A 60,948-nucleotide genomic window follows, 5' to 3' on the forward strand; every position below is an offset into this window, starting at 1 on the left:
GCTATAGCATGTGAATTAAACGACCTCTGGACAAGTATACTTGATTGGTACAATTGCAGGAACATGTTATCAATACTGTCCTCGACAACGTTCTCTCCATATTTTCTCTCATGCATTTTATCAAACACATTGTGTGTGTCATTAGGAACCGGGTCAGGTAAGTAGTTAACTGAGTTGGAATTCAAGTTAGACATATTACCAACCGACAATTGCAGTGTAGTAACATGAGAATCTAGATACTGAGGAGATAGATGACAAGTCACAGCTACCTTAGATTCAGACTCGTGCAGATCCTCCGCATATCTTGCTATGGAGGCATCCTTGTGCTCGACGACTGCTGTTGTTACTGAGGCTCGATCCTCTGTAGATTTTAGCACTTGGATTGTTTGAATTGGAGGCTGAATCACTTTGTAGTCTCTATCACAGTCTCAGCGGATTTTGCACAGGGAGATGGTGTTCTTTCCTCTATTTCCCTTCCTGACAACTCCTCACCACCATCATGGCTTACCTTCTCACCTTTTCTTGGAGGCACAACAACCGTTGTGTTCCCAAGCCTAGTCCCTCTGGATGCTGCAATATGCTCAGATCTGAATTGTATAAACTGCAATTTAAACACTTTTCTAAATTTTTCCCATGAGTCAAGCTGGTGCCGCCACAGTTGGAACCATGTCAGCGCAAAGCCCTCTAGATATAGCAGTATGAAATCAAATCGAGTTTCTAGTGGCCATGGGTCATGGGTGATGTAGGAAATACAACTCTGTGTTTAGCAGCCAAAAGTTCGGATCATGTCCAGAGAACTTGATGAGTTTCAACGGAGGAGAGGGAATTGAAGGTTGATGATAGTGTGGTTCTGGGAAATGGTTGTGTGGACCGGGTGGGTAGGAAAAGCTTTGGAGTGGCTGTGGATAATAGCTGTACTGTGGAGTAGTAGCCATTAGTGAGGTAAGGTGGAGGCGTGAGTGCATGATGAAAGCACCAATTTGGTAGAGAGAAACTCTAAGCAAAATCAAAGGAAGAAAACCAAAAGAAAACTAAGAAAAGAAGATAAAGTAAAAGTTTGTCAATTTTCTTATTATCTATCTATCTATCTATCTATCTATCTATCTATCTATCTATCTATAATCTATCTATCTATAATCTATAATCTATAATCTATCTATAATCTATCTATCTATAATCTATAATCTATCTATAATCTATCTATCTATCTATAATCTATATAAAAGCAGAGTTTCTGCAACCTTGGGGGAAAAAAAGTCCTTCAACAATTTATTCCAAAAATTATGAAAGTTGGGCATGAATATTTTTGTAAAAAAACATTTTATTTCACTCAGATTTGATCTCAGCCGTTGATTCACAATTGTACCAGTTTCACTCCTTCTTTTATTCATTCAAGGCTTTTCAGTTTCGACAAAATAGAAACCCCTTCCCCTTTCATCTTCTCTCAGGCGTTTCTCTAGGTTTCAAAATCGTTTAAAACCTTCTACAGAGAAGCCGTGTTTGCTGCTTTTCCGTGTCTGCCTCTGATTTCCAGCACCTCCTCGACTCCCTCCCTCGCCCTTCCACCGCCATTTGGAACACCGTTATCATCGGCTTCATCTGCAACCACATGCCCCTCGACGCCCTCCTCCTCTACGCCCACATGAGAACCGCCACTTCCCCCACCCACTTCGGTTCCTACAGAGAACCCCCAACATATGCCTCGCGGATTTGAGTTCACCATGACGTTTTCTTCCCTGTGTCGATCGCAGACTTAGGAATCAGCCCCCACTTCCTCCCTTCGAAGAGACATTGGCTATGGTATCTTCTTTTGTGGTCGATGGGTTTCTTTGGAGATCCCCCAAGCCATGTTTGCTGCTTATCAGGCACATGATCCTGCGCCGTTTAGGTATGTATTTGATCTCTGGTGGTGTTTTGCTATTAATTCAGAAATAAATTATCTGATTTCGTTTGTGATATGCTAGGATTCATAACTGATATCGATGTTCCAGCGTTTCCAGTATTTGATAAACGTTTTCTTTGACATTCGTTCGACCTCAAGGCTACCTCCACCACCATGGAAGAGATTCAACGGAATCCAGCGTCGACATTCAACATGACGGTGTTCTATCGTCGACTTGCAACCAATTGCAGAGATGACCAGCAAGCGATTGAGCAGGTTCTCCTTCAATTTCGTGCCCCTTCCTTGAAAAAGTGTCAATGATAGAAAAATTAGAAATTGGTTTTTGGGTCTCTTTATTTGTCACCTTTTATTTATCTTTTCATGATAATTTTGCTTCTTTTGTTTGCAGAACTTTACGAGATGGTCTACAGATCCTGATACAACTAATGTGAACATACCCCCATACATGATGTAATTTAAACATGCACATACATGCTACCGTGTTCCCACTAGATGCACATTCAAGGCTTGAAAAATGCAGATGATTTACTTTATATGGTGAGTTTAATTTCAGCTTTATGTAATTTGATGGCTCTTTGACATATTTTGTGGACTTACTATAGTTTCTATTTAATACAATGAGCTAACCGATGGTCACAACATCCTTACTTTTTTCTGTTCTATTCTTTTTCTTTTTGTAGTGTCTATGCAGCTATACTCACCACTTCAACCACCTGCTTTCATAGCAGAATTATTTCTTTGGCTGATGACAGTTTTTACCAAATTTTGTGCGTTATATTGGTCAGTGTGAAGGCTCCAAACTGTTTTAATTCCTTTTATTTCTTCCTTCCTCTTTTGTGCATAAATGGGGTTTCTTGCAGCGTCAAATTTTCTTTCATCTTATGTCTAATTTTTTTTTTGTTACATTCATCTTATGTATGTTCCCATTGATCTTTTCAAAAAAAAAATGTGTTCCCATTGATAGTGATCAGGATATAGAATATTAAATTGAGACCACCATTTATAGCTTTCTCCTTTATCTTCTTATAAAAAATGACTGATGGTGGTTGTATGCAGTTCTGGAACCACAGAGGGAAGACCAAAAATTGTGCCCTTAACAAGCCATGTGGCTCCGCCGCTGCTGTGCGTCTCGGCTGGGTTCATCATGGTGTAAGGTTTCTTTCTCTGCAATTGTTCTTCTGAGATTATCTTCTTCCTACTGAATTTGCATTGAACTCAGTCACTCACCAATTACATTGGCTGAGGCCTATAAATACATTGTTCTTGATTGTGGTATTGAAATTTCTTTCCCCCCCTCCCTCCCTCTCTCTCTCTCTCTCTGTTGTCCCTGAAAGGCCCAAATTTTTTTGTCTCTGATATTTGATTCCCTTAGTTCTTAGGTAGCTAAATTGTAGAACGATTGTCTGCTATTGTTATCTGGCTGATAGTAGAATTAGGACTATCAATTATTGTTAATATTGAATTTTCTCCATACATTTCGCTTTTTTTGTGAACGAAAGTTTGTTGATCGAAAGATAATAGCATGTTTTATGTGCTTCTCCATTTAGAATCCATGAGTACTTGATGCATGTAAATGTTATCTCTGATTTTTTGTTTTGTTCTCATATATGTTTTAATGGGTTGCTTTAGCCTGATTTCTATCATGGGTTACATTATGCTACAGGTGGAAGAACCCAATCATGCTTACGCGTCTCATCGATTAAGTGCCAACCAAAGTTCATCATCACTAGCCCCTCCTTTTCTTGAGTGTTTTTAATATAGGTTTGTTTCTAAATTCATTCTTGAAATAATTCACTTTTTATGGTGCCTGTCATTTGGCACAAAAGTGTGCAGTTAGAGGACACATTAACCAAATGTCTATCCTCACAACCTTTCATGATTCAAGTGGATTTCTTAGATCACATGCCTCAGCCAAAACATTTTCCAGTTGCTCAATTTTAGTTTTGGGCTAAATTGAGAGGGTATGTTGGTCATGGCTTCTCACATTTTTGTCTACCACCCATGTTTTTCTTATAACAACTTGATTTCTGTTTTTATGAGTTTATTAAAAAATTTGTGTATAGGAAAAATATGCTTTATGTATGACAATAAAGCATGGATTTAGATTACATTCAACTTATGGATATGAAATAGCAAAATTACCATCCGTATATGGTTCAATTGTTGGTAGTGACTGATATGAGAACACGTGTTGGGATATTAGGTTCAGATCAAGTTCTAGCGGTTGGTGTGAGCCTAGAGATAGAGAGCGTATTTGCTATAATGGAGCAGCATTGGAAGAACCTGAACCAGGTAATCATAATGGATATATTGCTTACAATTTATTATGGATATGAAATAACCAAATTAATATTCTGACTTCTGGGTCAAATTCTTATTTTTTTTTATTTATCAAAAAAATGATTTTGAAGGGACCATAGTGATGATAGACCTGAGATCTACCTAAAAAGTGAATGTGAAGAAAAGCAAATAAGACGGATTTTAGTGTTAGAAGCCTGCTATCATGCTTAATCTTTATGCCTATTTTGTGAACTGGATCATTTTGACTTTTTCGTTTAGCCATTTGCAACTGTAATTTGGTTTCTCTTTTGCTGCTATTGTAACATTGTTATTCATATCTCAAGGCTAAGCTTGTATATTGTGATATCACTGATACTTCTCTTGAAGCATAAATGTGAGAAAATATGTGGGGCCTTTAGGCTAGCAGTGTTCTCATATGATCAATTACTTGGAGGTCAGCATCAGTATCTCTAATTACTGAATTAGTACTAAATACTATCTGTATTATCAATCAGTTTTTACATCAAAGTAAGATGTGCATGGTCTAGAGAATTAATGGAGTGCCAAAAATTAATAATGGTTATAATCCTGCCCCTTGGATGTTGGAGGTTACTTTACAAGCACAAGAAGCAGCTCTTGGAGTTAATTTCGATGAAATATACAAGAATATCATCTCCATGTCATTGGAAAACTTGATTCAGATGTTTGGAAGCAAACACTGCTCTTTAACACAGAATTTTTTTATGTATGAGGGTTTGTCATGATACAAGAGTTGGGTGCTCAAAAGGGAACAGGTAGATCTTGGAATGGGAGGAAGTGGATATGAGGGGAATGCTATGTCATGTGTAAAAATGATTAAGAATGGAAATAAAGAATAATGGATGGAGAGAAAATCTTTATATGATTCCAGATAAACATTTTGTTCCTTCTTTGGTTTATTTTTTGCATTCTAATTTCTTTAAAGCATTCTTTTAATCTTTTTATGCAAAGCTTTCTGCATTTTGTTGAGTATGTGTGACTCTAATGTTGTTCTCTTCCTTTCGTTCTTTGCTTTAGTTTTTGGTGCTACACTTTATTTAATGTTGTAGTTCATTTGTTTCTTTCATAGTCCTTTCTCTTTTGTTGATTTCTCTTTAGCCTCTTTTTGTCTTTCAATTTTTCTTTATAATTATTCTATCCTATTTTCAAGTAATTAGTGGGTACTATGTTTAATTGCTTTGAGGACGGTGACAGTTTTGAAAGGTAAACCCTGTAATGCAATTATAGACCTCATCCCTATTCATAGTTGTTTGATTCTTAGTTGCCTATTTGTGCATTGTATGTGTGTTGTGGTGTGACTTTCACTATGCACTATGCAGTACTTTCAAAAGTCTAAACCGGGCAAAATCAGTGAAAAAAAGTTATAACTTTTTTTTTAGCTTTATAAATTATCTCTCTTTGTTAGTAACTGTTAATTAGACTATTTTTACCAAGTAGCTAGGCTACCTCAGTATGTGATCTAATTCTTGGGTTATGTAGGGGTAATAAAAAATGAGACAAAATATAGGTGATGTAAATTAGGTGATTTATTATTTGGGACATTAAGAGTCCAACCAAGTGCCTCTCAATTTGAGGTTAAGGATGCTTTTAGACACCTTACTCTGCAGGTTTTATGCATATTCGTTGACTGAGGGTTCTTTTAATATTTACTATTGTTCCCATGCCCACCTGGATTGCTTTTCCATTTTCCATTTACTTGACTGAGGTTAAGTATGATTTTATGAAATTCTCTCCTTTCTTTTCTCTAATGCAGCTGCTTACTTTGTCTCTTTGAAATTTGAGTGCTTGATGTTATTTGATCATTGGATTAATCTGATGAGAGGGGATGCTATTTTTTAGAAGACAAAAACATTGATTTTGGTGTTTTATTGTGTTTCAGTACCAAGGGAGCAAATGTGAGGTGCAGTTTCAGCAAATCTACAAATCTTATGATATGATATCCCCCTTCCCCATTTCTGGCATGCTCCTCCTTTTTGCATCCCTATGACTATACACTCAACATGGCTCTTGACTAAATGCAAGGAAGTTACCTTCATACTGAAAAGAAGGCAGTTTTAGTTACACCTTGGCCAGCCACATAAACTAAAAAGCAGAAAAATTATGTAGGCTTTGGATGTCATGCTGACTTAGCATCTGGAGTATCTTCATATGATGGGCATCTGAAGCAAATCAAGTAACCAAATAACTAATTTGCATGTAAATCATCATTGTATCCTATCCTACCCCTTTTCACTATTTGTTTTTTATATTCTAGAACTTTTTAAACTGCCAAATAACTGGCTACTAAAAGACATGATAATTGTTATTTAAAGTTTGTGTACATTATTTAGTGCAGAATATCCGACAATGGGACCCATTCTTATGATTTTATTTTATTTTTATCTTTTATTCGTGATTAAATCAAGGAGTAACAACTCTTCCATTAAAATGCGAGTCTCTAATTGTAAGTTAAATGTCATCTTCATCAGTGTTATTCCTTTAAAGTCTGTTAAACTCCTATAGAGTGGAATATGACCTATCTCCCTTTTTTCACAGTGAAGAAAGCTTTTGGTGATCGAAGAGATTTGAAAGCAATTTTCAATTTCTTGAGGTTATATCTTTAACTACGGGCTCTATACATTAAAAGGTCACTAATGTGTGCACTCAGTAAAATAAAATTCAAATTTATGATTTAAAATAAATTTAGTTATATTAATCTATAAAATAACTTTAATAACACAAAATTAAAAAAGAATTATACTAAAAACAAAAATGAATATCCCCGTGCATCGCACGGATAAAAGGACTAGTACTATATATAAAGGGAGAGTTTTTGCAGCCTTGGGGTAAAACAGTAATTTGAAAAAATAAATGTACATGAACTTAATTTTTTCATGGGTAATTTAGTAAATCTGAATATAATTAGTTAAAGATTACATCATGGCCATCTGTTACTTTCAATCATCGCCGTCTGTTTCGTTTGTTCTGTATCTCGCTTGAATTCTTTTGAGTCTTTTCGTTTTCACCTTCTCCCTTTTCATCTTCCTTCACCTGTTTCCGTTTTCACTCCTCTTTTAACCTTCCCTTTTGCCTTCGTGACACTCACTTTTTATCTTCTGTCCATGACCATTGAGGTGTCATGGAGGTTGTCCGGGGTCTGTAGTGAGGGTGAGGGTTTTGGCAGCGGCGCGGAAGACGGAATGGCGACAGGACTGGCGAAACGTCTTTCTATTATCCTTTGAAACCCCATTCACGTGAGAGAAGATCCTCAATCAGGTAAGAACTGTTTCTTCTCCTCACTAATTTAGATCTTTGCACTAACATTTCAGCTTTTTCTACAAACTCTCTCTGTTCTGCTCTATGTCAATTCCTTTTCATTTTTCCTTTCAGAACCTCTTTTCCGCTGCCGCTTAGCAAAGCCCACCATCTGTTTCGCTCTTTGTCAATTCATTTTTATTTTGCCGTTCAGAACCCTTTTATGCTTTCCATTTTTTAACTTTTTGCATCTTCGTTATCTTTCTAACTCCTTTTTCGTTTCTCTTATATTGTGCAGTGCATTGTTGTTACTGTTAGGAGCTTCATTAACATGCCTTTTCTGACCCCTTGCATGTCTATTCATTACTTTCAGGTGTTTTTCCAGCAAATTCCATCCTTTGGGTGAGTACAATGAAGTCTTTTTTCCTTATTATCGTATTTTGTTCATCACTAATCTTATTGTCTATTTTAGGGATCCAAACTTTCTCAGTTAAGGTATTCCATGCTTTTGATTTTTGTTTGATTCGTGTACTCTCTTGATTTGCTTTTTCATGTGTTATTTGAAATCAATACTGCAATCTGATTTAGGGTGCCATCTCCTCTTCTCCAACTCCGATAATAGAAAGACATTTTCGGAGGATCTTCTCCCCTTTCCAAGTTTCTTTATGGGTGAATAATACTCTATATTTCTAGCTAAACAATTAGGGTGGTTACAATTGAATTTATGTCCTTTGAATTCTATAATCAGTTAAAGGATGTGTCAAATTTTTTACATATGATAAGCTTTGGCCTCTTTACACCATTCATTGCTATTCTGTTGTGATTTTTCACCAAAAGTCCCTTCTGATTGGTCTAAAATAAACATTTTATGTTTCCCTTTCTCTTCATTTTAGATCAAATATGTAAGTGGCTCATATGATTCTGGCAATGTCTTCTTCTTATTGAATACAGAGAATTCAAAGCATGAATCTTCGAGAATAGTATAGAGTGTTCATCGCGGAGGCTTTTCTATCTTTCACTTTCAGTTTTTGGTAACTCTTCCTCCAAAATTGGTTACTCTTCCCTTTTAGTTTTGGTAAATTTGCCATTTTAGTATTGCTAACTTTGCCTGCAATTCATATTTTTAAAATTGGATTTGTGATATTATTGGATTTGTCACTTATTACATATTACAGGTTTATTTATAAATCTTGATAAATAGAATATTTCTTTTGCTTTGTGTTGTACCCTTTTAAGTTTTTGCTCTCATTTGTACCTATTTTTGTTTGAATGATGGATTGCTTTGTTCAAATCTGGTGCCAAAAAAGACAAATTAGAAATTCTATTGAATTCTATTATTATGTTGTTCATTAAAAACTTTTTGTTTGTGCTGAAATCACATTAATTTGAGCCCTTTGTCAGTGGTGGATTACTTTTGTGTGCAACTACCGTAAGTTGATACCTCTTTGATATTCTCCAAACCATATTAGCAGTTTCAGTTTAAAATTTGTTTTTTGTGAACAATATCTAACATTTATTATGTGTGGTGAACAAAAGATTTAAGGCTTTATTTTATAAAAGCTTTTGAGAAATGATTTAATTGAGACCATGTCATGTGAAATGTGATATTTCTCTTTTGCCAAATGCACCTGCTGCCAAGCTAACATTGAGCAGTTTGATTCTCCGGAGAAATCATAAGGTAATATTAGAAATCTTGCCCACTGCTCTCATTCTCCTGGTGGACTGGTGGTAACATAACATGCTATAACTTTTATGGTGGTAAACTTACTCTCAATGTGTATTTATGCAGTTCAATCTAAAAGGCCTGCATACCCATCATTAAATACAATGACAATAGTTTGGGATAAGTTGGAAGCTTTGGTGAAAAAGGAGAATTTGCAGCTAAACCCTATCTTCTACTTTTTTGGGGGTAAATATTTAAGCTTAACTAACCACCTTATTTCATTAAAGTTATCTCAGCAAGATTGCTTTATTTTTCAATGTTTTTGTTTATGTGATTATCTTTTCATGGATTTGGATTACCTTGATGGTGTGGAGCTAATCAGCTGGTGGTGCACAATTTCTTGCCAGCAGCAAGTCCAAATCAATGGCAAGCCAGTACATGGGTGGACTATTTGCAGTGATTTGAAAACTAAACGATATTGTTAAAATTTGAACTTGGGGGGACTGAAATTAAATTTTGGTTAAAATAGATGTCCTAAATTATAAACCAATTTCATTATATGTTTCCAGAAAAAAAATTAGAAGATTACGTACATCATGAACTAATTGTGTGTTAACTCTTATGTAATATATTATTTTTTATATATAATATTTACGTAATGAGCCAAGCAAGTCATATGTGAGATTGTGAGTCAATCATTTTGTGCTTGCTTATCCCTTTTCCTTTGTCAACTTTGCAGCTAGAGTCAAATTGAACATTACTTTTGCTTTCAATAGAGTGGAAAGGAATAGGATCCAAGAAGGTGGAAGGAAGTCCTCCACAAGGTATGAAGTTGAAGAAATGAGAGTATTGATTCAGTACATGAGAGTTCAAATTCACTCACCGTTTATAAGTAATTTAAGGGGTGGCCTTTATGTTTCCAAGTCCCTCTATAAATGCCTATATAGGGATTTTTGCCTTTCAAACTGGGAACTGGGAACATCACATATCACTACCAAATTGAAGTAACTTTGAATTTAAAGGGCCCTTTGAATGTTTTTGCTGGAGTAAATATGTGAATATTTTTTTTTTCCATTTACTTTTGCATTTGTCAATATGGGTCAGCCCATATGAGTTGGGTTGAAAACGGGTTGAGTTGTGTCAACCTGGGTACAAATTTAACAAAAAAAACACACAAAAGCCAAAAATGAATATCCCCGTGCATCGCACGGATAAAAAGTACTCCCTCCGTTCCTTAATATAAGTCACATTTTTTGAAAAAAATTTGTTCCTAAATATAAGTCACTTTCTAATATCTAGGAAGCATTAAATAATTTTTTTCAAATTCACCCTCATATTTAATATGAAAGAGATTATGAACTTTTTGAATATTAACTTGGAGAGAAAAAATCATAGGAAAGTAAATAAGGGTAGTCTAGGAAAGCTAATCATTTCCTTTACAAATTTATTGTTACTAACTACTTTTCTTAATCTAAGAGAATTAGTTATTTGTGACTTATAAATAGAAACAGAGGGAGTACTAGTCATTTCATAATGGAAACCATACAACTTATACTAACTATTAGGACTGTTCATGGTTCTCTCAGAACCGAAGCTAACAAAAAACCGAACCGAAAACTGAACCGTTAAGAACCAAACCGTTAAGAACCGAACCGAACTCGAACCTAAATTTAAAAACCGGTTCGGTAACCGAACCAAAATCTCAAAACCGGTTCGGTTCCGATATATCCATTTATCCTGTTTCCACACAACCAATAACCAGTTAACCACATTCCAAAGTCCTGAACCGAGAAGTGAGAACCAGTGATGAGTGAACCCTAATTTCAGCGCCGCGCCTCCTGCTCCTCCCGCCAGCCGCCTCGCCACCTCCTCATTCCGGCAGCGCCTCCTCCTCCTCCTTCCGGTCGCGCCGCCGTCACCTTGACCACGGCCAGCACGGCAGAACCGCTGTCACCTTGACCACCGAGCTCAGATTCTTCCCACCAACAACGACGTTCCAACGCAGGTGATCTGAGGTCGTAGGTAAGCTTTCTATTTGTTTGATTATCTATTCATTGTAGTTTCTGATCTGGGTTTGGTTCATTTTTGCTGATTATTTGATGATTGCTTTTCTATAATCGTTTGTGATGCTCTAATTATTGGCTCAAAAACCAGTTTAACTTTTGAGCTGAATTGAACTGCACCCTTAATTGTAATTAACATGTTAATAAGCTCCCTAAATGTAGTTTTCCTTCGGTTGTTATTTGACATTGGGGGGTTGCTATATGTTATGTTATAAGTATATATCAATAGCTCTTTGAATGTAGCTTTCCTTCGATTGTTATTTGAATCCCTTGTGAATTTTCAAAAGCATCCTAGTATTGTTTAATCATGTACCATTGTACCTAATATTGTTTTTATCTGGTAGATCTGCTTTTGATATTTAGTATTTACAGTCATGTTGAGTTCATTGTCTCATTTGCGTAAATTTGCCAGGTTGAAGTCCCAGATGCTTTGTTAGAGCTGTACTTGCTGCTGAGATTGACACAATTTGATAATTAGAGGTATATGCTGATTTGCAGGCTGCAACACTGATATAACTTGTTCTTTTGCTGCTATTTGTGTCTTAGAATCACTATCTTTTGCTGTAATCAGCCAATGTAGTTATGTGCTTGTTGCTTTGATAAGTTGCATCATGACAATGTAGTTTTTTGAATAGATGTCGTCACCAAGTAACCAGATGGATTCCGAGTTCCAAGAAACTATGCAAGATTCAATATTTTCTACACCAGTTACTAACACTGGAGTTGATGTTACATTCCCACCACATCCTAGCACATCAACTGGCAAAAGGAAACAACCCTCAGAAGTGTGGCTCCACTTTTCACAACAGCCTAATGATAAGAGAAGGGCTGCGTGTAACTAATGTGGTACTCTCATTAGTAGGAATGGAACAAGTACTATGCGGACCCATTTGATGAGATGCTCGCAATATCCAGGCAGTGAAAAAAATAAGAGAAGAAAAGATGGTCCATTTCCGCAGGCTGCAGAAGGACAAGTAGGAAGTGGCATTGTTTCTTCGCCTACGGTCTTTAAGTTTGACCAAGACATATGCCGAACATAACTTGTGAGGATGTTTATTGCTGCTGAACTTCCATTCCGGTTTGTCGAAAATGAAGCCTTTCGCCAGTTTCTGAGTGTTCTGCAACCGCGATTTGCTGTCATTTCGCGGTCTATTCTGAGGAGGGACATTGAAAAAATGTTTATTGACGAACAAGTGAAGTTGAAAAGGTTCATGTCCAAACATTGTGGTAGGGTGTGTCTTACAACAGACACATGGACTTCTGTGTAGAATTATTGTTATATGAGTTTGGCTGCGCATTTTATTGATGATGATTGGAACTTGCAGAAAAAGATTATAAACTTTCGGAAAGTTACGGGACATTCTGGAGTGGTTATATCTAACAATGTCGAGTTGTTTCTGAATGAGTGGGAGCTAAGTCAAGTCTTGACTATAACTGGGGACAATGCTACATCTAACGATTCTGCGATTGACAAGCTTAAAAATAGTTTCTTGCCATTGAACAGGGTGATTTTGAATGGTGAGTATCTTCACATGCGTTGTTGTGCGCATATACTCAACTTGATTGTCAAAGAGGGTATGAAAGAGATTGATATTTCTATTTTGAGGATTCGAAATGCTGTGAGATATATGAAGTGCTCTACTAAAAGATTTCTAAAATTCATGAGCTATGCTGAAAGTGTGCATATATCATACAAAGGTATGCTGAGTTTAGATACAGATACTAGGTGGAATTCAACATACACAATGTTGGAGGCAGCTGTACAATATGAGAAGGTTTTTGTGTTGTATGAAGCACGAGATTCCAAGAATTAAAAAAGATGAGAAAATCTTTGTATGTGAAAGCCTCACAAACACTCGACTCCAGAACAAGTCCTCTTAGGCCTCAATCGCATTGAAACAGCTTGGCTAACGAGTTTTTGCCTAAGAATGCAGAGTAGCATACAGGAAAAGAGAGTATGGAAGAGTGAAACTGGTGTGAAAGGGGTGACCCTTTGAAGGAGTTACACTCCTTGATTCATAATCAGTCATAACAGCAGCCACTCTTTCTTTGTCTCTTTCTCTCAAAACTTACTTTTCTTCTGAGGTCTATCAATTTGGTCTGACCTGCTAGATTCTAAAGAGGGAGCAATGGAATCTCGCATGGAAGCATTGGAGGAAGCTGTGGAGATGTTGAAGAAAGTAACTTGGGATCAAGGTTCCCAATTGGCTAAGATAAAGACACGGCAAGAGGAGCTTGATGAAACAAAAACATCGAGATCCTCATGGGAAAGCAGGCACAGAAACAAGGGCCATATGAGGAGGAAGGAACCAGCAAACAACCAAATTTTGAAGGATCGAAGATGAGTGAAGAACTTGTGGAACAGGCAAATCCTGAAGGTAAACGTTTGACGTGAAGGATGACGAAATCCATTCATGGAGAAAGAAGCTGGAGTCCCAAGGGAGATATAACTTGCTTTTATCAGCATGGACAGGGTGCTTTGCATTAGTTTCGTTTCCTGAGGTAGATGAGTCCAGAACTATCGTGGGAGGACTTCACAGCAGCAATAACTCAGATTTGGGGGAAGAAGCATGGGAAATTTACATGAGCATGCCTCTACCTTAATGCAAGGAGGCACCATTGAAGATTATATGCAAGAGTCTTGGCTCAAGCAATTGCACTCCCAGATAACCAGTTACTTGATTTTTCCTTAGGTGGGTTAAAACCAGAAATAAGATTACCAGCTTCTTTCTAAACGGTCACACAAAATGCTCCAAAACAAGTGTAGTAATCTCACAGACTAAAATATGGTAAAAAAACCTTGTATGCTTTACTCGCAACTGAATATGAGCACTTAAATTTTGCAAAAACTCGTACGACAGCCAACTTTATAGGCAAAGATACTGCAGGTGTATTCACCATGTTAAACAACATCTCCAATGTAATACATGCAAAATCATCTGAATATCTCACAGAAGCATCCAGCAGCAAATAATGATGCTATTACCTGTAAAAAACTAACATAAAAAAGTATATACAAGGAAGTTTGACTAAAATAATAAGAGCTCAAAAGAAAAGACAACTAGGGGAATGCCACAATGTAATCAAACTACATTATAATGTGAAAAAGGCAATACATTGTCCAATAATTGTCAATTCACCCATGTATAATCTCACACATATTGATGTGTTTGGGTAAATAGCTTAGTTAAGTGTTTAAGGTAAGCTATATTCATAAGTTAACCAAACACGTGCAAAAGTGCTTATGCTACGAGATAACCTCAAATAAGCTCTTTCAAATGCAGCCTAAATTTAGTATGCAGTTTTCGGTCGCCATACAATTGCAGAATTTACACAAGGAAAAAATGACTAGGTGCTAAAGTATCAGAATGATATATTCACATATAATACTCCATAATTGACAGATTTTATTGATGAAATTAGAATTGGACCACCAGAACCACAGCAACAGTAAATTACACTTATGTTACCTCACAATCATGAGTTGAAACGAGGCTGGAAAGTATCAAGTATCGTATTTGAACATTATCATTGTCAAAATCAGCCCAGCAACCAAACAGAACCAAAGCCAGTGCCTTGGACTCTGAATCTCCATTTTGGAAGACAGATTTCACTCTCTTCAACATCTCCAAGTGGTTAGCTACTCTAGCCTTTGATAGCAAGCCCTTACACTGCTTGTGTTTCCCATTATCACGGTGCTTTCGTTCAAACAAGAAAACCCTGACAATAGAAAACCTGATTTCTTTGTCACCTCCTCTAAAGGCATCAGCAAGGCGTAAGAGGATGGCATTGGCAAACAGCCTATCTTCTCCTGGAACAAGGCCAAATATGGCATTGGAATCAATACCAGACTCGAACTCTCTACTCCATAGCTGAAGGTGGGGCCCCAATTTCAATATGGCTTTGACAGGTACACCTGATGAAAGATGAGACTCGGTGAAAACACAAACATAAAAAAAAAAACATAAGAAATTAATAAGAAATAAGAAAGAAATGGCTATGTGACCTGGTTTACTAGAACGGAGGCCCTTCTCAAGTTGGATGCTCCATTCCATGGCACAAGCAGCACAAGTTGGTTCCATGGTAGATTCCCTTATGCCTAGAACTGCTGGCAAGAGATAATTGAGCTCAATGATTTAAGCAGACCCAACTTTACAATTAATTAAAAGCGCTCCACAAGCTCCCTAACAGATTCATTGCTCCGTCTCAATACATAGAAAACTGAATATGTAGCATACCACCCAAGGTTGACAGAATCACGAAGTAGGACGGAGACAGGGTTCAGAATCATAAAAATTCAAAGATGAGTTTTTTCATGGAAGAATGAAGATACAGATGGGTTTTTGGTACTTTGGATGTAAAGCTTTCTTTTGGTAGATTGGGGATGCAAATCTTTCATTGGGTAAATTGGGATGTAAAACTTTATTTTGGTTTTTGAGTACTTTATATATGATAATAACAATATTATGGATTATGCAAGTCTATTATGGTGCTTGTTATTATTTAAAGTTTTTCTTTCTTATTTATGTTATGGTATTTTGTACGCATATATATGAATTAATATATATTCGTAGAGTCGTAGCATCCGTGTTACGTTACGTTTATACAATTTTTATGATTCTGAACCCTGTCTCCGTCCTACTTCGTGATTCTGTCAACCTTGGGTGGTATGCTACATATTCAGTTTTCTATGTATTGAGACGGAGCAATGAATCTGTTAGGGAGCTTGTGGAGCGCTTTTAATTAATTGTAAAGTTGGGTCTGCTTAAATCATTGAGCTCAATTATCTCTTGCCAGCAGTTCCAGGCATAAGGGAATCTACCATGGAACCAACTTGTGCTGCTTGTGCCATGGAATGGAGCATCCAACTTGAGAAGGGCCTCCGTTCTAGTAAACCAGGTCACATAGCCATTTCTTTCTTATTTCTTTCTTATTTCTTATTAATTTCTTATGTTTTTTTTTATGTTTGTGTTTTCACCGAGTCTCATCTTTCATCAGGTGTACCTGTCAAAGCCATATTGAAATTGGGGCCCCACCTTCAGCTATGGAGTAGAGAGTTCGAGTCTGGTATTGATTCCAATGCCATATTTGGCCTTGTTCCAGGAGAAGATAGGCTGTTTGCCAATGCCATCCTCTTACGCCTTGCTGATGCCTTTAGAGGAGGTGACAAAGAAATCAGGTTTTCTATTGTCAGAGTTTTCTTGTTTGAACGAAAGCACCGTGATAATGGGAAACACAAGCAGTGTAAGGGCTTGCTATCAAAGGCCATAGTAGCTAACCACTTGGAGATGTTGAAGAGAGTGAAATCTGTCTTCCAAAATGGAGATTCAGAGTCCAAGGCACTGGCTTTGGTTCTGTTTGGTTGCTGGGCTGATTTTGCCAATGACAATGTTCAAATACGATACTTGATACTTTCCAGCCTCGTTTCAACTCATGATTGTGAGGTAACATAAGTGTAATTTACTGTTGCTGTGGTTCTGGTGGTCCAATTCTAATTTCATCAATAACATCTGTCATTTATGGAGTATTATATGTGAATATATCATTCTGATACTTTAGCACCTAGTCATTTTTTCCTTGTGTAAATTCTGCAATTGTATGGCGACCGAAAACTACATACTAAATTTAGGCTGCATTTGAAAGAGCTTATTTGATGTTATCTCGTAGCATAAGCACTTTTGCACGTGTTTGGTTAACTTATGAATATAGCTTACCTTAAACACTTAACTAAGCTATTTACCCAAACACATCATTATGTGTGAGATTATACTTGGGTGAATTGACAATTATTGGACAATGTATTACTTTTTTCACATTATAATGTAGTTTGATTACATTGTGGCATTCCCCTAGTTGTCTTTTCTTTTGAGCTCTTATTATTTTAGTCAAACTTCCTTGTATATACTTTTTTATGTTATATTGGATTAGTTTTTTACAGGTAATAACATCATTATTTGCTGCTGGATGCTTCTGTGAGATATCAGATGATTTTGCATGTATTACATTGGAGATGCTGTTTAACATGGTGAATACACTTGCAGTATCTTTGCCTATAAAGTTGGCTGTCGTACGAGTTTTTGCAAAATTTAAGTGCTCATATTCAGTTGCGAGTAAAGCATACAAGGTTTTTTTACCATATTTTAGTCTGTGAGATTACTACACTTATTTTTCTTTGACATAAATTTTCTATTGATATATATATATATATATATATATATATATATATATATATATATATATATATTATTATGCACTTCGTTTCGTGACTTTCTGGCTATTCTTGTTTTGGAGCATTTTGTGTAACCATTTAGAAAGAAGCTGGTAATCTTATTTCTGGTTTTAACCCACCCAAGGAAAAATCAAGTAACTGGTTATCTGGGAGTGCAATTGCTTGAGCCAAGACTTTGAACTCTTGCATATAATCTTCAATGGTGCCTCCTTGTCATAAGGTAGAGGCATGCTCATGTAAATTTCCCATGCTTCTTCCCCCAAATCTGAGTTATTGCTGCTGTGAAGTCCTCCCACGATAGTTCTGGACTCATCTACCTCAGGAAACGAAACTAATGCAAAGCCACCCTGTCCATGCTGATAAAAACAAGTTATATCTCCCTTGGGACTCCAGCTTCTTTCTCCATGAATGGATTTCGTCATCCTTCACGTCAAACGTTTACCTTCAGGATTTGGCTGTTCCACAAGTTCTTCACTTATCTTCGATCCTTCAAAATTTGGCTGTTTGCTGGTTCCTTCCTCCTCATATGGCCCTTGTTTCTGTGTCTGCTTTCCCAGGAGGATCTCGATGTTTTTGTTTCATCAAGCTCCTCTTGCCGTGTCTTTATCTTAGCCAATTGGGAACCTTGATCCCAAGTTACTTTCTTCAACATCTCCACCGCTTCCTCCAATGCTTCCATGCGAGATTCCATTGCTCCCTCTTTAGAATCTAGCAGGTCAGACCAAATTGATAGACCTCAGAAGAAAAGTAAGTTTTGAGAGAAAGAGACAAAGAAAGAGTGGCTGCTGTTATGACTGATTATGAATCAAGGAGTGTAACTCCTTCAAAGGGTCACCCCTTTCACACCAAAGCATGCTAAGGTATAAAGAATTATGCTACCTGAATGCTCAATTCCCCTAGTTGTGTGTCTTCCCTCCTAACTACCCACTGTCTTTTTTGTTTCTTTTAGTGTATACCTTCCATATTTTTTCCATCCCATTAGCTAGTTCCCTACTCCTCAACATGTGTTCTTACGACTAGTTTTCAAATTTAACATTGGTGTAAAATAGCATAACGAGATTGTTATAGTGTTCAACTTATGTAAACTTTTAACTGTCTTTGTTGTCTGTTTCTTTCTTGAAATCATCTGTATAATCTTATCTTATGTGATCATTGATTGGATGCAGATAGGTCTACAGTTGATATTAAATTCTTCAAATGAAGATCTTTTGGTAGCTATGCTATTCTCACTTTCAAAACTGGCTTCTGTTTCTACAGTTCTAGCCTCCAATGAGGTACGAGCCATTTTTATTCTCCTATTTGAAAGATTGTGTGAACATTTGCCCAAGGTGTCTATGTTTCCTTCAACTGGAAGATCTTGTTTCTCACTAACATTATTAATTTAATTGGCTGACAAGTTAATGGTAAAATCATATTGTTGAATGAATAAAATGGGGGAACTCCATTCAAACAAAAATTAAGGGAGACTAGAATTGCTCATTCAACCAGAACTAAAAGTGCATTTAAGCCTAATATTTATTTGAATGCTTTTCAAAAAAAAAATTTGTATCATTTGGATTTTGGATTCAGGTGGACTTTCTACTGTCATTTGTCAAGCGAGAAGTAGCTTCACATGTGCAAGAAACAGCATCCAAATGCATACATTATCTATTAAAAAATAATCCAGCTCTAAAGCTTTATTGTAATGAGTCCTTTGAGCTCCCAGATGGACAGACCCTAGAACACTCACCCTCTGAAGATCAAGCTTGGAAAGATGATTGGAGAGATGATGAAATAGTAGAACTGAAGAATTTGTTTCCGGATTTGGAAGCACCTCTATAAATAGTAAAAATATTAGTTCAATTGTTTTAACAAGAAATTTAAATATTTAAATATTTTTATTTTTGTATATTTTATCCATTCGAGAAATTTAATTCAAAGGTAAATATCGAATTTACATGTACTAGTTTATGACCCGTGCCAGGCACGGGGGAATTTAATTTTGAATGTAAGTTTAAAATTTATTATTCAAATATTGATTAATTTTTATTGGGTAATTAGAGTGTCGTGGTTTGGTTTTGTTGTATTTCTGCACATTTGTTGTTTATTTTTTATCGAAGCATAGTTTTTTTGAGAAAATAAATAGACAATTGTTGGCGTAGGTGTTGCTGCAAAGCACGATGTTTTAGGGGCAAATTTATGAGAGTGATATGTGAAAATAGAACAAATTATAAATTAAACTAACAACTTTCGAATAATGGTAAATGCTCGACTGTGGTGTAATTGTAATGTAGCCGGAAAAAAACGTGAGGTTAAACTTTAGAACTGCCAAAACACCTTATTGGTAAAGGGTTAAACCTAAAAACCGTCCCTGAACTTTGAGCCAGATTTGATTTTCGTCCCTTGCCGGAAAATCTTCCTATGCATGCCTTCAAACTTACGTTTTCTTTTGAAACTATCCTTACCGCCAATTTAGCTCCGGCCGCCGTGACCAAGTGTCACTTTTGGCCTACGTGAACATGCCACATCATTTAATGAAATGACGTGTATTTTTTTAAAAAAATAAAAAATAAAAAATATAATTTTAAGTCCCCAAATCTCAGAATGATAATTTCTAACCTCATAATCTTCTTCACCTTCTTCAATCTTCATCATCATTTTCCAGAATCATCCCCGAAGGTTAGCTCAAGTGGTAAGAGCTAGGGGACATAAGGGTTGGGGAGGGGAAGGTCTAGGGTTCGAATCCTTGAAGAAAAATTTGAAGGGATTTTCTAACTTACTAACAACTAACCACTAACATTTGCCTATAAAAAAAACAAATCTTCACCTTAAATCTTCATCCTCATTTTTCCAGCAGCTTCATTCTTCACCATCTTCTTCTTCCCCCACCCACCACCACGCCTCCAACCTCAACACCACAGCCACCCCCAAACCTAGAAACCCACCACCACCCATACCCCTTCATCTAGCCCAGCCACAAGATTACCAATCGCCTTGAGTGCCCTTCTGTTCCTTACTTCTCTTGCTACTATCTTTTGTTTATTCTCAACTAAAATCAACGAACAAAGCAAAATCAGAAGAAAAAAAAATCACACCCAAAACGACGCAGAAGAAAATTTGATCAAAGCAATCAGTACTAAAACAAAGAATCATTTGAAAATTGGGTACCCATTTGATGAATAATGGTAGAAAGTTTCATTCTTGAAGTAAATAGTCAACTGGGCAACAAAAAAACCACCCCATATTTCATAATTCCCATTTCCACCGATTTCATTATGTTTCCGACTCTCACTCGCTCACTCAATCTCCTTCCGATTCTCTCACGCCACCCTCCGTTAGAGTTTCTCTCTCTCTCTCTCTCTATATATATATATATATATATATATACCTTTCTCTCTCTTCTCCTCTCTCACTCTCTCTCCCAATCGCTGCCGCCTCCTCCTCGCACCACCCAATCAGAAAACCCGCTTGCTTCTCCTGTCTTGGCTCGAGATCCGGGCCAAGAATAGAAGATTCCCTGTAATTTGTAAAAAAAAAAAAAAAAAACTGAACGTAGATTGAATTTTTATGTAAACTCCTTAACATGACATAAAATGGTAAAGTAGAGAAATTTTATCATAGCATAGTTTTCTATTAATTTTAACATGAAAGTATTTTTCATATTGTGGGAGCTTGAAATACTATAATTTAAACATAAATGAATATTATATATAAATTAATATTTTCTAATCTCTGCGCAACATTTTTACCGCATAATTTGAACAGAAAGTAAAAGTAGATCACAACGTTTATATTAATTTATGAATTTATTTTTAGTTTAAAAAAATTTTAATTAAGAAAACGTATTACCCCTAACCATTCAATTTGCTTGAATGTGCTACACAGGGTAGAATCTCACATGATGAAAGTAAATAACTTGACATAGTATTCTAAGTTGATGATAATTTTTGGTTATTTGAAGTTGAATATGCATGCAAAGGAGATATCCACATAAATGCAGTAGCTTTCAAAGGGGAGCAGGTGGATTTGGAAGAAGTAGTGGAATTGGTGAAATTGAGATTTTGGTTATGGCTCAAATCTCAGATGCAAAGCTCTAAATCATCTTTTTATGAGTGGTATAGGGAACCTCATCTTTTTATGAGTAGTATAGGGAACCTCAGATCTTTATGATGGGGAGTTAAGGGACCTTTTCCATTATATCTTTCTTGGTATTGTTAGGTCTTTAATGATTGGTATGGGTGTCCAGTATGAACCGGACCGAACCGGACCCGGTCAAACCGAGTCATTTTTTGCCATTTCGGTCCGGTCGGGCCAGTTCACGAGTCTAGCGGGTGACATGAACCGGTTTTTGTTGGTTTGGTTCGGTCGGTTCCGGTTTGGGCTTGAGCCCGACCGAACCGACCGGAGTAACTTTAATAAAAAAAAACGGCCCAATCAACCCAGACCCACCCTCAACCCTAGGTTTATAAACCTCATTTCATCAAACCCCAGTATTCACCCAGCAGCCGTCACACATTCTTCTCTTCTTCCCCACCAGAGCCACCACCACCGCCTCTTCCCCACCGCTGCCTCTTCCCCACCACGAGCCACCACCACCGCGAGCCACCACCACCACCTCTTCCCCACCGTGAGCCACCACCACCCTTTCCCCACCGCGAGCCACTATACACACAGCCTCCATCCACCATTCTTTTCCTCTTTGATCATTGTCTTCCAGCACGCCAAACCATCACCTCCTTCTCTGAGAAAATCTACTCCATCAGAGGCTTCTGTGCATGTTCAGAAAATCGCGTCCTCTATGCCTCCATCTATCAGGAAATTTGTGAAAGTTTTTTTTTGATTTTTCTGTTGAGATTTCACAGATCTGAATATATTTTGTAATGTATCTACTTGGATCTAAAATATTGTTAGTTCTGAATTCTGATGAATCTCTGTGCCTCCTTCTCTCTTCTCATCGTATTTTTTTTTCCTGGATCTACTATTCGATAAAACCGCCCGCGGTAACCGACTGATTTTAAACCCGAACCGTAGTAACTCGCTGCTCGGCGGCGGTCGGTGGCGGCTTGAGGGTTTGGTGTATTTTCACCCGACCTAAACCGGCGATTTGGCCCGAACCCGCCCGTAACCGACCGTTGGACACCCCTAATGATTGGGTTGACGTAGCTTTGTCTCGAACCCAATTTCATAGTATCTTACCTTCCATCTATGTGGGAAGCCTCATGTAATTTCATATAATGTTATGTTCCTTCTGGCTGCCTGTGGTTCGATTAATGTATTGAGCCTAGGAGTCATGAACTTTGTATACTGTTCTTGCACATTTGCGTTTTTAGTGCATTTTTGGCTTCTAAAACAAAATGCATGCAAAGGAGATATGATTCAGCAAAACTTAGCTAGATTGACTAACAATAGAGATGAAAACATGTAACAAAGACCCTGCAGGGATAATTTCATTGAAAGAGATTCATGAATGGACCACACTAATTACATTGGTTCTTACAAAAATGACTGAATTTAAATGATCCTAGCTTTTCATAGTAAAAAAAAAACCAAAATACAACAATGGGTGATCTAACTCCTGCAATTTAATAACTACTCTGAATCTAATATTTCAAATACTTCAAGTTTTTCCAACATTAGCCATGAAAGTCCCAAGTCTTGAAGTCATCTAACATAAGTGCTTCTATGTCAATGCATTCATCATGGTAGAGAACCTGAAAGAAACATAAGCGAGTTTATCATAGTTTCTTGAAACCATCATCTTGAGACATAAACTATCGGCATGTCTACCTTACCATGTTTACATTGCATTCAATCTTTATCTTATCATAACAACCCTACAATTTTATTTTTATTAACTCAACCACCTTTTATTCTATTAATTTCCAAATATTTCATCACAATATTTATAACACTAAGGACAACCAAGTTCACTTTCAGTTTTTGGAATAAACGAATAGATTGGCATCACACTATATAAATACATATTCAACATAGCAAGGGAACATGTCTATCTTATCATAAGAATTGCTAAGAATAGCTCAGATGTGCCACATAATAATTACTAAGGTATCATAGCTGAGATCCTGAATACATTACCCAATTCCCTCCATTTCTTTTATGCAATCACCTGCACACTTGAGCCGGTGCATCCAAAAGTTCTTGAGACAGAATACAAATGACCAATCTCAACCTGAACTCATAAAACATACAAACAGATAGAGAGAGATTAATTAGTCTGAGTTCGCACTTCATCCTCTAAAACAACTTCAGATCCTTCCTTATCCTATTGCTCAGTCACTCTCTGTTCAAGAATGAACATACAATCCTAATAACAATGTAACTACAATGCCTTTAAAAATTTATTTAAAAACTAATGACATTATACTCAAGTTTATTCTCTATTAGTGCCATTTTCAGCCTCCAGGCCCAGACTTCATCAAATAACACACCTTGGAGAAAGTTGTCTCAGTAGTATCCTGATCCACCTCGTTTCTTATAACATCCATAAAGCCAATAAGCTAAAAGGCTTCTTCTCTAATCAATTATAACTCTATTTAATGCCTTGAATTCTTATGTATTAATATGTAACATAGTAGAGATTCATCTTCTCACATGAAACTTCTTTCCAATTGGTTCAGGCTCATCTATTTGAAATTTTCTCCATTTCCTTAATGGAGTTGAGCTCATTCTGCAAGAAATTACTCCATTTAGTTTAGCACTTCGCTATGTCACCATTAATATCATTATCCAAAAAGTAACAATCCATCAATCAAAATCTAGACCAGTATATCAAAGTTCAAAAGGTTTCTCCTAAATGCAAACTAAATCAGCAACAATCATGTCCTTGACAATAGAGCAAAGGACCATCCTTGAGGAAAAAAATGCAAGAGAAAGTCAGTCAGATAGAGAACTATACCAAAAATAAAGTAATAAAATCAAAGCTACATCAGTTTTCCTCTAACACATGCAGCACTGATATGAGCGATATCGTGCGAGTCTCGAAGGTAACCACCCCGATCAGCGATGGGAGTAAACCTGTCATTGCAAACTTGCCGATATTTTCTTCAACCTATAAATTAAGGAAAAAATCTATCTGGTATTTAACCCAAAAATCTTAAAGATACATAGAAGCCAAAGACATAGAACTTAGAAGGACTAAAAAGTCTTAAAAATATAATCAAAGATAAAAAGGCTTGAATAAGCTAATAGGCTTCTTCTCTAATCAAAGATAACTCTATTTAATGCCTTGAATTCTTCTGTTGTAATATATAATGTATGTAACATAGTAGAGATTCATCTTCTCACATGAAATTTCTTTCCAATTGGTTCAGACACTCATCTATTTGAGAGCTTTTCTCCATTCCATTAATGGAATTGAACTCATTCTACAACAATTCAACAAAACCACACTATTATATAAAACCTTGATCCTATCACACTTTAACCATACAGATCTTAAATTTCAGTTTTACCACTATCAATAGGAAGAATAGGTTTCAAGTACTCTACCAACTTACCATGTCCAGTTAAGCTCTATATATGTAGACATAGCTAACCCCAACAGAAACAGTACATCTCAAAGTGAAGCTTCTCCTGCTCCAGGCCATGACTTTCAAGATCATTTTCCTTCTGTTCCAGCAGCTGATCCATAGTCCTAAAGAGCTTTCTCCTTCTAAACACGCAGCTACTGCAACATTTTTTGCATTTCAAGCAATAACATACAAAACAGAAGAGAAGAACTTTAGAACAAATAAAAGAGAGCACAATATTTAACTGCTAATCATAAATAAATAAGAGTCAAAAGAGTAACAACTTGAAATGGTCCAATTCATTGAGGCAGAAGGGACATGACATATTCAATAATTGAAGAACTAATAAAACCATTGCCTTCAAATCCAATCCTTATAGTTTTTCTGCAAAATGAACAATAAGTACCTTTCAATCAAAGATCACTCATAGAAACTGTTTGAGCTTCACCATCATAACTTTGTTTCTAGTTTTCATCCATAATAGACATGAATCTCTACTCCCCCGGTGTCTCCAAGACCTCTTTCATCATTCACTCTTCATAAAAACTCAGCAAAACAAACGAAAGAGCTCATTGGAGTTGATGGTCAAAGTTAGATCTTCAGATGTCAAACTTGCTGTTGAAGCTTTAAAAGTAAGGTATGTACAATTAATATCAGTTAAGTTAAACTATTTGTGATTGCAGATAAAAATACTATAAAACTTAAAGAAGTAATTTTAATTAGGAACTAATAAAACCAAAGTAAATGAGGCTCATGCAGTATTCGGCGTAAAATAAGAAAAAATGCAGAATTAAGACTATAAGACACATTTGTTCTCTAATGCAGTGTTTAGCATCACAATGATATGATATAGATAGATATAAACGCATTGCACCTGCATGTTTTCTTTTTCTCCTTAATCCTCTTGCTTGTCTACATGATTTCCACCAATCATTTTGTGCTTCTCCCAATACCCATGCGACCTGCATAATTTCAAAAGAAACTCCACTTAGTTAAGCGCTTCGTTATGTTATCACTTCACAGGCAATATAGAATAACCCGTAAGTAATTGACGGGGTTATGGCTATAGGGGGAAACCCTTAATATCATTATCAAAAAAGTGAAATCCATCAATCAAAATCTGGTGACCAGTATATTAAAGTTCAAAAGGTTTCTCCTAAATGCATACTAAATTAGCAACAGTCATGTCCTTGACAATGGAGCAAATCACCAATTTTTTTTTTAAAAGGAATAAAAAAAATCATGCTTGGACATACATGAGATGGCGATGAGGTCATAATGGCATCCACGGTGAAGAGGAGGATTCAGTTCTAAACACCTACCCGCCTGTAAAGATGAAAATTAGGGAATATAGGCAGTGGGTCAAGGATAGTGAATGATTTAATTCCTCAATGCCATCAACAGGTTAGAAAGGAACTAAATTAATTGAGAAACGTATGTATAGCAAAACAATCAGTTTTGGTGAGATCTTGAATTAAAATTTTTAATAGAAAAATGCCCCTTGAAATTTTATTAGCAAAATGCCCCTTAAAAATAAATTATGCTGCTTTTGAAATTTTGTTTGTGGCTTAATTGGAAGGTGAAAATGGTACCTGAAAGAGTTACTTGGCTATCACCATCTCTATCCGGCTCCTCAGAGAACATCTTCCCTGTGTGATAACAGAAGTGAAGAGGACGCATGAATCAATCAGTCATGGAAACAGAGAACATATGCAATGCAACCTATAAACCTATAAACAGAAAAAGAGAACAAAAGGAAAACGTTTTTACTGATAAGTAAAAGAAGGTCAGAATAACCATCTGGCCAAAAGGGCACCAGCGAAATCACAGACAAAAGGGTAAAAGGAATTGGTAAGATTTTACATGAGAGACATATACTTAGCATAAATAAACACAATAGTAGTCTCTCCATACCTTTATGATAGTAAAAGATTCAAAGAAAAATGATAAGTCAGTGAGATCAACAGATTCAAAGAATATTAAGGGAGAAGTCTTGAGAGAATCTCAACCTGCGTATAGCTCTTCCTATGCTCAGTCTTCAATCATATTTTGTGATGTTCAAGTTCTCACATGGAATACCCTGAATGTTCTTCCCGTTCAGACACCTTAGTAAGCTGCTTCGATAATCAACACAGTCAAGAAAAGAAAAACAAAACCTCAGACTCAAAATAAACACTGATCTGAAAAATATAAAATATCAAATGTGCGAAGGACAATGCAGAAGTAGCAATATATATAGGCGCTTAGAAAGTAGAAACATAAATATGAACTAATTGATACCGATAATTAACTTTCTTAAATTTCCACTCAAGAAAGGAAACAATTGAAAGCGAATATAGTCAAGTAATCAATTAATGGGGGAAGTATTTTACGGTCAAGAACAAATTTGAATTCAAAAACACTAATTTCTAAGAGAAGAATTACCGGGAGAAACTAACGGGATTCCATTTTCAGCCGGAGTTCCAAAATTAGGGAAGAATATATGGGCTTGGCGGCTCAAAATTAGGGTTTGAAGTAGTTCTAATGGACCATGGGGTGAGAGCTCAGTGTGGCTGTGAGTAGCGACTTCTGGATTGCATTTTTTAGTCTCCAATCTGTTCGAAAATAGGAAAGAACTCAAAATTATCAAAAGGAAGTAATCTGGATTATCAAATTGAAGCCGTAACCGCAATAGTAATCTGGATTATCAAATTGAAGTTGTAACCGCAATAGTAATATGTGTAGAGTGTAGACTCATACCTTGTCATCCACAATCGAAATCGGAGATTTGAAGGATTCTAACGGAGTTACTGGAGCAGAGCGAGGAGAAGCTCTGACGACGATGATTCTCGGTCGAGGACCTTGCTCTGTTACAGACTTTGCGAGGAGAGTTGGGTCGTCAACGTCGCACCGTGGGGAGAGCTGCGACTGGGATGGATGGTAATGGAGGGATGGTGATCTCAAGCGAGGGAGGAAACAGATTGATGTCGAGAGAGAGAGAACGCCGAAAATGAGAGAGAAAGAGAGAAACAAATCCTTTTTTTGAAACTGAGAAACAGATCCTAAAATAAAAGAGGATTACCCATTTAATATGGGAGAAGAAGAAAGGAGGAGAAAGAAGAATGGAGGATGAAGTGACACATAGGATTCAGTAGAATATTAGCCAATCAGTGAATGCCACATCATACATTTTGGGACTGAGATCTTTTCCTGAATATATATACTATGGATTATGGATTCTTGGCCAACAATATCAAATTTACTTTATGAAAGACGTTTAGCATGAAAAATCCGGGCTAATGACAATTGATAGTTCTGCAATAGTGCAATAAACATGAACTCTAAAGAAGCGCCACAAATCTAATAGCGTGGAGAAATTTTTCCACCCCTGTCTAGTTCTTCTAAGTTCTAAAGTGAGACCATATACAATGGTTAAACAAAAAATGTTTTGTTTAACCCTTTTCTACCCCACTTTTTCTCTTCCCAACACTCAACATCATCTTTTTTCTCAAATTCGACAAACTTTCAACAATTACCCACTCCAATGGTTTTGTTTAACTCTCAACACCCTACCCCACCACTCACCACTCACCCTACCCCACCACTTTTTTATTTCACATTTTTATTTAATTTTATATTTTTGTTTTTATAATTACATAAAATTACAATTATCGATTTAAATTAAATTAAAACAATAAACACTTAACAATTTGTTTTTTTTTTTAAATATAGACTTTTTTTAAAAAAATATAGACTATAATTTTTTTTTCTTAACTTAAAATGCAAGACAACAAACTAAGCATACAAGAATTTATTTTATTTTCTTAAAATAAAATGCAAGATAACAAACTAAGCACACAATATCTTAAAATGCAAGACAAGGGAAAACTAAGCACACAACACACAAATAACGTAAATAGTACGATACAAATCATCTTCAATCCTGAGACATTCCAAACTTTACCCAGATGTGCTTCACTAGATCTGCTTGCAGTTCATGATGAACATTTGAATCACGCAACTCGGATCTAGCACGCACATGATTTGCAAAAGCGGGTAAAACCTCGGTCGAGTATGGTTGCTGTGTACTAGATCCACCTTCCCCAGATTGCTCAAAATCGGTCCAAAGTTGAGCATATGAATCTCGTTCATCCTCGACAATCATATTATGTAATATGATGCATGACCTCATAATGATACTCAAGTCATCTATGTCCCACAAGCGAGCTGGTTCACGGATGATTTTAAAACGAGCTTGAAGAACTCCAAATGCACGTTCGATGTCCTTCCGACATCCCTCCTGAACTTTTGCAAATAACTTATCGGGTTCACTTTGAGGAAGTCTAATCGTTTTGACGAAAGTTGGATAAGAAGGATAGATACCATCGGCTAGATAGTATGCCATATTATAGGGACGACCATTCACAAAGAAATTCACAGCTGGAGTCTTTCCCTGTTCCACGTCATCAAACACTGGTGATCGATCTAGAACGTTTATGTCGTTCAACGTTCCAGGACATCCAAAAAAGGCATGCCAGATCCATAGGTCATAAGTTGCAACTGCTTCAAGAATAACTGTTGTGGTTCCCTTATCCCTTCTAGTAAATTGACCTTCCCATGCTTTAGGACAATTTTTCCACTCCCAGTGCATGCAGTCAATACTCCCGATCATGCCTGGGAACCCCCGCATGTCATTAGCATGTAGTATTCTTTGCAGGTCTTCTTGGGTTGGTGCTCTCAGGTACTGTTGCTCATACAATCGTATGATTCCTTTACAGAATCTACGTAAACACTCCAATGCTGTAGTACCTCCAATTTTGATGTACTCATCGACCGCATCTGCTGCCACACCATATGCTAACATTCGCATTGCTGTGGTACATTTTGCTAAGGGTGATATACCTTGTTTATTGGCTGCATCAACGCGTTGGGTGAAGTAGTTATCACTACTTGAAAGGTCACCAACGATTCGAAGGAAAAGATGTTTTTGCATCCGGTACCGACGACGAAACATTGCATCGTCATATGTAGGCTCATTGGCAAAGTAGTCGCCAATTAGTCTCTGGTTTGCCTCTGTATGATCTCTACCGAGATATTTTCTACTACGAGGTGCAGTATCTTCTCGAATTTTTCTTCGACGCTCTCTAAATCGGTTGAGTACATAAGCTTCTTCAATTTGACTATTTTGAATGTATGCTTCAAGATCAAAAGGGCAATCAGATGGATCCATTTTTTGTGAAATTTGAAGTAGATTGGAAGAGATTTGGGATATTGGTACATCAATGGATCTATGAGTCCATATATATAGGTACATTGAATGGTGGTTGAGTGGCGGATTTGAAATAAGTTATCAACCAGAGTTAATTATCGGAAAAGGACAAGATTCGAATTGAGTGGTACATATTCAAACACAGTTACCCGAGAATTATTAAAGGCAAACACTACTGACTTGACACCATGGGCAAATTATTAAAGCAAACACTACAGACTTGACACCACTGGCGGATTTGAAATAAGTTATCAACCAGAGCTAATTATCGGAAAAGGACAAGATTCGAATTGAGTGGTACATATTCAAACACAGTTACCCGAGAATTATTAAAGTCAAACACTATTGACTTGACACCACGGGCAAATTATTAAAGCAAACACTACAGACTTGACATCACTGGCGGATTTGAAATAAGTTATCAACAAGAGTTAATTATCGAAAAGGACAAGATTCGAATTGAGTGGTACATATTCAAACACAGTTACCCGAGAATTATTAAAGCCAAACACTACTGACTTGACACCACGGGCAAATTATTAAAGCAAACACTACAGACTTGACACCACTGGCGGATTTGAAATAAGTTATCAACCAGAGTTAATTATCGGAAAAGGACAAGATTCGAATTGAGTGGTACATATTCAAACACAGTTACCCATACATTAAAGCAAACATTACATAGCTGTCACCACTTAAAAATTATTAAAGCAAACATTAAAGCAAACACTACAGACTTCACACCACTGACAAGTTTGACCGAATACAGACAAAGACTCGCTTGAAATTAATTTCCAAATAGCTCTTTGGACAACTGCTCTAACAACTCTTTCTTACGGTCACTGAGATGCTCTTCCGAAGTTAGCTTTAGATACATACTAACTTTCTTAGCATTAGTCTTCTCTTTCATCGCATTAGTCTTCTCTTTCATCAATTCGTTAGTCTCTGCTTGCACCGATGCTATCTTTTCCAATTTTTCAAGCTCTTTCTCCTTGAAATGGATATAAGAATCCCACTCTTTGTCCACCACCTCGTCGGCATCTTCTCTAATTTTCTTTTTACTCTTTTTTTTAGCTGCCTCCCTACCCATTGGACGAGGAACTGATCCTATAGAGTTTGAGCCACTTGCATCACTGTCGTGTGATCTCTTAGATCCACTACTTCTCGAGCCACTATTTCCTCCTACCTGACTACAAAAACGTGGTTGATCACGAAGAGCGCGCCATTCTTCCATGAAAGTAAATTGACCAATCTTCCCACTTGCGAATAATTCCTGCGCTTTTGCGATAACATCATCCTCCGACCAACCGCTTCGTTGCTCACGCTTAGCGCTATCATAAGCGCCAATCCATTTACCCAATCTTGCGTTCATATAATTCCAACGGTTTCGGCAGGCAACCCAATCGCGCGGAGGATCGAATGAGCAATGCTCATTACAATACTCAGCAATATCTCTCCAAAATGTTTCTCCTTTCTGGTTTCTTCCGACAACACTGCTTGTTCCACAATTAATCCACCCACTAATTAGCACTAGATTTTGTGCAGTGTTCCATGCGGGTGAAACGGTTTTTTTGCTCTTAGGAGTGACTTCATTGACTTCATTATCAGCTGACCCGCCACCAAGATTGACTTGTGTTGAAAATTCCGGAAATTCCGACACATCAACACTCGGAAAATTTTCAGGAACCACTAGCATATAACCACTAGACTGGGGTGTTTGAGATGAATATCTCACAGATCCATAAGATGGATGAGAGTTTGGAGCAAGTGATGACTGGTTAAAATTTTGTATGTTTTGAGGAGGTTGGTACGAATATTGATTTGGATCTGGATAATAGTTTGGATTTCGAGGACGTTGGTTGGAGATTTGATGTGGGACTTGATAATAGTTTGGATTTTGAGGACGTTGGTTGGAGATTTGATGTGGGACTTGATAATAGTTTGGATTTTGAGGACGTTGGTAAGAAATTTGATTTTGGATCTTCATAGTTGTTGGGATTTTAGTTGTAAAATGGGTTGTTTGAAGAATTCTGGGTGTTGAAATGGGGATTGTTGTGATCCATTTCAAAACAAATGCTAATTGATAGATAAATAAGATGGTGAGAGAGATAATAAGATGGTGAAAACTTGGTTTTTTTTTCTGTGTCCAAATCAAACAAACCAAGTCTCTATTTATAGAGAAAAAAATATCACGAATTTTGGTATAATTTTTTTTTCCAGATAATTTTTTTTTATCAGATAATTGAGCTCAAAAGATAAGGGTAAAAGAAAATCCGGGGAACCAATCAGAAAATGACACGTGTCAGGACATATCCACCATCACGTTTTCTCTCTCCAAGACTGCAGCTCACGCTCCCTGTCGGCGCGTGTATTGCACGCGCCTGACCGAGCCATTCAGAGGGCGCCACGTGGCGTCCCTCTCTCCTCTCAACATTGTTGAATTTCTTCAACAATTCAGCCGGTTCTCTCTCCTCTAAACACTCCTCAACAACCATTGCATCACTTCAACAATGTTCAACACTCTTCAACATCAAAATTAAACAACCATTGTATATGGTCTGAGTCTCTCACTTTAAAGGGTTGTTAAGACATTCTTACAATGGTTTAAGTTGTTTTATCGACTTTTTAAAGTAAATTAATTTTAATGATTATGATGATTTACTTTATCATTTACTCGTAAAAGTGACTCTCATTTTACTCCTCCCATGGGAACTCCTTTCTTCTTTATGGGCTTTCCTACTTCTATTTTATTTTCCTTCTTCTTTCAGTCCTTTCTTGTTTTCTGCCTCTTTCCTCTAGGGGGATTTAAAGTTTGATAAAACTGGGTTAGATAAAATTAAGTTTGAAAATTTGAGTTTGTTAACATTAAGTTTGAGAGAATGTGTTTATGTTTGAAAACAATAGTATACTCTAGTTATTAAAAATATATATCGTTTGAATATAATAATAATATAAAATCACTTATAATGACAGAATTATTACAATGGACATAATACGAGTAATTATGTTATTTTAATTGTAAATGGAAAAACAATAGACGAAAAAATAAAAACAATGTATGACACAATTGGTAGATAATCAAGCTCTTTGCGTATTTAGTCTATAGTACGACCCCTGGAAGGTGAAAAAAATAAACTAAGAAGTAGGTAGAATGCACTGCCACTAGCTCACAATTATTCAAACCAAAACTTAGATTCCTCTATTGCTACCACTACATGATCAAATTTAGGAGTAAGGGTTCTGAGTACCTTTTCAACAATTCCTTGATCTGGCATGCTCTCACCATAGGTCTTCATCTGGTTGGTCAAGCTTCTGATTCTGGTGAAGTATTCTGCAATAGATTCTTGCTCCTCCATCTGAAGCAGTTCATATTGCCTCCTCATCGTCTGGAGTCTAACCTTCTTCACCTTTGCCAACCCAGAATGACTTTTCTCCAATATCTCACATGCTTCTTTTGAAGATTTTGCCTTTGAGATCTTCTCAAAATTTGCAACATCAACGCACTGATGAATCAAGAAAGTTGCCTTGCAATCCTTCTTCTTGGCTTCACTGTGTGCAGATTTCTGGGTTTCAGAAGAAGATTCAGTGATTTCTTCAAACCCAGATTCAACAACCTCAAGGCACTCTTGGAATCCGAAAATTGCTTTCATCTGGACACTCCAATGATCATAATTCTTCCCATCGAGAGTAGGAAGAATCATCGGAAGCGAATTCGATTTCGACATCGCCCTCTGTTCTTCGATTCTTCTTGAATTCTCTTCAATTCTCGCAACCCGTTGATCTCTGCCTTGAGCTCCGCCACTGGAACTCCTTGCGCCGCCGCAGCACCACCTTGCACCGCCCTGGGCACCACCACAGGCTCCTGATCGATGAGCTCTTGATACCACTGTTAGAACCAGAAGGTTCTCTAGAGAGAGAGAGAGCGAGAGAGAAAGCTAGAGAGAGATAAGTCTTGAGAGAAAATTGATTAATTGTTTATTGATAGCACTCACAAACTCAGTTACACTGTGTACTATATATAGCACTCATTAACTATACACTAGTTAATCCTACTGAGCCTAACTAACTGTATGCATTATACTTGCTTCAACAAAATAAGCTGAAAATAGGTTATAGATAAATATTAGCTCTTATTCATAAGTTAATCTGAACAGCTTTTGAAATTAATTCAAAACAGCTTATAGAAATGCATAAACTATATACAAAAGCGCTCACAAACAGTAGCAAAAGCGCTTATGCTATAAAATAAGCTCCAATAAGCTCTTACAAGCGTGACCTTGGTAAAATGAGACTTACCGGTGGGGTAACCGAGGGTAATAATTCGGTATGAACAAGCTTAAAGTGGCCTGCAGGAACAGGACAAGGTGCTTCCTCACAGAGATCATGGAGAAATGTAGCAGGTTCTCCTTCTATCCCAGCATATGAAATTTCATATAGTAAATCACCACTGGGAATTGGTTCACCTGCTTGACAGATAATCAATTACATTTCCACTAATTATTAAAGTTCATTCTTGAAATTTTGTAAAGCATAAGTGTCACACAAACATACAATGATACAAAGACAAAGCATGGCGGGAGGAGGGGGGAAAAACTAATTAGAATTAGAAAGAGAAGTGTCACCAGTATAAGCTGCGATCTTAAAGGTGAACGGCACTCCTCTCACCACTGGGTCAGGTAATATTTCCACTCCACTCACCTTCACAGCATAGTCTGCATTCTTATCTGCATACCATACATATACAAACTTCAAATCAATAAACCAAGAGCTAACTACAATAACAAAGAATAAAAAACTAACAATAATGCAAGAGCTAGGCCCCCAAAACAAAATAGTGAAAATAAAAAAATAATACATCACCATAGAACTTGAAAATTTTTCAACTAGTGCTGAACAATCAATAAATTAACTAGAATTGGTGAATTACACAACTTTTTTTTTGTTGTAAAAAAATGGTAGGGCTTGGAGAGGCACCCCAGGCCTACGGAACAGGTTGCCAATGACATACTGAGAATCTCCAACGGAGGAGGATTATCTCCTCTATTACCTCTGTGGAGGCCAGTCGAGACCCACTCCAGTAGCTAGCTGGAGCGTCAGAGATCTCTAGGGGATTCAAACCCGCGCCCTTGGGGTGAGGCTCAAACCGGGGTCTAACCGCCAGGCATGCCAAGTTGCCGACCCAAATTGCAAAGAAGTTTGCATTTTGGTTTAACTACCCACTTGTAATTAAACCAGTGAACATTTCAAACTAACTAACAATTCAACAACAAAACCACTAAACAACACATTGTGGGTGGGGTGGGTGAGCTAAGGGAAATGAAGGATATTGAAGGGTGAAGGGTCAGGGTTCAAACCCTGGTAAAGGAACTAATTTACTAATAACTAACAACTAACATTTCTTTGTAACAAAAAACAAAAAAAAAACTAAACAACACAGTGTAATCACGTGACACGCACATGACAGCCTTTGACCCCATGTCTTCTGATAGGGGTTTATATTGTCCAAGCAAATTAAACAGGTTCCCTAATTCCACAAAGGGGTTCTATTTCTACCGTTTTTCATCTCAGCTATTAATACCAGAAATGGCAGCTGAGTCAGTCACTCTATGTTTCTCTCCCTACTTGCAACATGCAATCTCAAACAGGAAGCTCTCAAGTATTGCAAAACTAAGTATGAGGCATATCAATGATGAATGTTGAAGAATTATATAAACAAAACAAAATCATGAACTAAAAGTTTGAAGAGTAAAGGTAGCTAGTTTAGTTAATTACCACAGTATTTGAGGGACTGAGCTTGTGCATGAGAAGAAGAAAGTAGCAGCAAAACGGTGGATGATAAGCAGAGAACAAGGTAAAGCGTTGAAGTAGAGTGAACCGCCATGGCTATGGAGCGCGTGAACATCGGTGACTACTGTACTTGGCATCATTTGTACATGAATAAATAATGATATAATAATAACTCGTGGATTGCAAGGCTTTTGTTACGCTTTGTTTATAAGTTATGACTCTTAAATTTTTTTTATTAAATTAAAGACTTTCCTTTACAGCATGTTCAACCATGAGTTGCTAGTTTGGTTGCTTAAACATTATTTTTGTGGTTTAAATTGTCACATAGGACTTAAGCAACTCATGCATTTTTCGCTTCAACTATGGTTGCTTATTTTACTTTTCGTTGGGTATCACAGTATCTCGTAGATTTATATTCTTTATTACCATTTTAGCATGAATTTTAATGAAGGATAGAGAAAGTATTATTTTAAAATGCAAAAGCTAGTAGAAAGAGAATAAGCAAATGTTGCTTAAATAAGTAATGTTGCTAAAATTTAAGCAACAGTAATTGTTATGTCATGTGCTCCAAAATAAGCAATATTGCTTAAGTGATCCAATTGGATTACGCAACCCCACTGGAGATGCTCTCAGGGGTGACAAATTGGGCTTGATCCGCTGGGACAACATGACGAGTTGGGTTGAGACTTTTAACCCAAATTTCAAGATAGAGTCAGCGTATCCTGCCACACAATTTAGCAAGTTAATGGCAGGTTGGCTTGCCCCGCCCCGACAACTCATATTTTCGCTCCTAATGGTGATGAAGATTTGAAAGATGATGATGATGAAAATGCGAATGCATCTTCTTCCTGAGAGCATCTTATGTTTCAAACTAAAGGTTATGTTGGAACTTAGAAGTTCTGTGTAAGATTATATCATTGTGAGATTGTTGGACTTTGATTTGTGTTTTTGTTGTTTTAAAAGACATTTATGAGTTATGATGATGGAGAATTTGTGCAACATGTGAATTGGTTATGAGTTTGTGGTTTTTAGTCTTATTGTAATTGTGGAATTGATTCTACTTGAGATGAATCAAAATCGAATAGTAATGTTGACATTGTACAAAGAAATATAGAGAAACCATGTCTTCCTTTTTAATTTGGTCTTAGTGTTGTAGTGTCGCTAATTACAAATTTTAGCTTTTTGTCTGTGGCACAAGGAAAATGGAACAACATTTCTGACTTTTTACTAATTGCATAACATTTTTTTTTCGTTGTTTACTTAAAGTGGGCTAGTTTGTCAACCCGCTTATCCGCCAAAATGTGGATTGACTTGAGGCTTTGAACCCAATTACAAAAAGTAGGTTAGTCTAACCCAACCCGCATTTCGGCAGGGTTGATGGCAGGTCAGGCTCGGCCTGCCCCACCAACCCATATTGCTACCCCTACTTTCACTTATCTATTTATGTATGTTACAAAAAAAATAAATTCAAATCTTGTGAAATCTCTCTACTTGAATACATGAACTACTAGTATTGATTTCGTGTCATGCACAGATGAAATAAGAGTACTTTGTCGGTGTACATCAAACATTTACATATTTCCTCTCTCGCTTTTCTTTTTTAAATACGATATCACATATTTAAGTTTTGTTTTTCAAATCCTATATATACATTCTAATTCCATTTTTTCTGATTTGTTATGCTTTGAATCAATATAGCAAAACCATTTAATCTCCAAGATGTATATAGGAAAACATAAAATATAAAAAATTTGAGTTAATTTCCAAATCAGCATTAAAAACTATTTTATATTATTTTTTTATTTTGTTATATAGAAAACAACCATTAAAAAAAGACTTTGTCAGCATGCAACTTAATGGTAGAAAAGTCACAATTGACTTCTATTAATTATTTTAATGTCATGAAAAACTATTAAATCTCAAATTAATACAGTAATTAATTTTCAAAAAATTCACAATTGACTTTTGTTAATTATTCTAATGTCATTAAAAACTACTAAATGCAGTAGTAATACATTAATTATTTTTGAAAATATGGAATTATTTAATATTTAAATTACTATAAGATCAGAAAATATAAATATGACATCATCAACCTACTAATTATAGTATGAGAGAAAAAGTTTATGAAGAAAGACATAGAATGAGGGGTAACACTTGTCGGAGTTGCCACTTTTTAGTTTCGAAAATAGTATATAGTATATAATAGGATTAAACGACATAGTATTATTAATTTCATGTCGATATGACAATCTGTTACTATTTTACTACAAACGAGTCTTAAATGCTTAACTGCAAAGTAGGCTCACACATAAACTAAAACTTGTACACCCTTAAGGAAGAGTTTGTGCCATAACATTCTATTGAAAGCTTTGTGAACCTTCAACAAGAAATAGGACAAAGGGTCCAATCATTTTTCTCTGGGTTTCCTTTGCCTTCTAGGTTTGAATATGATTCTTTGTCATTGGTATTTGCACCATTTTCAACATCGTCACCACGGTACGTAGGGTGGAAATAAGCTAGGTCAAGTTCTGCATGACTCAATCCTAGCTTACATTATAATTTTGTGGCATAAGCCTGGCATGCGGCTTCATTGGCTAAATTTTGAGGTCTGGCCTTGTCCTACTACCCTATTTAGAGGCCTGGTTTGTGGTTAGATTCTCTCAAAAAAAAAAAAAATAGAATCGTGATCACAAAAGTCTAATTAGTAATTACACTCAACATCGTTGCATCATGACATACCCCATATGGGTTTTGTAGGTTCAAAATGAAAATGACAATTAATTGAACTGAAATGCGCTGAAGAAGGAAAAATAAAAAGGAAACAGCGTTGCTATATCCCACGACACATTTCACGCACTACACTGCACGACCATGTGTTTTTACATAGTAATTTTTTTTTCCAGAAATCATGAGAGGAGAAAATGGTAAAAGTGCATGATTGAGTATTAATTATAACTGGTAGTGCCTGCAGTGCCAAAAAAGGGTTGTGCAATCCAGCATTTCCCAAAAAGAAAAGGAAAAGTAGAAATCGATAAAGAATCCAACAAGAACGAGAGACTCGAGAATCATATCATAAGTATCCTAATTATACATAACATCAGTAATCAAGAACCTTGATCCTCCGTCAACAAACCCAAACAACACTAAAATTAGGCAAAAATCAGCCCCTAAACCCACTAACCCTTGTTGTCCAGATCGTGATGGCCACATTGTTGTTCTCCGCCTCGTCGTCAATCCCCCCATCGACGAGTAAATCAACCCAGATTCACGAGAAGAAAGAAGTTGTCCACGATGCTACCCACGTCGAAGAGAAAGTCAGGCTCAGAAGCTACCTTCATCTTCGAAGTCTCAAACTCCATCGCTCTTTGATCTCTCTTCATGTGTGTCGCCGCCGTGTCCCCTAGCTCTTACCACTTGACATAACTTCCAGAGACACTTGTGATTCATCGTGTCTCTAAGTCTGGTAGGTTTTTTTGTGTGTTCAGTCTAATCTTAATGCAGACTTGTAATTTTTTTTAAAAAATAGGCCGGTATGTTAAGCAAAACAAGCTCATCTTTTTTTAGTTAAAAAGCTTTTAAAAAATTATCCGTTGATGGTATGGTCAAGTGGAGTGTTTGAGCGAAAGACGATGCAAGGTTTGATATCTTCCGCTGCAGAGGGTGGCCATGAGGATTGCAGAAGTCACTGAGAGGAGAAACCAACGAATCTGACAGACACTAGACTGGGTGTTGGGCAAGGTGGAGTTCGAGTGCCAGAGTGCAGCGAACGACCAAGCTAGTTAAAATTGCACTTTTTTTATCCCCAAAATAGTTAGTTTTTTTTACGGAAAATGATATAAGGACCAACATCACTATCGACGTAAACGTGGGGGATTCAACTTGCAAAAGAATAGTTTAAGGACTCGTTCTGCACAATTAGAATTTGTCGAGGAGCAAATGTGTTTCTAAGCCTAAAATTAAGAGTTTCAATTGTTTCTTTTCCATTTCATCTAGTATCTCATGCTATCTAGCAAAACTCTTTTGGAAGATTCTTAATGCCAAACAAAACACATCATAAATTCTTGGGCAACTTACTCATTAGGGGAAATAAACATTTAATTTATAACTCGTAGCATGGCGCTTCACTAGTTCACATTGAGGGTTAAGAACTAAACCATAACTACCATCTATACGGTCAGAACTACATAGCAGACACTGAAGATTTAGGACCGATTTTGAAGGGAAAGATAATGCAAGTTAACTGCTTGTCCTTCTGATCCTTAAAGTTCAGCTTCACATTCATATTATAAGTGCCCTGCAATTGAAGTATACGGTTATAAGTTGGTTAATGAATTGATATTTAATTTTGTTACAGCATTACAAAGAAATTTCTAAAATCAAACATCTAAGTGAAGATGAGGAAAATATATTTGAATCAACAAATGGTATCCTTGAGTTATGGTGATGCTTAGCTGCAACAGTTCCCATACCATATAGATGAAACCAGGATGAGGAAGAGGAAGCATCAATTTCTATTGATTATGGATAAAGCAATATCATTCTCACAATGACTAAGAATCATTAACATCTTGCAATCTTTTTTAAAGCAAAACAATATCATATATTGCCAAGTAAATTCATAAATCTGAAGGGGTTCCTCACAGATTGATATCTTAAAAATGGCAACAGAGTATATATATTTGAGGTGAATTTGGGTAAACAACTTAAACAAATTTAAGAAACTTTTTGAAATAAGCTGAAAATAGGCTATAGATAAACATAAACTCTTATTCATAAGTTAATCTGAAAAGCATATGAAATTAAGTTCAAGACAGCGTATAGAAATGCATACACTATATACAAAAGCTTATGCTATCAAGTGTTTTGCATAACTACATAAGTGCTTATGCTATAAAGTAAGTTCTTACAAGCGGAACCTTGGTAAAATGAGACTTACCGGTGGGGTAAACGAGGGTAAAAATTCGGTGTGAACGAGTGTAAAGTGGCCTGCAGGAACAGGACAAGGTGCTTCCTCACAGAGATCATGGAGAAATGTATCAGGTTCTCCTTCTATCCCAGCATATGAAATTTCATATAGTAAATCACCACTAGAAATTGGTTCACCTGGTTGACAGATAATAAGTAACATTTCTGTTAGAATATAATATTAGAATATTTATTCTTGATTTATTATGACGTAATTACACATGTAATCTCACTTAGATTTATTCCCTTTAATATGATGTAATTACGCATGTAATCTCACTTAAATTTATTCCCTAGTTAACTATTAGCCTAGGACCTTTGTATATAAATACTTAGTTGTTTATCAATGAAAAGCACGGATTACAATTCCTCCCGCCGCGTGCCCAGCGCCGGAGATGCTTCTCTTCACCCGCGTGCAGCTCCAACGCACCCCAAACAGCAAGACCCGACCCGTTCACGAGTCATCTCCTTCCAGATCACGTATGCTCCCTTAAGGTAACGTCGGCCCACTTTGACCGCCGCTGCCTCACCCAGGTGCAGCTCATCGTTCTCTGCCTCGTTCATCACAACACTCGCGCCCATCAATCTTGCCCAACACCCGACCCGCAACCAAATCCGGGTTCTAGCCAAAAAGATTTATTTTTCTTCTTCTTTCCGGTGAACCGGTTTCTTTCGACTCGCCCACCCGATTCGACCCGGGACGGTTCACCCAAACCGGTTGAATCGCTCCAAGCCATCAACCTATATAAAAAAAATCCAGTTTTTTATTTTTATTTTTCCTGCTACATCTTATGGCAGATCACACTCTGATCCCGGCTCTCCGACGTCAACGGTGGTTCCTTACGCCAACCGTGGTTCCTCATCTTCGGGTCACCAAGGTTTTCCTCCGGTCGCTCTCGAGTTTGAAGGGTATCTTATTTTCTCGAAAGGCTTATCCCATGTCCCTTTTGATGATTTTTGTTCCAGTCTTAGCATCGGTGACCCTCCAGCTTCGACTGGGGGGGTGTGTTAGAATATAATATTAGAATAGAATATTGGAATCTTTATTCTTTATTTATTATGATGTAATTACACATGTAATCTCGCTTAGATTTATTCCCTTTATTAGGATGTAATTACGTATGTAGTCTCGCTTAGATTTATTCTTTAGTTAACTATTAGCCTAGGATCTTTGTATATAAATACTCAATTGTTTATCAATAAAAAGCACGGAATACAATTTCTTCGATTTCCACTAATTATTAAAGTTCATTTTGGAAATTTTGTAAAGCATAAATGTAACACAAACATACAATGATACAAAGACAAAGCATGATGGGAGCTGCAGAGGAAAAATTAATTAGAATTAGAAAGAGAAGTGTCACCAGTATAAGCTGCGATCTTAAAGGTGAACGGCACTCCTCTCACCGCAGGGTCGGGTAATATTTCCACTCCACTCACCTTCACAGCATAGTCTGCATTCTTATCTGCATATATAGCATTTATACAAAATTCAAATCAATAGACCAAGAACTAAGTGCCACAACAAACAAAAAGAAAAGCAACTACTGCAAGAGCTAGGCCCCCAAAACAAAATAGTGAAAATAAATAAAAAATCACATCACCATAATACTTGTTTAGGGAGACATGGGAGCTCATGAGGTGAGAAACAAGACACCAAGAGATATCGACGCCACAACTTAACCCAAAACCTAAAGGTATTATTAGGTGTATGGGTTTTCTCACTTATAAAGTGTTCAACACTCACCTAATCTTCAATTCCAATGTGAGACTTCTTTACTCACACTTGACATCCCAACAATCTCCCCCTCGAGTGTGAGTCCATCTCAAGCGGAATCCTCCAACTACTTGCACCGCCGTTGGATCTTCATCAACGGGACACGACGCCTAACCGCCATTGCTAGGAAGACTTTCGACACAATGAGTCATTACCATGGTCCCACGAACCATCGGCTCTGATACCACTTGTTGGGGGAGATAAGGGAGTCCATGGGCTGAGGAGTAAGACACCAAGAGGTATCGACGCCACATCTTAACCCATTGTCCTAAGGTTTTGGGTTAAGATTTGGCGTCGATATCTCTTGGTGTCTTGCTCCTCAACCAATGGACTCACCTGTTTTCCCCAACAAAACAATACCTGACTATTTTTCAACTAGTGTTGAACAATCAATAAATTAACTAGAATTGGTGAATTACACAACCTTTTTTTGTTGCAAAAAATGGTAGGGATTTTAAGGTTTTGGGTTAAGATGTGGCGTTGATATCTCTTGGTGTCTTGCTCGTCAGCCCATAGGCTCCTCTGTCTCCCCCAGCAATACCTGAATATTTTTCAATTAGTGCTGAACAATCAATAAATTAACTAGAATTGGTGAATTACACAACCTTTTTTTTGTTGTAAAAAATGGTAGGGCTTTGGAGAGGCACACCAAGCCTACAGTACAGGGTACCAATAACATACTGAGAATCTCCAACGGAGAAGGATTATCTCCCTACCTATGTATAGGCCAATCGAGACTCACTCTAGTAGCATGCTGAAGCGGATCTCTCTGTATACAAATGCCACCTACTTGGAATTTTAATCCATAAGGGATTCAAACTTGCGCCCTTGGAGGTGAGGCTCGAACCGGGATCTAACCGCCAGTCGTGCCAACCCAAATTACATAAAAGTTTCATTTTGGTTAAACTATACCTCGCTTGTAATTAAACTAGTGAACATTTCAAACTAAGCACTGTTCAACAACAAAAACACTAAACAATACATTGTAATCCCGTGACGCACACGTGACACCTTTGACATCATAGTAGCATTTGGCAGACAGGTGAGAAGGGGACGGAAAAGGAATATGGGTTTATATTATGTGTTTGTTATATTTTTATGATGCAACGAAACATAACAAAAAGCTTTTGGAACGAAACACTTTGGCCCCTCTTAAAAATTTAACATGGTAAAAAATGCTCCAAATTTATATTTGAAACTTTTTATATTCAAACAGTTTAAAATCACTTCTTAAAGTGAAAAGGAGTTATTATATTAGTTGACAAACTTAAATAAATTTCTGTTTTTCAGAAAAATCACTTAAAATAAAATCAATTATTTTTCAAAAAGTAAAATCACTTTATTAAGCAATGACAAAAGAGTTAATTTGAGTGCGTTTGTTTGAGCTTACTTTTAGAAAAACCACTTTTTTCATTTAAAAAATCATTTTTATTTTTGTTTCAGCTTTTGAAAAAATCATTATTACACAAAAAGCTAAAAGCAGTTTATTTGGAAAAACTATATTAGAGTGCGTTTGTTCCAACTTATTTTTAGAAAAATCACGTTTTCAATTAAAAGTCACTTTTAAGTTTGTTTCAGCTTTTATAAAAATCATTAATTTACAAAAATCTGAAAGCAGATTGAGTGGAAAAGCTAATTTATAGTGCTTTTGTTTTAGTTTTTTTTATAGAAAAATCACTTTTTTTTTCATTTTTATGTTTGTTTCAGCTTTTCAAAAAATCATTACTTTACAAAAAGCTGAAAGTAGATTAATTGGAAAAGCTACTTTAGAGTGCGTTTGTTTCGATTTTTTTAGAAAAATCATCACTTTTTTTCATTTTTATGTTTGTTTCAGTTTTTCGAAAAATCATTACATTACAAAAAGTTGAAAGCAGATTAATTGAAAAAACTACTTTAGAGTGCGTTTGTTTCGGTTTTTTTTTAGAAAAATCACTTTTTTCATTTTTATGTTTATTTCAGCTTTTCAAAAAATCATTACTTTACAAAAAGCTGAAAGTAAATTAATTGAAAAAACTACTTTAGAGTGTGTACGTTTGTTTCGATTTTCTTAGAAAAATCATTACTTTACAAAAAGCTGAAAGCAAATTAATTAGAAAAGGTACTTTAGAGTGCGTTTGTTCCAATTAATACGTAATTTAAATTATGGCTATGTTTTGATGACTTAAAGTTACGTACCAAACATAACACACAAAATATTATTATTTAGTTCCATCTTGTTCTGTCTTATTCCGTGCAGTTCTGTCATGTTCTTCTATTCTGTAATCAAATGTTACTCATGTCTTCTTTTTAGGGTCTATTGTCCCTGCAAATTATACGGGTTCCCTTTCCCTTAAGGGATTCTATTTCTACCGTTTTTCATCAGCTATGGATACTAGAAATGGCAGCTTAGCCCCTCTATGTTTCTTGCAAGGTAGAATCTCAAACAGGAAGCTCTCAAGTATTGCAAAACTAATTATGATATGAGGCATCAATGATGAATGTTGAAGAATTAAACAAAACAAAATCATGAACTAAATTGAAGAATGGAAAGTAAAGGTAGTTTAGTTAATTACCACAGTATTTGAAAGACTGAGCTTGTGCATGAGAAGAAGAAATTAGCAGCAAAACGGTGGATGATAAGCAGAGAACAAGGTAAAGCGTTGAAGTAGAGTGAACTGCCATGTCTATGGAGCGAGTGAACATCGGTGACTGAACTTGGCATCATTTATACATGAAATAATGATATAATTTTCTTTTTAAAAGCATGCAATAATGATGTAATATAATAACTCGTGGATTGCAAGGTTTTTGTTGTTACACTTTTGTTTATAAATTATGACTCTTAAATAATTGAGAAAAAGATCATGCGCGGAGAATTTAAACTTTTTTTACACCATTAATCAGTCAGATTATAAGGATGTCTCACGTTAATTAATGAAATTAAATAAAAAAATAAATTTTCTCATATCCTATAGATATCTGATTGGTTGACTGAACTTGGCATCATTTATACATGAAATATTGATATAATTTTCTTTTTAAAAGCATGCAATAATGACATAATATAATAACTCGTGGATTGCAAGGTTTTTGTTGTTACCCTTTTGTTTATAAATTATGACTCTTAAATAATTGAGAAAAAAATCATGCGCGGAGAATTTAAACTTTTTTACACCATTAATCAGTCAGATTATAAGGATGTCTCACGTTAATTAATGAAATTAAATTAAAAAATAAATTTTCTCATATCCTATAGATATCTGATTGGTTGACTGAACTTGGCATCATTTATACATGAAATAATGATATAATTTTCTTTTTAAAAGCATGCAATAATGACATAATATAATAACTCGTGGATTGCAAGGTTTTTGTTGTTACCCTTTTGTTTATAAATTATGACTCTTAAATAATTGAGAAAAAAATCATGCGCGGAGAATTTAAACTTTTTTTACACCATTAATCAGTCAGATTATAAGGATGTCTCACGTTAATTAATGAAATTAAATAAAAAAATAAATTTTCTCATATCCTATAGATATCTGATTGGTTGACTGAACTTGGCATCATTTATACATGAAATAATGATATAATTTTCTTTTTAAAAGCATGCAATAATGATATAATATAATAACTCGTGGATTGGAAGGTTTTTGTTGTTACCCTTTTGTTTATAAATTATGACTCTTAAATAATTGAGAAAAACATCATGCGCGGAGAATTTAAACTTTTTTACACCATTAACCAGTCAGATTATAAGGATGTCTCACGTTAATTAATGAAATTAAATAAAATAAATAAATTTTCTCATATCCTATAGATATCCAATTGGTTGACGATGTAAAAAAATTTACACCGTTAGTGCATATAAATTAAACTCTAAATATTTTCTATTAAATTTTAGACTTTCACTTATCCTTATGTTTGTTACAGAAAAAAAAAATTCAAATCATGTGAAATCTCTCTACTTGAATACAAAAACTTTTAAACGACAACCTAAAAAAGTAACTACACACCTAAACTAAAACGTTTATATCTACACTCTTAAGGAGTAGTTTGTGCCATATCATTATGTTGAAAGCTTTGGGGACCTTCAACAAGAAATTGGACAAATAGTCCAAAGATTTTTCTCCTGGCTTCCATTGCCTTTTAGGCTTGAATATGATCATTTGTCATTGGTATTTCCACCATTTTCAGCATTGCCGCCATTGCACGAAAGCCTTCTTCGCTACCCAACACCCTTACCCTCCATTCCCCACCATTAGAATTATCATCATAAGTGTCAGGAAGTGGGAAATGTGATATATGAAGTGCAAGCTGCAAGGTAATTATCGTGATGGTTAAGGGTACTAGATGGCGATGGTGAATATCATGCGACAAATGAAGGGTGATGGGCGATGGCAACGATTAAAGAGGGCAAAGTTGTGGTGGCAGAGGGCGTTAGGTGGAGGCGGAGGGTGCAAATAGTAAATACCATGCGGTGTTGGGGTGGAGGTTGTAAGGTAGCTATGGAAAATTGGTGGTTGGCTGAGACGCTTGTGGGTTTATTAGCTTCCTAGCCGGTTAAAATTCTACCATAACTTAAAGTGGTATAGATAATGTGGCACTATGAAAAATTGGGAAGAATAATATAAAATTTTAAAAAAATTAATGAATGTTATTGTTGAAGATATTCTAAGAGCGTTCACTTCTAACATTTTTTTATGAGTAATGATTTACTCACTTAATTTGTTTTCCATCTTATTTTCACTATTTTTTTCTTATCCCTCAATTATTTACTTATCTCACTCTCGGTGCGAGTATAAGAAATGAAGCATTATTCTTTTCTTATAAAAAGTACTTATGAAACTGTATTTGAACAATTGACCAACATGAAATTCTTTGTATTTGATTTTGTATTATTACAATGAAACCCGAACGCCATGCAAGTAGGAGCTTGTTCTTGACAAATTCGGTTCTCGAGATCGCTCTCTCTCCCTCCCATCAACAAGCAGATTCCACTCCAATCATCAAAACATGAAGCTGAATCCAACACTCTCCTCACACACCATCATCATTATCAGGTTCAGGTTCTTAATTTCACCCTTCATCAACGTTACGTTGTTATATATTAACATTCGGATCCCTTCACTTTTACGTAAAATCCACTAATCGCTTCAGTTTAATTACAACTCTTCATTGTTTTTCATTGCTTTCTATTACTATCATTTTCGACGATTTTGTGGATGTTGGAGCACATGAATGCTAATTGGCTAATTGCCTTTTGCAGGAATTAATGGTGGTGGTGGTGGTGGAGGAGGAAAATGCAGCGCGCTCCGGTGACAGTTGAGGAAGTGCAGTTGGAAAAAGCGGTTAAGGAAGAATGCCAATGGGAGAATCTTCCCAGGCGACTTCAACAAACCCTGCCTTCCAAGGAAGAATGGCACACAAGGTTACCAATAAATAGATATGCTGCTATGTTATTCATAATGTCAACATTGTTAAGTGTTATGGTTAATTACTACCTATTATTTTATCGGATTTAGTTGGTAAACTTAGGGTGCGTTTCGGTAAACGGTTTAATTAAGTGCTTATGGCAATAAGCGTTTATCGCTTAGGAGCTTAGTCATGAACTAATTTGAAAAACTTATTGAAATAAATAACAAAAAGATTATTGATAAGCATAAGCTCTTATCTTATTCATAAGCTAATTTGAAATTCTTATGAAAATTAGCTCAAAGCAGCTTATGGGTAGGCTATAAGCCGTTTACATTAATTATCTCAAACACATGCATAAGCACTTATTCTATAAGATAAGCTCAAATAAGTTCTTCTAAAATAATTATCACTGTTGAAAGAGCTATGGTGCTAGGCAGAGTCACAGAGCACTTTATGAAGATTTTAATGGGCTTGATCCTTGGTCTAGAAATACCTTCTGGTTTCTTTTATTTGGTTGTGAAAAGCATGTCTTTCAACTATAGAAGTAGATTAAATTTTCATAGGAATGAGGAAGCATTTAAGTTTCAATGACTAGAGGGCCTATAACTAGAAAATCAACATCTGTCCCTAACAAACAATAATTTATGATTTTCAGAGCTAATACTCATTTATGTTTACATTCGTTCAATTAAGTTTCACAAGGTAGTACACATCATCCATATCAGGGCTAATTTGTTGATTTCTTGAATGATTCTTTTGTAAATACATAATTATAACACTGCCTTCTCTATTTCTGGCCATGAAAATTTTATGCAGGGTAATTGAATACTGCATAAAGAAGAGACTTCAATGGAATAGCTGTTTTGTTCGTAAAGTTTGTAAAGAAAACGAGTATTATGAAGTCATGATGCGCTACTTGCGGAAGCATCTTGCTGTATGTGCTTTTGCAGAACGTCTGTTACAATCTGTTTGCTTACTTCAACTTAAATCAGAAATTGTATACCAAATCCGCTGATACTAAACCTTACATTACATTCCTGTGTTCCTGCTCACGTGATCAGAAAACTATGCTAGAATTTTGTGTGGAGAAAAGTGAATTTATTATGCTTCACAAATAAAACTTGTTATAGAAGCATTTAATGTGTTTGTTTTCACTTGCAGCTGTTTCCTTATCATCTGGCGGGTTATGTGTGCCGTGTAATGAGAGTATCACCTTTCAGATATTACTGTGATATGATTTTTGAAGTAATGAAAACTGGTAACTTTATTACTTGTTTCAATTTCAACTGACTTAACTTCTTGCTTGTAGATTGAATTTTTTTCCTCTTGTTTACTATTTTCATTAGGGAAAAATAGAATGATATTAACAGCAGAAAGATCAGCTGATACTTTAATGGCCTTTGCTTTCACACAGCAAGTATTCCTTCATTACAGGATTATTTTTTAAGATTTAAGTAGAAACTGGAGAGCATAAACTAAACAAATAATTGAGAGAAAATATCTAAAAGTGAGAGCAGTATGCAACTGTGCATATTTAAAATTAAGGGAAGTATGGAACTGATTAAATCCATAGTATACTTAGCTATATTAACTTGGCTTGCATTTGTTAGTTAGTCTGCTATAAGGTACATAAATATGTTGAATATACAATTTGTTTGAATAGAAGCTGGCCTTAAAATATTTTATGGACGGTTTCATTATCTGCAGAGCAACCTTATGACAGCATCCCGAATTTTAGTGCTGCGGATGCTTTTAGACTTACAGGAATTGGGAGAAATGAATTTATTGATATAATGAACAAGTGCAAATCTAAGGTACTGCATATATGTTCCTGTTCGTTACACATAAATGTGTATGTAATACCTGCATAGTTGAATTGCATGTATGATATTTTATGAATGTCTAGTTTACCTGTAGTAGTCCCTGTCTACATAGTACCTTCTATTCTATGTGGGGAATATAAAGTTAAGAAAACTTCTATGATCCTTTGCATTAGCTGACACTGGCCTCAAAGTCGATGCCAAAATAAAGAAGGCTCAACGATTATCTTCTTGATAAGGTAATTCTCCAGTGTCAAAGACACTGGAAAAGCTATCATTTAGGTACTCCTTGCAAGAGAGACATAAGATTGCATTAAATATTCTCTATGACATTACATAGGATAGGAAGGAAATCTGTGATTATTTTCTTGACCTTTTGCGGAATAGGAAATACGGTTAATCAGGGAAGTAGTAAAATAGAAGTAGAACTTGGAGAAAGAAGTAAACCTTGAAGAAGAAAGGTGATGTCTGTCATGTCTGCAACTGTATGCCTTTTGACCAGACTCATAGAGAGCATGATGAACTATCCTCTTGAATTGTATATTTATTGTATTTCATTCAGTTCCTCATATATTTGAATTTTATGAGTTCACTGACTTCACTGTCCCCTATCTGGATAATGATTTGGATTTGCATATTAGCCTCAGCTAGGCTTGGTTATATCATCAGGCTCAATGGTAGGATATCACCTTTATATGAATCTTGTCTGACCTTCCAATTGCTCTTTTGGAATATCCAGAAAATAATGTGGAAACTGAACAAGTCAATAGCAAAAGAACTTTTGCCTACTCAACCTGTGGATTTTCCTATTGAACCGTGGTGGGGAGTTTGTCTTGTGAACTTTACCTTGGAAGAATTTAAGGTGGGGTATGTCTTTCACCCTTACAAGACAGAGGAGGGTTCACTTATTTTGTTGTTGTTGGCATTGAGAAATAACTATTGGAGAAATACTAGCATACTACCAATAAATGCTTTCATTTTCTCTTTTCAAGGTGGAATCCTATGCTGGCTCATAACAATGAGCAGCCTCAAGTTCTTAAGTGAGGCCAGCATGATATTTTATCCAACAACAATGGAAGTATCATAAAAGTGTCAAATAATATTTTGCTAGCATTCCGCGTAACTTTTGCACTTTCTTGTGGGATCTAGATTATGTCTTTTTCTTCTTACCTTTTCTTCTCACCTTTCATAGAAACTCTCAGAGGAGGAAATGGCCACAGTAGACAAAGTCTGTAAGGAGGAAGCTAATTCATTTGCCATGTTTAATCCTGACATTGTAAGGGGTCTTTACATACGAGGACTGATCTATTTTGATGTTCCTATATATCCAGACGACCGACTTAAAGGTGTGTCCTCTGTGTTTATGTATTGTTCTATGTTAATTAGTTTTACTTTGATGACCCGATCAAAGGTATAATTCCTATGATCTATGAAGCTTCATAATTTAAATTAGTGTAAACCACTCTCATTTTGGTCAAAACCTAGGCAACTATCCAACTAATTTGACCATACTGGTTCCTCAAAATTTGAAACCAAACAGATTTATTTATGGTAGTCCTTCTGAACTAAACCGCACCTATTGGAGGTTAGTCTAGTTTATCAGTTCAAAATTATTGAAAATAATTTTTCCAAGTTAGCTTCACTTACTTGAATAAATTCATCAATAAATGCTTACATATATAAAAAACAATCCGAACTCTCCAGATAGCACAGTTTCATGGCAAGTTTCATAATAAATACCACACTTGGCAAAAATCAACAGATAAGAGAGGCATAAGTATATATAATATGTAAAACGCTATTTTTAGAGGCTCTTTCCCTTCAAATGATTTCAATAATATTTATGTGTGGTGACTCAGTTTCCAGGCTTGAAGGTTTCATTTCCAACAGGGAGCAGTCATACGAAGATCCTATTGAAGAGTAAAGCAGTTGTTTCAGTCTGTTTCCATCATTTTTGTTCAAAGTTTTTATTTCCATGTAGTTCAAATCTAATGCTGGACCTCTTGCTTTCAGGTTGTTGTATGCAGTTTTTGTAGTTACAAATGAAAATGCAACTGTTAGGGAGTTGGCAACAACCCTACAGGCTGACTTGTTACAACTGCAGGCTGCTGCTGCTTTTGTGTGTCGTTTGGGATGGGCAACAAAAGTAATTGATCCAGAATATATTCTTGAAGACTCAAGTATACCTGCTGCGTCTCCTAGAAGCACAGTCAGTGATGAAGATGCTTCTGTTACAAGTCTGGGTTCTGAGAATATGCTTATTGATAATGACTCCATTCAACAAGGGGATACTTCAAGTTCAGGGAAATCAGGCCCTCGTTCTGCCTATACTCGTGTTGCTTTCATAGTTGATGCGAACATTACATCCTATCTTATGATGGGGTCTGTTTCACCAGGTTTATACCTTTTACCCCCCATTGCTGAAGCTTAAGTTCATTTGGTACAATTTTCTGAGTGTATCACATATTTTAGTGAAGTCAGCTTGTGCTGACCAAAAAATTATGAGAAACCATGAAGGTTTCATATGACCTTTTATTGCCTGGTATCAGGTGTGGATGAGTAAGTTGTTATTAGTTACTAGTAGCCTTTGCTTTGGAGTTGTAAATAATTTGGTAGCTATCCGGTTAGTCTTGCTATCTGTCTGAGATTGGTATTTGACGAAAATCATACTCCTTGTTGAACTTTGTCAGGCCTGAAATCTCATGCCGTTACACTCTATGAAGCGGGGAAATTGGGTCATGCCAGCATTGGTGATCTTTGCGAGGATCTTAGCACCCTAGAGGGTGCAACATTTGAGGGAGAACTACAGGAATTTGCAGATCATGCTTTTAGTCTTCGTTGTGTGTTAGAATGTCTACAATCAGGTGGAATAACTACTGATAAAAAAGAGGAGGGGGGTTTTGATAAGCTGGATATGACTACCTCAAGTAATGAGAAGTTAATTTCTGTGATATCTGAGCCTGAAATTTCTTTGGCTGAGAGATCAGGAAACCCTGGTGTTGTAGAACCTGTGTTAAATAATGATGATTCAATAAATTTTGATTCAGAGAAGCATGTGGAGGCTTCTGTTTCCCCTGAACTGGATCACAGTAGTATGGGTGATAGAGCCCATTCTATTACTTTGGAAGATGACAGTACTCACATTCAGGATACAGATGAGTCAGATACAAATTTCCATAGCAATGAGAAACTAGTAGCAGTTGAAGGGTCAGATGTTGGAGCAGAATTGCTAAAGAGGACAAAGAAATATCGTGTAAACATTCTCCGATCTGAAAGCTTGGCTTCTCTTCCACCAGCAACTCTCAATCGTTTGTTTCTACGTGACTATGATATCCTTGTGTCCATTGTGCCCCTTCCTCATTCATCAATTCTTCCTAGATCTGATGGTCCAGTTCATTTTGGTCCTCCCACATATTCTTCTATGAGTCCTTGGATGAAATTGGTATTATATTCAACTGCAGCTTGCGGGCCTGTATCAGTTGTTCTGATGAAAGGACAGTGTCTCCGCTTGCTTCCTGCTCCATTGGCTGGTTGTGAGAAAGCCCTTGTATGGTCTTGGGATGGCACTACAATATCCGGCTTAGGAAGGAAGCTTGAAGGAAATTTAGTTAAGGGAGGTATACTCTTGCATTATTTAAATTCACTTCTTAAACATTCAGCAGCAATGGTGCTTCCTCTCAGTAAGTGTGATCTTAATGAATCTGGAAAAGTTACTACTTTGGATATCCCTTTACCCTTAAAGAACTCAGATGGGTCAATCGCCTCGGTAGAAGAAGAGTTAGAAATATGTGAAGAGGATCATTCTAAGGTGAATTCTATGTTGACTAATTTGGCAAACAAGATGGAACTGTGGACAGTTGGTTATATTCGGCTATTGAAATTATTTAATGGAACAGAATCAGGTCAGTACTCTTCTGAAAAGAAGTATGAATGGGTTCCTTTGAGTGTGGAATTTGGGATGCCTCTATTTAGTCCAACATTGTGCAATAATATATGTAGAAGGATAGTTTCATCGGAGATGCTCCAATCTGCCTCATTTAGTGAACACCATGACGCAATGCAAAGCTTGAGGAAAAAGTTGCGTGATATTTGTGCGGAGTACCAATCAACAGGTTTCACTACAAAGCTTTTTTACCAGACAAAGCAATCCAAGGAGTCTTTTGGACGACATATGCAAGCTAGTGGAAGGTGGAATCCACTTATGGATCCTTCTTCTCCCATTTCAGTGGCATCAAGTGCACATCAGAGGTTTAAACTTGCTAATCGGGAACGCTGCCAAACTGAAGTGTTGAGCTTTGATGGCTGTGTTCTTAGGTTTGTTGCTGAATTTCTATTAAATGATACAATGCTTGAACATTGCTTAGCTTTTTCTTGTGATAAAATTCAATTAGCATTACACTGGAAACTATAAAAAAGGAGGATAGTTTTCTGTAAGGTTCATCATTATGATTTCCTAATCATCACAAATCTTGCTTTTGAATTCTGCGTGCAGATCATTCGCATTAAGTAGTGCTGATGAAGTTGCCACAAGAACTACTAAAGAAGCCCCTCAAGCCGATACAATAAAAGCTGAACCAGAAGAAAATGATAGTAAAGAAGCAATCCTTCCTGGTGTTAATCTTATTTTTGATGGTTCTAAGTTGCTTCCATTTGACATAAGTGCTTGCCTCCAGGCTCGCCAGTCCATTTCCTTAATAACAGAGGCAGCAGCTGCCTCAGCATATGTAGCTACCAAATAGATTTGCATTCATTATAGGTTAATCCCCTTCGAATCTTGGGTATACACGAACGGCAATGCTAGCGAGAGACACTTGCCAATTTCAATGCTACTGTCTGGTTTGCATGCATCTTCAAGATTGATGGTTGTACACAAACTTTGGGCTCACCTAGGAGTTAAGGTTCGATTTTCTTTGCTGGTGTCCGCGTGCTTTAACAGTTCGGTAACACCTTTTATGGATTTTGTACGCGTTATATATAATGCGCATCTTGTATTTGTTCCAGGTTTTGTCAGATCAGGAAATTCACATCAGTTGGAGCTAGATATGTAATGGTCATTGAACAATGTATGTAATGTAAGTCAGGAATATTTTTTTTTCTCCTGTCACATACATGCAGCAAAAAGGACATTATCACCAGGGGCTCATATTTGAAGATAACATAGTCATTGGAAACTCCTTAGCTTCTTCTATTCCATTTTTAAAGATGTGAATTGACTTGTCTTTACTCTAGCTGCTTCCTCGTTTATTACTCATTTTTAATCTCATAATAATGCTTTAGGCTAATTAATCAACTAGAATACATTTATTTGTTTGCTTGAGAATGCATTTTTTACTAGTGCGGGGAATGGTGATATGTTAATCTAGGAGTAATAAACTTTGAATTAGGAGTTATGAAGTTTTGATGAAGGAAGTCTTTACTCTTTAGGACAGTTGAATTATTTGTCCCTTAATAAGGAGTGTAAACAAACTTGTTGTCTACAATAAATTACATAAAGCAGCACGCTACACGTTTGTTTGAGAGCCGAACGAACATTCATACTTTCAAAGAAAAAAAAATTCAACAAAAAGCTACCATTTGAATCCAAGATTTGCTTTTTCTGAAGGTTTAGTTTTGTAGAATTAAGTTAGAAAAAACTAAGTTTAGAAGAATGCATTTTGGTAGAACAATTTGTGCCAGTGAATGATAATGCAATAGTAAGTTTAAAATATTTGTTTTTTATTTTGATATTATGATAGAATTACTTTTGAAATGCATATATAGTTATATTTTATGATATTATAGCTACAATGAGTTCCTCTTAATGAAAAGGTAATACATTTTTACTCATCTCAACAGATTTTTATTCTTTACTCATCACAAACTAGTAAGAAAAATGCTACAGGACACGAGATTTGACGCACGACCACGTCATTTATGAGTCATAAATAATATATAAAAAAACGACAAAGCAAGTCATTCGCGCCCAAACTTCTTATTTTGAAATTGTAGCCGCCGAAATCCATCTGTTTCATAAACTGTCGCCATCCAAATCTTTATGTTTCAGAAATTGATGCATCACCGTCGCTGAGGAGAGTTGCATTGTCGAAAAGAGTTGTTTCATCGTCGCATTGAAGAGAGCTGGTCATCGTCATTGAGAAGGAGAGTTGCATCACAAAGAAAAGTTGTGTCGTCGTTGCATTAGATTAAACTTAGTAAACCATTTTGAACATATTTTTCTTTCCTTACTATTATTATATCCAAAGTCCAAACTAATTTTCATTAAATCCTCATAGGGTACCATTACAGGCGCCCACAGGGATGAGTAGTTAATATGATTGAGGTAAGGGTAATTGTAAATGAAGGGTCAGGGTTTGAACACTAAAGAAAGATAATTTGTACTAATTTAGTAACAACTAACATTAACTCATAAAAAAAAACCCATTACAGGTGCCCACCCAATCATTTAGTTTCATCTCTTTCTCTTTAATTCAAATTTCCAAAATCCTATTTTGATGATTCAACTTACAATGTGCATATAGTTTTTGAAACAAAATCAAACATCTATCTAGTTCAAAGATTTGTTTATTTTTTTTTTTTGAAAGTAAAGATTTATTTGTTTTTCAAAATACTTTCATTAATTAATAGTAAGAAAATAAAAACATTATTCTATCCTTTTTACCTATCAAATTCAAAAAAGGGCTTAAATCGATTAATTGAGTATGCGTGTGAAAGTGAAAAAGAAAGGATTCGATTTCGTAGAGTCCTAAATCCTAATAGAAAGATTAGAAGATCGACGCGCGAAGTAAAGCAACGAAACGGTGTCGTATGGCATGAAGCAATCGAGTGCGTGTGAAACTACTATATATAGTCACACACAGAGAGAGTGTGTGAAGCAACAATCAACAATGGAGAGCAGCGAAGATCCCAAACCCGACGGCAACGCCGCCGCACTCATCGCCGCATTCTGCGAGATCACCGCCTCCACCAAACAACAAGCCCTCTTCTTCCTCGAAAGCCACAATTTCGACCTCGACGCCGCCGTCTCCACCTTCCTCGACGACGACGACAACACCCTAATCAACCCCACCACAACCGCCACCGCAACCGCCGCCGCCGACGACGACGAAAACGAAAACGACGCCGTTTCACCCTCCGAGCCTCAATCCCCTGACTTCTACCCTTCCCCGTCTCCCTCACGCTCGCCTTCCCCTTCCCACTCCCCCTCTCGCGCCCCCTACGAGCTCCGATCCCGCAGGTCACTCGGCAAGAAACCTTCCTCCTCGTCTTCCGGAACCCGCCGCGGTGGAATCCGCACGTTCCGTGATCTCAATCGCGGATCCGGTACCGATTCTGAATTCGATGAACCGCCTCCGGAGGAGTACTACACTGGTGGTCAAAAGAGGTGAAATTCAATTCCTCATGGTTTTAGTTGTGGAATTCTCTTGATTCTTGAATAGGTTTTGATTCAATGCTGAAAACTTTAGCAATTGGGGTTTTTATGTGCAAATTGTAAAACCTAACATCATGCTAATAGTCAACTTCACTTACCAATGGGTAGTGGTTGGTTCAAGTCCCCTTATGCAATGTCTCGGGTTCGAGTCTTGTGGGAGAGTTAGCCCCATGTGGATGTTCCGGCTCGAACAGGATTGCCTCCGAAGAAGAGTCTTGCACCAAAAAAAAATAGTCAACTTCCCTTTTGTGATTGCTATTTATGACATGTGTATTTTTCTTTCTCATATTAATAATGCACCTGTTGTTTTCAATGTTGCAGTCTGATTCAAAGGTTTAGTGTTGGTTTGGTTTTCAGTTTGAAAGTGTTTTCACCCAACGGAGGTTCAAAGCCTCGTTCATGTTTAGGGCATTGGAATGTGTGATCTCGAATTTCAATGCCCCGAACGGACTTCCAAACTGAAAACCAAACACAGCCTCGGACTTTAGCAATTGGGATTATGTGCAAATTGTGAAACCCAACATTATTATGCTAATACTCAACTTCATTTGAGATTGCTATTTTTGACATGTGTGTATTTTTTTTCTCATATCAATTATGTACTTGTTGTTTTCAATGTTGCAGTGGAATGCTTGTGCAAGATCCTACCAGAGGTGGTGGGAACAGTGTGGATGATATTTTTGATCAAGCAAGGCAGGTAGCTGTTGATCCACCTCCAACTGAAAACTCTTCTAGGTCAAGGAGTTTCAGTGGAACTGCCAGGTTGCTTTCTGGGGAGACATTGCCGTCTGCTCCTCAACCGGTAGGGGAGATCACGTACGCGATCACGTTCTGGAGGAATGGTTTCTCGATCAATGATGGTCCTTTACGGAGGTTGGATGATCCACAAAATGCTCCATTTATTGAGGTAACTTGCTTTGAAGTGTTTGTTTCCATAATCTAATGTTTGTCTTCAGAATTTATTGAATGCTATTTATGCACTCTTTCTAGTAGAATTAGAGTCTGTTTAGGTAAACAGTTTGATTTATCACATAAGTGCTTATTCATAAGACTATTTGAGAAGCTTATTGAGATAAACTTAAAGGAACATATATGCAGATATGAGCATTTATTGATAAGCTAATATAAGAAGTTTATGAAAATAAACTCAAAAGAGTTTATAGGTTTCATAAGTTTACCCTAACACTTATGGATAAGTGCTTATACTATAACATAAGCTTGAATAAGTTGTTTCAAACATAGTCTTAGTATTATATACTTATCATTAGTTAACCTCAATGCAGAGCATAAAGAAGGGTGAATGTCCCAGAGAGCTTGAACCAGTTGATCGAAGGACTTCGGTTCATGTCAACCTCTCAAGGCGTGAAGAAAACTACCCTGTATGCCCCTTTTTCTTTTCTCATCAGCTTTGGATTTGTGTTCTATCTGTGTAGGTTTTAACCTTCCCTTTTTCTTGATATATACAGGAACCGGCGAAGCCACGCCATCTTCCATTCCGGGGGGTTGGAAGAACCTTAGGTAGCAGCAGCTCCGGCAGTGAAGCTGCTGGTGAACCTATTCAAGCAACTGCTGCTGCTGCTTCTTCACGAAGTACAGCTCCAACGCCAGAAATCGGTTTAGTTGTGGATGATTCCAAGCCGGTGACATCAATCCAGCTAAGGTTGGCTGATGGTACGCGCATGGTTTCTCGCTTCAATCACCACCACACAATCAGAGATATTCGAGCATTCATTGATGCATCAAGACCTGGCGGAGCTAGAAGTTACCATATGCAGACAATGGGTTTTCCTCCCAAACAGCTCACTGATTTGGAGCAGACTATAGAGCAAGCTGGTATAGCCAATTCAGTTATTATCCAAAAATTGTAGGTTGTTTACCTGTTTTATTTCCAGTCAAATTGAAATTACTTTATCTATGCTTAGATATTGATTTATCTACTTTGTGAATTTCATCAAATGTTCATTGTTTTGGTATAATCCTCTATCCCAAATTGCTTTCATGGTAAATGATAATTGAATGGAGGCCAGAATTACCAGGAATGGTACTTGGTAGTGCGATTTTTTGTTTGGTCACATTGCCCAATAATTTTGATTTGAGTTAATTACACTTTTGGTATCCATGTACTAATGTTTCTGCTGGTAAGATGTTATCAAAAATCGTATTCACAAAATTATACTAAGTTGTAAGTTCAATTCTTGACCTAATTCCCTTCATATTCCAATTTTGAACTAGCATTAAGTAAAAGAGTTCACACTTAAAAATGTTACTATGCAAGAAATGAGCACTTCTCCTTGAGCCATTCCAATAAGAGTTCGCTTAAATCACATCAAATGCATCACCTAACATAATTGTCTTGAGTCCAATTTCTTTCACTACAAAGATGAGATGTGCTGTAACTTCACAAGGAAAAAATGAGTCACGTTCACAACTCCTTTTTATGAATTTGTTGTTTCTCTCCCACTCTGTTTTTACTGTTTAAGGTAATTATTTGCTATCTAATGTCATCCACTACCATATACTTAAAAATATTGTAAGATACCGACTACCTTTTTTTGTTTTTTACATATCATGAGATTCTATTATCGGTTTGTATTGGAGATAATGTTAGGGTAGGTCAAAGAATGGTTCTTGTTGGCGAACCATAAGCATTTTTTTTGTGAAAAACTAGCCTACATGACAAGATATTGAATGAGCCAAGACTAGGGTGATCATTAATATTTTAGTCCAGTAGTGCATCAAGGGATATTTTGGTGATCTCCCTTCGACTCTTCCCTCCCTCCCACAGTCCCACTCTACCCCTCCTATTCACCTAGGCTCTGGAGGTAGAACCAATTTCGATGATGATGTATTCAACTCATCAATCCATAACACTACATGTACTGCTTTCTCTCTTCTACTTGTTGTCTAGCACATGAGAACCATGAGTTTTAGCAGTATCATAAAGGAAGAGGCTTGTTAAGATGGGTTTGAGATTCGTCACTATAGAGAAGTGGCTATTGACGTTGGGCACCTTGTGCTCCAACACTAACTCAATGGTGTATGATTCTACACAGATTTGAGAAAAAACATTGAAGCTGCACAAATCTGAGAAAAAACGAGTGCCACCACTAGAAAGGCAAATTTTTCTGGAGGAATGATGTGCGAACAATTGTTTTTTTTTTTTTTGATAAGCGTGCGAACAATTGTGTGGCTATCCTATGTGTTCGTTAAAGGGATTGGTGACATGTTCGTTCTTTTGTTCATGCACGACTAAAGGTTCTCATCAATGGCAAATCAGGGGTTCAATTTTTCTTTTTGGGTGATGCATATATGAAGGAAAAACTTGAGAGAGGAAATAACTCGCTGGCAGTGGAAAATGAAGCTCTAACAATGTTGAACGACAATGAGAGGCGAAGCTCCAACGATGTTCAGGACAGTGAGTGGCAGAGCTCCAGTGATATTGGCGACTGGACTGGGCGGGACACCTACACAAATGAAAGAACGGCGACACAATTATCAGAAGGACGAAGTAAATGATAAAGGCAGGCGACGAAGCAACGTATAAAGACATTTCGACTCAACTTACTTAAGCCTCATGTCTTGGGGGAATGTGGACTGGGCGGG

At 36.6% G+C, this 60,948-nt stretch overlaps 6 protein-coding genes and 1 pseudogene across 35 annotated transcripts; 3 read left to right on the forward strand and 4 right to left on the reverse strand.

Moving 5' to 3' along the window:
* The first annotated feature begins 7,241 nt into the window (after positions 1 to 7,241).
* On the forward strand, positions 7,242 to 19,447 carry LOC130733462 (uncharacterized). Of its 9 annotated transcripts, XM_057585656.1 has the most exons (12): positions 7,243 to 7,477; positions 7,830 to 7,858; positions 8,408 to 8,487; positions 9,110 to 9,134; positions 9,246 to 9,365; positions 9,859 to 11,141; positions 11,595 to 11,662; positions 15,983 to 16,081; positions 16,181 to 16,626; positions 17,121 to 17,306; positions 18,578 to 18,685; positions 18,981 to 19,447. In XM_057585656.1, exons 8-12 carry the CDS (start codon positions 16,006 to 16,008, stop codon positions 19,230 to 19,232), a joined length of 1,068 nt encoding a protein of 355 aa, XP_057441639.1. In that variant the 5' UTR covers positions 7,243 to 7,477; positions 7,830 to 7,858; positions 8,408 to 8,487; positions 9,110 to 9,134; positions 9,246 to 9,365; positions 9,859 to 11,141; positions 11,595 to 11,662; positions 15,983 to 16,005; the 3' UTR covers positions 19,233 to 19,447. The 9 variants fall into 9 exon arrangements, with proteins under 9 accessions (XP_057441640.1, XP_057441639.1, XP_057441637.1 ...); XM_057585654.1 differs by having other exon boundaries at positions 8,408 to 9,365; positions 9,859 to 9,943; positions 10,947 to 11,141; XM_057585651.1 differs by having other exon boundaries at positions 8,408 to 9,134.
* LOC130717415 (uncharacterized) lies at positions 13,829 to 15,835 on the reverse strand (annotated as a pseudogene).
* A 3,363-nt stretch (positions 19,448 to 22,810) lies between the features above and the next one.
* Positions 22,811 to 36,100, reverse strand: LOC130733465 (uncharacterized). Of its 22 annotated transcripts, none has more exons than XM_057585674.1 (15): positions 35,940 to 36,100; positions 34,790 to 34,891; positions 34,464 to 34,630; positions 33,416 to 34,102; positions 27,659 to 27,960; positions 27,344 to 27,513; positions 26,929 to 27,033; positions 26,512 to 26,568; positions 26,176 to 26,245; positions 25,794 to 25,881; positions 25,326 to 25,543; positions 24,908 to 25,077; positions 24,307 to 24,459; positions 23,487 to 23,580; positions 22,811 to 23,101 (listed from the first exon to the last, which is right to left on the reverse strand). In XM_057585674.1, exons 1-5 carry the CDS (start codon positions 36,067 to 36,069, stop codon positions 27,859 to 27,861), a joined length of 1,188 nt encoding a protein of 395 aa, XP_057441657.1. In that variant the 5' UTR covers positions 36,070 to 36,100; the 3' UTR covers positions 22,811 to 23,101; positions 23,487 to 23,580; positions 24,307 to 24,459; positions 24,908 to 25,077; positions 25,326 to 25,543; positions 25,794 to 25,881; positions 26,176 to 26,245; positions 26,512 to 26,568; positions 26,929 to 27,033; positions 27,344 to 27,513; positions 27,659 to 27,858. The 22 variants fall into 22 exon arrangements, with proteins under 22 accessions (XP_057441657.1, XP_057441655.1, XP_057441646.1 ...); XM_057585672.1 differs by adding an exon at positions 24,003 to 24,078 and having other exon boundaries at positions 22,811 to 23,580; XM_057585663.1 differs by having other exon boundaries at positions 24,003 to 24,459.
* LOC130733464 (uncharacterized) lies at positions 28,669 to 30,212 on the reverse strand. The gene has a single exon (XM_057585660.1). It carries the CDS (start codon positions 30,210 to 30,212, stop codon positions 28,836 to 28,838), a length of 1,377 nt encoding a protein of 458 aa, XP_057441643.1. The 3' UTR covers positions 28,669 to 28,835.
* A 3,934-nt stretch (positions 36,101 to 40,034) lies between the features above and the next one.
* On the reverse strand, positions 40,035 to 45,412 carry LOC130733466 (uncharacterized). The gene is made up of 4 exons (XM_057585683.1): positions 45,252 to 45,412; positions 42,287 to 42,388; positions 40,894 to 41,060; positions 40,035 to 40,251 (listed from the first exon to the last, which is right to left on the reverse strand). The coding sequence occupies exons 1-4, from the start codon at positions 45,379 to 45,381 to the stop codon at positions 40,138 to 40,140; spliced, it is 513 nt and encodes a 170-aa protein (XP_057441666.1). The 5' UTR covers positions 45,382 to 45,412; the 3' UTR covers positions 40,035 to 40,137.
* Positions 45,413 to 47,981: 2,569 nt separating this feature from the next.
* On the forward strand, positions 47,982 to 55,174 carry LOC130733468 (uncharacterized). The gene is made up of 11 exons (XM_057585684.1): positions 47,982 to 48,109; positions 48,913 to 49,030; positions 49,258 to 49,354; positions 49,804 to 49,910; positions 50,656 to 50,778; positions 51,109 to 51,262; positions 51,776 to 51,836; positions 51,930 to 52,312; positions 52,607 to 54,230; positions 54,409 to 54,814; positions 54,918 to 55,174. Exons 1-10 carry the CDS (start codon positions 47,982 to 47,984, stop codon positions 54,653 to 54,655), a joined length of 3,042 nt encoding a protein of 1,013 aa, XP_057441667.1. The 3' UTR covers positions 54,656 to 54,814; positions 54,918 to 55,174.
* A 1,598-nt stretch (positions 55,175 to 56,772) lies between these two features.
* Positions 56,773 to 59,384, forward strand: LOC130733469 (plant UBX domain-containing protein 4-like). The gene is made up of 4 exons (XM_057585685.1): positions 56,773 to 57,297; positions 57,970 to 58,252; positions 58,629 to 58,724; positions 58,812 to 59,384. The coding sequence occupies exons 1-4, from the start codon at positions 56,801 to 56,803 to the stop codon at positions 59,211 to 59,213; spliced, it is 1,278 nt and encodes a 425-aa protein (XP_057441668.1). The 5' UTR covers positions 56,773 to 56,800; the 3' UTR covers positions 59,214 to 59,384.
* Positions 59,385 to 60,948: the final 1,564 nt, after the last annotated feature.

The sequence above is a fragment of the Lotus japonicus genome, chromosome 1, assembly GCF_012489685.1.
Source record: "Lotus japonicus ecotype B-129 chromosome 1, LjGifu_v1.2".
Classification (NCBI taxonomy): Eukaryota; Viridiplantae; Streptophyta; class Magnoliopsida; order Fabales; family Fabaceae; genus Lotus; species Lotus japonicus.

Excerpts from the sequence above, each read along its gene's own strand:
- LOC130733462 (XM_057585657.1), top strand. The coding sequence starts at position 16,006 with ATGGAACCAACTTGTGCTGCTTGTGCCATGGAATGGAGCATCCAACTT. Across the intron at positions 16,627-17,120 it reads TTTCAACTCATGATTGTGAG|GTAATAACATCATTATTTGC; the intron begins GTAACATAAGTG and ends AGTTTTTTACAG. Across the intron at positions 18,686-18,980 it reads CAGTTCTAGCCTCCAATGAG|GTGGACTTTCTACTGTCATT; the intron begins GTACGAGCCATT and ends TTTTGGATTCAG.
- LOC130733469 (XM_057585685.1), top strand. The coding sequence starts at position 56,801 with ATGGAGAGCAGCGAAGATCCCAAACCCGACGGCAACGCCGCCGCACTC. Across the intron at positions 57,298-57,969 it reads TACACTGGTGGTCAAAAGAG|TGGAATGCTTGTGCAAGATC; the intron begins GTGAAATTCAAT and ends TCAATGTTGCAG. Across the intron at positions 58,725-58,811 it reads GGCGTGAAGAAAACTACCCT|GAACCGGCGAAGCCACGCCA; the intron begins GTATGCCCCTTT and ends TGATATATACAG.
- LOC130733466 (XM_057585683.1), bottom strand. The coding sequence starts at position 45,381 with ATGTTCACTCGCTCCATAGACATGGCAGTTCACTCTACTTCAACGCTT. Across the intron at positions 41,061-42,286 it reads TAAGATCGCAGCTTATACTG|GTGAACCAATTTCTAGTGGT; the intron begins GTGACACTTCTC and ends TCTGTCAACCAG. Across the intron at positions 40,252-40,893 it reads TACCCTCGTTTACCCCACCG|GGCACTTATAATATGAATGT; the intron begins GTAAGTCTCATT and ends CTTCAATTGCAG.
- LOC130733465 (XM_057585679.1), bottom strand. The coding sequence starts at position 36,069 with ATGTTCACGCGCTCCATAGCCATGGCGGTTCACTCTACTTCAACGCTT. Across the intron at positions 34,892-35,939 it reads TCAGTCCCTCAAATACTGTG|ATAAGAATGCAGACTATGCT; the intron begins GTAATTAACTAA and ends TATGGTATGCAG. Across the intron at positions 27,961-33,415 it reads ATCAAGGAATTGTTGAAAAG|GATCTGTTTCTCAGTTTCAA; the intron begins GTACTCAGAACC and ends CTTTTATTTTAG.
- LOC130733464 (XM_057585660.1), bottom strand. The coding sequence starts at position 30,212 with ATGTACCTATATATATGGACTCATAGATCCATTGATGTACCAATATCC.
- LOC130733468 (XM_057585684.1), top strand. The coding sequence starts at position 47,982 with ATGCAGCGCGCTCCGGTGACAGTTGAGGAAGTGCAGTTGGAAAAAGCG. Across the intron at positions 49,911-50,655 it reads TGAACAAGTGCAAATCTAAG|AAAATAATGTGGAAACTGAA; the intron begins GTACTGCATATA and ends TGGAATATCCAG. Across the intron at positions 52,313-52,606 it reads GATGGGGTCTGTTTCACCAG|GCCTGAAATCTCATGCCGTT; the intron begins GTTTATACCTTT and ends GAACTTTGTCAG.